This window comes from Pseudophryne corroboree, chromosome 4 (genome assembly GCF_028390025.1).
Source record: "Pseudophryne corroboree isolate aPseCor3 chromosome 4, aPseCor3.hap2, whole genome shotgun sequence".
In the NCBI taxonomy this organism is placed as follows: domain Eukaryota; kingdom Metazoa; phylum Chordata; class Amphibia; order Anura; family Myobatrachidae; genus Pseudophryne; species Pseudophryne corroboree.
This window is the reverse complement of record NC_086447.1, coordinates 521428664-521500752: the sequence shown is the minus strand read 5'-3', so window position 1 is coordinate 521500752 and position 72089 is coordinate 521428664. Positions and strand designations below refer to the sequence as shown.

General features: G+C 43.0%; 2 long non-coding RNA genes across 2 annotated transcripts; both read right to left on the bottom strand.

Moving 5' to 3' along the window:
* Window positions 1-54314: 54314 nt before the first annotated feature.
* Window positions 54315-56510, bottom strand: LOC134911575 (uncharacterized). Its single transcript, XR_010176687.1, has 5 exons — window positions 56477-56510; window positions 55684-55707; window positions 55543-55572; window positions 54587-54673; window positions 54315-54398 (listed from the first exon to the last, which is right to left on the bottom strand). It is a non-coding gene; the product is annotated as an uncharacterized LOC134911575 (long non-coding RNA).
* Window positions 56511-58313: 1803 nt separating this feature from the next.
* Window positions 58314-58898, bottom strand: LOC134911574 (uncharacterized). Its single transcript, XR_010176686.1, has 3 exons — window positions 58752-58898; window positions 58604-58660; window positions 58314-58420 (listed from the first exon to the last, which is right to left on the bottom strand). It is a non-coding gene; the product is annotated as an uncharacterized LOC134911574 (long non-coding RNA).
* Between the last annotated feature and the right edge of the window lie 13191 nt (window positions 58899-72089).

Sequence of the window (72089 nt, the reverse complement as noted above, 5' to 3'; positions counted from 1 at the left end):
CATACCTGTCAGTCACAGACACTACACGCAGTCCCATTAGGAGGTGTTTCCTTCCCCCTGGGACTGCCAGACTGGGCTGCGAATACCAAAGAGATGGCTTTCTGTAGGATACCACTCCCTGACTTTTGCGCAGTCCAAGCTGGCTAATATGGGCTGCAGCCAATGCAGTCCATAGAAGCCAGGGCTTTGCGCATCTGGCACCTGCCAGATCCATTATGCAGGTTCCAGGACTTTGGGCCTGGCTATCTCCCCTCCTCTACGGGCACGGGAGTAGCGGCAGCCCTTTTACTAAAAGTAAGTAGGAGCCGCCACTGCTCTTTAGTAAGTCTTATTGTTTATAGAAAGATTTTGTTAGTGTTCCTCTTTTCATTGCCTGTCAAATATTCTCCACAGAATGCTGGCGTGAGCTTGGGGGTTTAGGTACCATGTGCTTATGTGAGCAAAAGTTAGTTCCAGGCAGAGCTTTACATCCTGTCATGATTTGTGTTAGCCCCATAGATCTACCTCTTGTTGGCAAGGGAGACCTCCAAGAGTAAGATAATTTGGAAGAGGTACCTCCAAGAGTAAGATCATTTTGGAAGAGGTACTTATGGAAGAGGTACCTCCAAGAGTAAGATCATTTTGGAAGAAGTACTTATGGAAGAGGTACCTCCAAGAGTAAGATCATTTTGGGTGTACATGATCTCTCGAACAGGCTTAAAGAGCTGAGGATCTGTAAAACATATCTGTAAAATTCAATTATTTATTTAGACAATGTGTCTCTGCAATTGCATTAATGAGCATGAATAAAAACTGCTATACTTCTTGCATGAATCAGATAAATAAAATACTAAACATAGAAAGCAAACCTCAGTTTAAAAAAATATTATTAATATGTTAATTATTTAGATAATTACAATTTAGCATATATTTAGCTTCAACAAATATACTTTGAACACAACTCTCAATAGATCTCCAAAGTACTAACATACTATTTTTTTATTAAATGATCCCTTTTAACTATATTTAATTTAACATGTGTCTCTTCATACGCTTTGTTCCATTTACAACATACTTTCCAGCAAACCATCTGAGGCTGTTTGGCAGACACTGTCTGCAGTTAAAGTAAGATGGCGTGCCCTAAGAGTGTTCCTGGGCGGTGGCTCAGGGACTATAACAATTGTCGTCAGGCAAATGTCCCATGCGTATAGTATTACTTTTTAACATGCAAAAGCATTGTGCTATAGTATATTTGTTTCTTCAAAATAATCTGTGAAACTCAAATGCAATGCAATCAAGTAATTTAAAAAAAACCTGTGTTCTTTGAAGTAGTTATAGGATGACAAATTTCTAAGCAATTGCTATAACGTCAGAGAAGACCGTATGAAAGAAAATGCTAGTGAGCCTGGCCTAATGTGTATTACAGCATGATGTCATGTGATGGACATGAAAGTAAACTTGACATTTTTTAGGTTACACGTATGATCATTTTGTAATGTCAGAGAAAGCATAAATAAGAATCTGCTGTGTAACTGTATGCATCTTTAATAATCAAATAGAAATTTGTTATATGTGAGCATTGTATTCAATTTCAAAGCAAAATAATGTTTTTAACAAAAGGACAGGAAAATAGAATTTAAAAGGAGTATTTTATAGACTCATTTTGTAAGAAAGCACACATCCATTTTTTAATAAGAATTATACAATCAATGTATTATTTGCATCCATAATCTCCTAACCTCATAGTCCTATATTAATAATGCCAGTTTCAAAATATTTACTTGATGTTGCCAATTAATATTATAAAATGATGTTCATATATTGTTAACATGTCTTATTATTATTGCTTTTTGCACAATTTACTGCTACCATAACTTTAGTAAAGAGCCACTGTTGTATAGACACAGTTTAAGTAGCTATTGTTTGTGCTGAACCACTAGACACTTCTATCTGCCTCCTATGTGGTCTCGGCACATGTAGGGAGCTAGCACCAACTCTGTGTGCTGATAGATGGAATGACACTTGTGGAGGGCGAAGGAGAAGGAAGAAAAGTAGTGGAGGCGAGAATAGCTGAGCCAGGCAAATCTACACAAAGGAGGAACAGATCAGACATCTGCTCTGATTGGCTGAAATCCTGCCTCAGCATTCTGCTCGAGGAGTACAGGCACTGAATGTTTACCATTCTTAGCAGTAGGATATTTAATATGGTAGCTTGGTAGAGTATGCATTAGTTTTCACTTTTCATGAGCATATAGCCTGTTTCACAGGGCATATGTGTTCATCTGCCCTAACTCTTGTACAGATGGTGAAACATGTAACATACTCTGGCCTATATTAATCACAACTCACATTAAGGCTGTCAGGCTCAGGAGCCTTACCTCCGGTGGGTGCTCCCGCGGGTTACCATCCCGGTGGTTGGCGCGGCTGCCAAGGGCCGGGGGTCGAGGGTCTGGAGAGCTGGGCGCTGCGGCGGGGATCGCTGCGGTAAGGTCCTCTAGTGGTGACACAGTATAGTGTATCAGAGACAGAAGCTGGCTAAAGCTGTGTGCTAACAGCTAAGTATGTCTCCTGTGCTGGGGGCAGCCATGTTGGAGTCCAGAGTATTACCAATGAAGTTCCCAATCTGTGTCCAGCCAATCCTGCGTGTTCTCCCCTTACAAAAGGGGGCTGGCTCAGAGGGAGAGTGCCAGTGCTTCATGTTACCTCCTTGTGAAAGGTTCTCCAGCTCTGTGCTCCCAGGTTACTTCTGGTTCCCTGGTCCTGGTTGCTCTCATCCATCGGTTACCTAAACGCTGCTGCAGTCCTGCTGTCTAAGTCCGTTGCTACTCGTGGAAGCGCTCACGGGGTCCCAGGTCGTAGAGGAGCTCCAGGTGCTAACGGCAGTTCCCGCAGACATCTTCATTTCTTCAAAGTCCAAGTTCTTCAGCCTCGTCTTTCAATCACAAACCACAGTCTTCATTTCTTCAAAGTCAAAGTCCAAGTTCTTCAGCCTCGTCTTTCAAGCACAAACCACAGTCTTCCTTTCTTCAAGGTCCAAGTTCTTCAGCCTCATCTTTCAATCACAAACCACAGGCCTCATTTCTTCAAAGTCCAAGTTCTTCAGCCTCGTCTTTCAATTACAAACCACAGTCTTCATTTCTTCAAAGTCCAAGTTCTTCAGCCTCATCTTTTAATCATAAAACACAGTCTTCATTTCTTCTTTACCGGAGTTCATCAGGTTTACTATTCAAGTCATTTAACCATAGACTCTAATTCTTCCAGTTTCTTCAATTGCTCCAATATTTGTGTACAGCCTGATAATTCATTAAAACTACAGTTATCTTCCTACGAAGTCCTCCTTTTCTTTATGTCCTCCAGCCAATGTTAATACTTAGTTTGGCTTCCACCCCATGAGGAGGAATTACATTCAGCCACCTCGTTACTCTCCTCACAGGTAGCTGTCCCTTCAGCCAAAACTCGGTTGTCGGAACCCCAACTTACGCCGAGCGTGACAAAGGCAGAGCAATAGGATATAAAAGACAAAGGCTAAAGCAAAGATGGAATGTACAAGGCCACTAGCTTAGGCAATAAAAGCTACAGCATATTAAAGGATGCAAAGTAGGGCTAGACAGAAGGACAGGCCACAAAGTACTAATAAACTTTACATACGTTACTAGAAGCTCCTGGGAACATTATATCTTGGCTTGTTATGTATGGAAAAGGGCATGAAGAGGTAATATAGAACACGGAGAGAGATATTTCATAGGACCTGTTCCAACAGTCAGTAGCCAAAGGAGCAAGCACTGAAGCACCAGGTTTCTGGGTTTAAATCTCTGCAGATTAGAAGAATTTATACAGTACATGCACTTCACTTTGAAAAAGGCCAAAAACTCTAATCAGTCTATCACGTCATTTCAGAGTGTAGAATTTAATGTAGTGTGGGTCGGGTAGAAAGTATATGCTCACCACAAATCACTGCATGCCATGGGTGATTTTAACTTCCAAACCATCAAATATATTAATCAGTAGCTAGGAAGCTCAAAATGCAAATCACCTGGAATGTGAATCAGGTTTCTGATAAATTGCATTTAGGAATGCCTTATACAGTGCTAAGTAGCATTGGTCCTTTCCTAGTTCCATTTCCTGGTGGGTACCAGTGCAAAAAATATTACCCTTAAATACATAAATCTGTTATGTTTGCCCCGATAATTAAAAAAAAATCTGTTATCTAACAATGACCTATTTTGTTATATAAAATAATCTCTGTGCTCTTTAGTCAAATAATATAATCAATCTGCCCCCTTTCTTATATAAAATAATCTCTGTGTCCCTTTCTAAAATAAAAAAATATATGTGCCCTGTTTATTATTATTTAATACATTTGGTCATTAATAAAACCATCCCTGTCCATCTAAGTGGACAGTCTTGCCAATGTTTATTAATTTTAATTAAGGATGCTCCACGGAGCCATCTCCTGTGCTACTACAGGATTTCACATTCTAACCATTTGACTATATTGAATCAAATAAGAAGATCAATAAAGGTAAGTAGAACCAGGGCCGGTGCTAGGGTGTTCAGCACCCCCCTGCAAACTATAAATTTGTGCCCTCCCATACTTTACAAAGGGACAGCGCGCGCCTTTTGTGCACACAGAAAAAGGAGTGTGGTTTTACACGGAAGGGGCATGGCCACACAATAGTACCCCCATTTCAAATTACGCCACAGTAGGTTAAACTTATTCACATAACACCGCACGTAGCAGTGCTTCTTATACACAAAATCCCCCCTGTAGTAGTGCCACTTACACAAAATCCTTCCTGTAGTAGTGCCGCTTACACATAATCCCCCCTGTATTAGTGCCGCTTACACAAAATCACCCCTGTAGTAGTGCCGCTTACACAAAATCCCCCCTGTATTAGTGCCGCTTACACAAAATCCTCCCTGTAGTAGTGCCGCTTTCACAAAATCCCCCCTGTATTAGTGCCGCTTACACAAAATCCCCCCTGTATTAGTGCCGCTTACACAAAATCCCCCCTGTAGTAGTGCCGCTTACACATAATCCCCCCTGTATTAGTGCCGCTTACACAAAATCCCCCCTGTAGTAGTGCCATTTACACATAATCCCCCCTGTATTAGTGCCGCTTACACAAAATCCCCCCTGTAGTAATGCTGCTTACACAAAATCCCCCCTGCAGTAGTGCCACTTACACATAATTCCCCCTGTAGTAATGCTGCTTACACAAAATCCCCCCTGTAGTAGTGCCGCTTACACATAATCCCCCCTGTATTAGTGCCACTTACATAAAATCCCCCCTGTAGTAATGCCGCTTACACAAAATCCTTCCTGTAGTAGTGTCGCTTACAAAAAATCCCCCCTGTAGTAGTGCCGCTTACACAAAATCCTCCCTGTAGTAGTGTCGCTTACACATAATCCCCTCTGTAGTAGTGTCGCTTACACAAAATCCCCCCCTGTAGTAGTGCCGCTTACACAAAATTCCCCCTGTTGTAATGCAGTTTACACCAAATCCCTCCTGTAGTAGTGCCACTAACACCAAATCCCCCCTGTGGTAGTGCCGCTTCCACAAAATCCCCCCTGTAGTAGCTTCGCTTACACCAAATCCCCCCTGTAGTAGTGCCGCTTAGACAAAATTCCACCTGTGGTTGTACCACTTACACACATTTTGCCCACCCAGTCACACAGATACACACACACATACTCACACACATAGATACACACATATACACACACACACACACACACACACACACACACACACACAGATACACACATATACATACACAGACACACACACACACACACACACACACACACACACACACACACACACACACACATACACTTTCTCAAGCTCACTCACTCTCTTTACATCTTCTTACCAAAAGGAAGTCTGGCTGGGCGTTGCTGTCCATCCTGTTCCTCCTCATTATCAGCCCGTACCCATGTAGCTCCGCCCTCTATTCCATGTAGCTCCACCCCCTTTTGGGGTTTTTTCTTCCTGGCCTGCACAGTGAACATTATGGCTCTCCGCTGTCACACAGTCAGGGAGGGGGAGAGGACGCATAAAGCTGCCGGCACTGCTGCCTGTCACAATTTTATTTCAGAAAGGCGGCACAGATTATAACTTTTCCAATTATAGTGTCAGAGAGGACTGGACTGCCCATCTAGCACTTCTTGCAATTGCCAGAAGGGCTGATGGCCTGATTGGCTGGCCTAGTCACACCAAGAGATGGGCTGGCTGAAGAGCACAGACTTCCGGCACTCTGCTCAGCTGGCCAGCACCTGGAGACAAGGGATGACTGAGCAGCTCCACTTCCCAGCACCCTACTTGGCTGCCCAACATACAGAAACATGGGGGCGAGCTGCAAGGCCACACCGCATTGAGAAGTGCCAATGCCTCCTTTCAGCTGCAGGTGTGCACGACTGCTATATCTGCCAAGGCTCTTGTACACGCCAGTCTGTCACTGGTATCAGACATGATACGTTTATTTATTTAGCTGGTACTTATTAATACTTTATTTAGGAGGGTTTTTTTTTGTACCTTGGTACCCTTCAGGCAGTAATTCCATTAATGGCTCCTTAGAATTCAAGTACCAATGCTACAGTAAGTAGCACAGTCCACCCAGAAGGGAGGGGAAAGGGTTTTTGTTTTCTCTAACAGAATAACATGCAAGATAGCTGAAATTTTAGCTCGACTGCCACAAAAAATGTTTTTGGGTGTATTTTGTTGTCAGGTTAAGATGAAGCTTGTGCAACTGCTGGTTAATGTATTCAGTGACATGTGTTTCTGTAATAAAATAATATGTGGCTGGGTGTTCGTTGTAATTTTTCAACAGTTTTGCATCTAACAAGTCAGCGATTGTAAACAAATCAAAAGCCCATGTTGCAAATTTGTCTGTAATGATATAATGTTGCTAATTTTATATCCCAAGCAAACACTATGTAGTCCTATTATTTTTAAATTAGAACAATCTGAACATATTTCCCAAACCTTCGCTCACTAGAATGCAGTTTTTAACGGACAGGATTCAACTTTCTGTTATTTGTATACTCAGCACTTTCACGGTTTATTAATAACAGACTATGGGAGCTCAGGCTCATACTCCTCGCTGAAGTCCAAATATTTTCACTTTTATGTGGGCTCAACCAAATAGTCCAGCCACTTTTATTTCTCAGCATGTTGACTTTCACATTCCCATATAGTGAAGAGGACTGTGTGTTTAAAAAGACAGCATCTATATCCTCTAGAATTTTCTGGGTCACTGACTATGTTGAGTCATCAGACTGGAATTTCATTACTGCAAAATTTTACTGCTGTAGATCGATTCTAACTTTTGATGTGATGCCAAAATTTGACGTAGTTCATAATAAATACCCTTCAATAAACTTCCCTAGATAAAACTTTTGCTGATATTCATACACTAAGGAATTCAGCGGTTTGCTTGTTTTAGTCCCTTACTGTGGGTAAAATAAGAAAGAACACATACAAGACATACATTTGAAGAATACTAAATAGCATAATGTAGTCATTGTATAGTAAAAGTCAGGGTTAATTGTTGGGATATTTTATTACGCACTGTAATGTTGACTCCAATAATATTGATACCCAAAGGAAGTTCTCCAGTAGCTTACCTTGGCAAATCTATATGAACAGATTTATTAAATAAAAACAATGTTGTGCTTACACAAGTGGTAGAATACAACTAAAAACAAGTTAGAAGACTTACGCTAAAAGAGAAGAGTTAAAAATATGTGAATTCCATTTTTAAAGCTATAGAAAATTAAACACAGTGATATCTGTTTAATGGACAAATCCCAACTTGCCTCAATTCAATCTTTTTTGGCCATGTCCTCATGTCTGTTAAAATAGACTCTATAATACAATCTCTAAAAATTATAAATAATATTAAAATATTAATGATTGCATATTTAATTATTAAGTACAACATGCCATGATATTTCTCTGCACTTGTATAAACTATATTGTGTAAACTCAAAGCTTATTGGAAGTCAATATTGAATAATTATTTTTCCATTGAGTCCCTAGAGTTATTACCGAAATGCTTCTTTTATTTCTGTGTAGGATGAAAGTATTGGTAAAAATCCATTGACTTTTGGAATATGAGCCTTTGGCTCTTACTGTACAGTATATGCACAAAATTAGACAGACTTCAGGACACCACACAAGACATTTATCCCATACTCAGACAAAGCTTTGATTCTCTTTTTGAATATACTGGAAAAATTAATTGAAGCAGTCTAACAACAGAGTACGTAGAAGCTTTGTGGTTGAATTAGGAATTTATCTGCGGTTAAGCCGTAAAAAAATATCAAAAGAGTAAAAAATAATTATTTGTAAGTGTATATTTAAGATATGTCAGAAAATACAAGCATTTGTTAATAAACTTTTAAACTTTTTTGAATAACAATGCAAGATAATTACAAATAGAGGTGACAAACTTGATTAAAATACATTCATGCAAATGTACTGTATACTGTATGGTTATTTGGAACAGTTAGAAAATATGCCCAGGTTGCTAAGTACAGTGCGATGTTAATGCATCTACATTTTAAGCATAGCTCTCAATTGACAATGGTTGTTTATTTAGATTGAATATATTTAAGGTTAATTACTAGTATTAAACAAATACACAAGCCTGCATTAATAACACATCAGCCAATCAACAATAACCTTTTATATCTTTAATGTATTTTGACAATTAATGCAATGACTGAGGTTACTGCAGTATAGTTTAGGTGTAGATTGCTTTTGTAAAGAAGTTTCCAGAATGGGACACAACAGTGGTCAGTGTATGAACCAAGCACAGACTTCCAACTTTGGCAGAGGAAGCGCTGCAGCATTTTGAATCTGTCGCTTGCCACAAGCCAACTGTGGCTTATGGACCAGCAGCAAATCAGAGTAGGCCACAACAAGCCAATCTCAGAGCACTGCATTATGGCAAAGATTAGATGGCATACTGTGTCACATGGGCATTTCATCAGGAGAGTGAGAGAGAGAAAGAGAGAGAGAGAGAGAGAGAGAGAGAGAGAGCAGAGAAGAGCTCAGGACAAAAGAAGATAGACACCAGACATAAGAGTAGAAGAGCTGCTGGAAAGAAAAGAGAAGAATGGAAGAGAGTGTGAATGCCACTGCAACAGGATGCGATGGAAGATGGAAGTCATTGCACTTCAAGGGAGCTCTTCCCATAAAACCTGAACCAGCATTAGGCAATGGGTGTTGATAGAGATGGACACTAAAATAATGGATGGCTTGTGTTGTTCTTTTTCAGCTGAACTGTGATCTACTGTGTCAACTACTGTTAGATTCTATTAAAGGTAGGTTGCTGGTAGGAGCTTAAATGTTATTGCTTGATATTGTTGTAAATGCATTTAGGATTTATATTGTATTCAAATGTTAGCATACCTGATGTTGGCTAAGCCAGCATACAACACACACACACACACACACACACACACACACACACACACACACACACACACACACACACACACACTCACAAAAAAAAACTTATCCTGGAGTTGTGTTCCACACTAGGGGGTCAGTTGTACGTCTGCGTGATGTATTTATGTCATATTTTTTTTTTTACATGAAGGTGCTAAGATACAGAACAGTGACTTGACCATTAAAGTTACAAGTTGAGATGAGGTTGATAGTCTGTTATCATTAGCACTATTTTGCATAGGTTGAGTTCATTTTTGTATCCATGTTGTGTTGTGTCTGTTGTAGGCCTGGTCTCTCTGATGTACGGATGGTTGGACAAACTAAGAACATTCCCATGAGCCTGTTAAATTGCCAGGCTGGCATGTTGACAGCTTAGTTTGTGAGTATGCATAAAACCTGGGGTTTGATGCCATTGTGCCAGCAATTAATATCTGCTCCAGCAACTGAAGTGCTCTCTCCCTTGTTGTTCGCTGCTGTCTGTCCTGTTGATGTCTTAACATTTGGTCTAATTCAGATCTGATCGTAGCAGCAAATTTGTTAACTAATGGGCAAAACCCTGCGCACTGCCGGTGGGGCAGATATAACGTGCAGAGAGAGTTAGATTTGGGTGGGTTATTTTTCTTCTATGCTGTGTAAATACCGGCTGCTTTATTTTTACGCTGCAATTTAGTTTTCAGTTTGAACACCCCCCACCCAAATCTAACTCTCTGCACATGTTATATCTGCCCCCCTGCAGTGCACAAATTTGCTGCTACGATCAAATCTGAATTAGGCCCATTGTGCATTTGCCTGGTCCTTCCATCTTACTCTTTATTATCCAGCCTGCATTCCAGGACCATCTACAAGATTTCAGTGGCCTTAAGGTGAGAGTCAGGGCATATCTGTAATATATACATATATATGCACTATATGGACAAAAGTATTCGGATGCCTGACCATTACACCAACATTGACTTTAATTACGTTGTATTCAAATACATATACTGTAATATGGAGTTGGTCCCCCTTTTAGCTCTAACAGCTTCCACTTTTCTTGGAAAGCTTTCCACAAAATTTTGGAGTGGGAATTTGTGCCCATTTATTCTGTAAAGCATCCCAAAAGGTGCTTGATTGGTTGAGATCAGGTCTCTGTATGGCCAGTCAAGTTCTTCTACACTTAACTCATCAATCCATGTCTGTATAATCCTTGCTTTGTGCACTGTGACACAGTCATGTTGGAATAGAAAAGGGCCTTCCCCAAACTGTTGCCACAAAGTTGGAAGCATAGCATTGTCCAAAATGTTTTGGTATGCTGAAGCATTAAGAATGCCCTTTACTGGAGATAAGGGGCCTAGCCCAAACCCTGAATAACAACCCTCGGTTTCCGCCAAGACCAGACTCTCCCATCTGACTGCCAAACAGAGAAGCATGATTTGTCACTCCACAGAACACGTTTCCACTGCTCCACAGTCTTGTGTCAGTGTGCTTTACACCTCATCATCCGACGCTCTGTATAGGACTTGGTGATGTGGGGCTTGCATGCAGTTGCTCGGCCATGGAATCCCACTCCATTAAAATCTCACCGCACAGATTTTCTGCTTACATTAATGACTTAACTTACAATTTTTCCCTTCAAAACTGTTTAAGCAGCAGAGCGCTAGCGACTCTTATGCACCAAGCGCCTTAGCAGTCGTTGACCCTGCTCTGTGATTTTACGTTGTCTTCAGCTTCATGCTGTTGTTCCTTAACACTTTCAGTTTAATAATATCACTTACAGTTGACCGTGGAATATCCAGCAGGAATGAAATTTCAAAAACTATCTTATTTCAAAGGTGGCACCCTATCACAGTACCACGCTTGAAGTTACTGAGCTCTTCAGAATGACACATTTTGTATCACAAATGTTTGCAAATGAAGACTGCATAGCTACTGTAGGCAACGAGTCTGATTTAAACACCTGAATTCAAAAGTTAACAGGTGTGGCCAAATACTTAAATACTTTTGTCCACATAATGTATATGTACGTATATATAATATTGTGAGTGTGACAAGGATCACGTTCACTGGGTAAAATTCAAACAGCAGGTTTATTATTTCTGCAGCTGTTAGGTCACTCGCATGGTTGTAAAAGCAGTTCACAGCAGGTTATATGTTAAAGCACAACATTCCATGTTCTGACACTCAGCAATGGTATAGACTCCAATGGTTGCTAATGTAAACCCATACCCCCAGTCTATTGCTAGGCCAGCTTGTTCAGCATTAGGAGCATTATCCCTGCGTACAGTGACAGGATTCTTAAAGGCAGCTAACAGGTACTACTAATCAACTTGGCTGCAATTCATTCCTGACCTCAGTTAGCTATCTGCCTTGCCTACCTCTATTTCTGCCGTCAGCACCGAGAACACACCCCTCCACCATCCTCCAGAGTTCCCCTTCCTGACCTTCTTCCTCCTCCTCCCCTAGCTTCACCACAGGGTTGTGAGGAAGATCGGAACCCACAAACCTCTTGAAAGGACATCTGTTTTTAGGTGTTGTTTCCTTGGACAATGCTGCACATCAAATTTAAATGGCTGTAAGGCCATAATCCAACAAGTCACATGAGCATTTACTTCTTTGTTCATGTGGATCCATTGTAAGGGTGCATGGTCTGTGATTAGCTGAAATTCTCACCCCAGGAAATTATACTGTATTTTAGCAATTCTACTGCACAATTAATCACCAAGCACTCCTGTTCCACAGTTGAGTATTGTATTTGCGTTCTCTGGGCAGCAGTTTCTGGCTAAGGTAGAGGATGGGTTTCTCCTCCCAATTTACCTCTTGGGAAAGGATTGCCCCAACCCAGTCCCAGAGGCATCTGTCTGCAATATAAACTACTTCTTGGAATCAAGAGGCTTTAAACATGCACTGCACACAAGGGATGCCTTAAATCCTGCCATGCAGCCTCTGCTGGTCTAGACCATATTATTTTGTCTGAGGACTATTTCTTCAGACACTCAGTTAGTGGTGCTGCCCTAGTGGCAAAATCATGAATAATATGCAATAATAGCTTACTAGACCCAGAAGTGTCCTGAGCTGTGACCTACGTTTTGGTTTAGGCCATGTTCACTGATTCTACTTTATTAGGTTGAGGCTTAACTTGCCTTCTGCCTACAATATAACTCAAATACTTCTCCACCATTCTGATGGCAAACTTCTTCGGGTTAGCTGTGTCCCAGAGACTGTAACTGCCTTCTCCTTTGGAAGGTGTGACTCCCAGTCAGATCTAAAAGTGACAATATCATCTAAATATGAGGCCAGAGCAACTTGTTCATAGCTTGTTCACAGTTTCAGGGGCTCCATGTAAACCAAAGGGCAGTACTTTATACTGAAAGAGACCCTCTGGGGTGGAAAAGGCTGTTGTGACTTTGGCAGATTCAGTTAAAGGGATTTGACCGTACCCTTAATGTAAGTCAAGAATAGAGAGCTACTGACTTTTTTGCTAAATTTTCTACTAATTCGTAAACTCGGCGCATAGGGTCAATTTTTTTTAATTTTCAAAAATCATTACAGAATCTTAATGCTTCCGAAGGCTTAGGCACTAAAACAATGGGATTATTTAATTCACTGTTTGACTCTACTATGACCCCTTGACACAGCATCTCCTCCACTTCCCATTTTCCTGCTGCCCTTTTAACCTCAGGTATGCGATATGGCCTTTGTTCTATCATCATCCGGGTAAAGTAATAATATCATGTCGTATGATTGGGGTTTCCCCCAGAATGGCCGAGAACATATTCTGGACCTGTGCTACTAAGGCTACCACTTCTTGTTTTTTTGTTGGAATTCAAGGTGACTTCCATAGGAACTTGAATATCTGGGTTTTTCATGGCCACTAATGAATGGTATTTTCTTTCCAGGGTTTTAGTAAATTCCCATGGTAAATTTGGACTTCCTTCCTTTTACCCTCTTGCTGAACCTTATAGTTAACAGGTCCCATCACCTGTATGACCTCATAAGGGCCTCGCCACTGGGCATACATTTTACTTTCAGTGGTGGGTACGAGAACCAGCACCTTATCTCCTGGTTTAAAAGACCAGTTAATGTCTTAACTATGTTTTTGACGTTGTTGAGCCTTGTTCATGTGCTCGTTCATAAGTGGCTCAATTTGCCTTAAACGGTCATACATTTGGGCCATAAACTGAATGATGTTAGGCTCTTGGGATGACTGCTGCTTCCACCCTTCTTTCACCAGATCTAAAATTCCCCTGAGTTGTCTACCATAGAGAAGTTAGAAGAGGCTAAACTATGTAGAGGCTTGGGGTACCTCTTGAACTGCAAACATCAGATAGGGTAGGAGCAGGTTCCAATCACACTTCTAGTGAGACACCACCCTTTTTATAATTTGCTTAAGGGTACAGCTAAAACCAGTTCTGTTAAAATCAGGCCATCTGTCTGTGAGACATGAGCAGATTTCTCCACTGACCCTATCAAATCCATACCAATTCGCTCAAAAAGCATGGTAATGATAGGCAGGGGAACCAAGGGTGCCCTAAATTCTGGTTGGAGTGCTGTCTTCTGACACAGGGCATTCTTGACAACATGTCTTTACTGACGCATAAATGCCTGGTCAAAATAATCTTAACTGTATATGCTGGAGAGTTTTGTCCTCTCCTAAATGTCCACCCCATAGTTGATTGTGGATCGCCCTCAGTACCATCTGCTCGTGTTTTCAGGGAACCAACAACTGGTCTACCCTTTTACCCTGAAAATACAAACACAGTACAATGAATCATTTTTCAGTTCAAAGTATGGTACCCTTTCTGGTGGTAAAGCAGTAAAGCAGTAATTACCTTATCGTTCACCCCTACAACACTTTCAAGGGCATTTATCAAATTTCTATCATTCTGTTGGGCATACTGCTGTAAGCTGTTGCAACCAAACTTACATAACCACTTACACAGCAGGCCAAGGACAGGTGGAGATACTGCACTTGCCATTGATATGGTGTAAGTCCAATGGCATAAAGAACACCAGGATGGAAATGTACCACCATAAGACACTGCAAGTGGGCATCTCAGTGTTACCAAAATCAGCTTTAGAAGCAAAAATAGCTGTGGCGAGTTTGATAAGGCCAAAAAGTGGAGAAGTTACACATAGTAACCAATTAGCTTCCAGCTATCATTTATCTGGAACAGCACATTTTATAAAATGACAGAAGTTGCTATGGGCATCTTCTCTACTTTATAATAATTAAAGGTTTGATACATCTCCCACTTTTTTAAAAATTTATTGGAAAACCTGAATATATAACCACTGAGCCAGATAGAGGACAATGGACCTGATACAGGTTGGATCACAATAGGCAATCCAACCACAAAAATGACCAAAAGGATGTGGGCGCATGCGCAGGGCCCATTAGAATATGTGAATGCCTCTGCCTGTCAATCAGTTTCCTAGGTGGATTGGGAATGATTCGGGGGCGGCAATGGGAAAATGGAGGCGTCGTCATCTAAAGGGGTGCGTGACATGGGCGTGACATCACACGCGGCCACCGCAATCAGATAGATGGCAGCGGGCCTGCTATGGTTGCAGCCAAGCTCAGACGGCAGGAGGCAACCCTAATTTCTGCAACCAAGGTAGGGGGGGGGGGGGGGGCGGTCAGTATGCATAAATTCACATGGATTGCAAGAATTTGCAATCCAACCTGAGGGCCTAATTTTGTAAGGATTGCAAATTCTGCTAATTAGAATTTGCAATCCTTCTGAATGCATGCTGGGGGCCGCCCATCGCAGGGTAAGGCCGCCCAGCATGTTAACCGCTGCTCCTCTCCCTAGATCAAGCAGAAATTAAGGTTGCTTCCTGCTGGCGCAGCCACAACGATCACGCCCCCGTCGTGCACCTGTTCGCTTCCACACGCCCCCCGTTTTCCAATTAGGCAGTGTGCATCTTTTTACACAAGACACCTCCAGTGGCATTTGCAAGTTGTCACATAGCCACAGTGTATGAAGATATATCGGCTGCGACCTCTGAATCTGGCCCCATCTGTATATGCAATACCAGTAAACAAATCTCTACTTGTCATTTTATGAATAAGGCATTTGGTTTGTGCAAATTTTTAAAACGATTAAGCAGGATAGGGGAAAAGAATTCACTGCAAACTAATGCAAAATCTTGGAGATACGCTACAACTTGAAATGAGGTATTACACATCACAGATACTTTTTGCTGTGGAAGTGACCTTTATCACATACAGGCTGAAGTAGTTGTTCTTTTCTACACATGTATAGTATGATATGTGACGAACATCATAAATCAAATACAAATGTGTTCAACATAATAAATATACTAAAGAGGCAGTTTTTACTTTGTTTTACTTCTCTAAACATTTGCAGTTGATTTGTTTAGTGTGGGTCTAATTTTTGTGTGGATAAGTGCTATCTAAAATACTGCAGCCCTCATATAAATGACAAAGGGCCTGATTTTGAGGTGAATGCAGTTCATGCTTACTTTTTAGCACTCCTCTCCAGGAGAAACCTGGCGAGGAGATGCTGCAGTCAATTTCGGGGGATGGGGCTCGGCTAACACATCACTAAGCCAGACTCTTGCAGTGGAAAAACACCATGATTCACAAGTCAGCAAAAAGGATGTGTGGCTAAATGACACTATTTTAGCACTGCATCCTCAATACACAGCTGAGATTCCAATGTTTTCTCCATCACTGTGGAAGTGGGTGGGATGCGTGAGATTCAGCCACACTTCCAGGGGTGCAGGGACTACCCAAAAAATGGGAGTATAGCACAGTTGCATATGTTAATGACTCAGCTGCTGTCTTGTGTCCAGAGACACCCACCACCAGTATCTCAGATCCGCTGATTACATGCAAAAGATGTAGCATCTGGAACAACTGGTGCACACTTATGAGCAACCCTGGGGGTAATTCCAAGTTGATCGCAGCAGGAAATTTTTTAGCAGTTGGGCAAAACCATGTGCACTGCAGGGGAGGCAGATATAACATGTGCAGAGAGAGTTAGATTTGGGTGGGTTATTTTGTTTCTGTGCAGGGTAAATACTGGCTGCTTTATTTTTACACTGCAAATTAGATTGCAGATTGAACACACCACACCCAAATCTAACTCTCTCTGCACATGTTATATCTGTCCCCCCTGCAGTGCACATGGTTTTGCCCAGTTGCTAACAGAATTCCTGCTGCGATCAACTTGGAATTACCCCCCTTATGTTGGGAATGGAGATATGAGTAGATAGACACACAAGTTTCCACCATAAAGGACGCATATAACTATGCAATTTTTCCCAATTTTTTTCAGGACCAGGGCCAGCTCAAAGTGCCCAGTGCTGGATATACTTTTGGCTGTGGACCCCAAATAGTTTTCCCAAATGTTTAACCTTTTATGTACACAATTACTAGAGATGTGCTCCGGCCTCTATCATGGATTTTGGTTTTAGATCTGTATCTCCTTCATATTTTGGATCTGTATTTGGGTTTGCAATAACCGCCCTTGTGGGTTTTGGTTCTGTATGTTTTTTAAAACAACCATAAAAAAGCTAAAACCACAGAATTTTGGCCTGTTTGTGTTCATATAGTATCATTAGACTCAATAATGTTCATTTCCAGTCAATTTTGACCACCTCACAGCTCACAATATTGTTTTCATCCACTTTAGGCCAAAAGGTTGCACCAAGGTATCCGGGTGACTAAGCTTAGTGACAGCTGTGAGAGGCACAAACATGTGGCACTTAAACTTACAACATGGCACATCTAGGAAACAGAATGGCATTGCAGTGGCAGACAGGGTGGCAGTTTTATAAACTATGAAAATGTTTGTTGTCTACACAAGACAGTCAGCAGTGCTCCAAACAGCGAATAGCGCAAAGAAATGAGGTGCAAGATGGAATTGTCCTTGGGCTCTCCCACCCTTATATTGTATATATTAAGCAGGACATACACAGTTTAACAAACCAATCACTTCAGCAACAGGGACTGCCACTTGTGGCTGAAATGATTGGTTGTTTGGGCCACTACAAAACAAGCTGCCAATGGTCTCTAGGTACACAAACTGTCTCTACATAGGCAAGATGTCACCATCATCATCATCATCCAATTCCTCACCACCATCAGTGTGTACATCATCTTCTTTGCAAACTATTAATTTGTCCCCTATGGAATCCACCATTACAGATACCTCTGTATTTTTTTTACACATTTGCCGGTAAAGGTCATCCTCTTGGAATTTGTAATTCATTTTGATGAACATCATCTTTTACACATTTTGGGGAAGTAACCTCTTACACTGTTCACTGACAAGGTTCCCTGCTGCGCTGAAAACCGTTTCTGAGTACACACTGGAGGGTGGGGAACTTAAGTAAAGCAAAGCCAGTTTGTGCAAGTGCCTCCAAATTGACTTTTTTTCCTTTCAGAAGTGAAATGGACTGTCTGACATTCCTGTTTGGATGCTATCACTAAAATAATCATCAACCATTCTTTGAATGGTGACTGTATGATATGCAGTCACAGTGGACATGTCACTTATTGTATGCAGTTCCTTTAGTCTGGAATAGATGTCAAAAGGTTTTTCTGACTGATCTGCATCACCACCAGTGGGTCTCTTAGGAAAATTTAGTTTTTTCCCAGCCGAAGATGCTATAGAAACTGAAGGAGATGTCGGCATGTCACATTCCACTTAAGCTGACAATTGCTCACCAACAGCACTTTGCATCTGTTTAGATTTGTGGCTGTTGGAAAGAAAGACACAACATACAACTTAAACCTAAGATGAAGTATAGTATATGAAGAGATTGATGACCTTGGATCCTGGCAAAGAGAATTAAGGACTTGATCTAAAAGTCCGACTGCTTCATTGCAGCTCCTCCTTCAGTTTCTCCAGCTGCTTATCTAAAAAGTGGAATTACCTGACTCAAGCTGGCAGTGTCTGAACTTACTTCACATGTGGCAACTTCAAAGGGTTTGGGAACCTTGCACAACATGTAAAATAATCTCCACTGTGCTTGAGTAATGTATATCCTCTCTCCTTTCCCTATGTCATAGGTCATTGTGTAGCCTTTAATGGCCTTTTGCTGCTCCTCCATCCGCTGAAGCATATAAAGGATAGATTTCCACCTAGTTACTACCTCCTGCTTCAGCTGATGGCAGGGCTAATTCAACAGTACTTGCAGGTGCTGCAATCTTTGATATACACTTGCTGTATGTTGAAAATGTCCCAAAATTTTTCAGGCCACAGAGAGCTTCTCCTGCATGCCCCTGTCATTTTTGAAAAAAAAAAATTGCATCACCAAATTAATTGTGTGAGCAAAACAGGGGACATGTTGAATTCACCCAGCTGTAATGCTCTCACAATGTTGGTGGCATTGTCCAAAATCACAAATCCCGAGGAGAGTTCAAGCAGGGTAAACCATTTTATAATGATTTCCCTGAGTTTCTTTAAGAGGTTGTCAGTGGTTTGCCTCTTAGTGAAACTGGTGATGCATAGAGTTGCCTAAATTTAGCACATCTATGATCAGCTTCCCTGACATTCGGGGGGACACCCAGCACAGGGCTAGTCCGCCCCGCATGTCAGTCCCTACCCTGTCATACAAGTACAAAATCATTGCACAGCTTTTGTACTGTAGGAGTAGCTCCCAGCCAGCACAGTGATGTCATGCAGACACCAAGGCTCGCCCCCCAATGGTCCAGGCACACCTGCATTGCCCAAAACACCCCCCCTAAATGGCAGTGAAATGCCTCCGGCCCGCCCCCTCCCTTCCACCCAGCGACCGCAGCAGAGGCAATCGCAGGGCTAAGACAGCCGACGGCTGTCTGCCATGTGCCAGCGCACTGCAGTGCTGGCACATGCGCACTTCAGACCTGATCGCTGCTGTGTGAACTCGCCCAGCAGCGATCTGGTCTGAATTAGCCACTAAGTTTTTTTTTAATGTCCTTGTACATACTAGGAATTGCTTTTCTAGTGAAGTGGAATCTAGATCGGATTTGGTAGTGGGGACACAGGACCTCAATTATCTTCTAAAACCCACTGCATTTATGATGGATACCGGATGCACATCTAATACCAGCATAGCTGTATGGCATCAGTAATCTGCTGTGCAACTGGGTGACTGCTGTCATAATTGCCCTCCCTTGCAAAGGATTGTTTTGCAGTCAATTGTTTTGTTAAACTACTACAAATAAAAAAATAGTGCTCTTCCTGGTGCACTTCCACAGAAGAATTCTTAATTTCGATGTCAGCATGTTGACTTGTGCTGCTCATGTTCACACTTGCAGCGGGTGCACAAGTGGCGGAAGGAGCCTCCTCTCTGAGTACAGTATTGGAAAGGTCAGGCTCACACATGGCACCTGCAGACACACTTGGACTCTCCTCAGTAATTTGTGATGTTTCTGAGCAGAGTTGGTTCCTGTGCCATAATAAGTTTCATTTTTTTGACACTTCTACAGAGGCAAAACCAACACTCATAAATAAAGGCCAAGGCCTTAGCCTTTTCTTGCCACTTAGTGTGGTGAATGGCATGTTGCCAATTTTCTATTTCTCTGTAGCTAACTTTACTTTTGATGTTTTTTTCTTTACCACTGTATAATTTTATTGGTTCTTTGATTTTCCATACACTGACTTAAGCCCTCTATGCCCTTGGGCATCAGTTTTAGTAGATGACGTTGACAGACTTGTAGCATCATGTCTGTTGGCAGCAGCTGCAGCACTAGTATGGGCTTCCTGCTGCCTCACAATTGTTCATCCTCCATATCTATGATGTATCAACAAACACAAATGACATGGTGTACAGCACACACCGTAATTTGTACAGAAAATGTACCACCTACAGTGTCGCAATACGTGTGATAGTGTAGGACCTGTATGTACCTAGGCATTTGGTTTGCAGGCTTCTGTGCATTGGCCAATCCACTAACAAAACCCCCATCATTTATTTATTCAAGTGTTGAGGATAAGTGAGCTTACTTGGGTGAGTGCTGGGTTCTCTTTTTGCATGTATTTGAGTGATGTGGTCATGGGCTACATGCACCCCACCATATAAGTGGTAAGTGCAGCTGTGTACCCCGCTTCTGGGGTTGCGAGTGCTGTGTTACATGCAGCCCACCCTATGAGTGACAAGTGCATTGGTGTGCCCCACTTCTGGGCTGGTGAGTGCTGTGATTTTCTTTTTGTGCATATATATATATATATATATATATATATACTGTATATAGATAGATAGATAGATAGATAGATAGATAGATAGATAGATAGATCGATAGATGGATAGATTGATTTTTTTGCATTGTTACAAACTTTCATTTTAACTTTAAAACTAGGAACAACTGTACTTTCAACAAAACATAACAATATTAGGAATAACAGTTCCTGGATGTTTACAGGCACCACGAGTGTTTGTTGAGGGTCTGGTATAAAGAATACTCAAATAAGCAAAAATGTGCTGCAGCAATAGAGGCCCAGCTCACCATGAGGAAGCCATACCACAGTAAGGAGGATGTAGACTGGGTTCGCAAAATAATCCAAAGCCTCCAAAGCCTCCGCACTGTTGGCCTAATTCAGCATGGATCGTAGATGTGCGGAAAATAGCACATCTGCGATCCACTAAACTGCCATGCGGGGGGATGCCCAGCACACGGCAAGTCTGTCCCGCATGCCAGGCCCCCATCAAACATGAAAAAGGATTGCATGACGATGATGCGTTCATATGTTTAGGGTAGCCTTCTGCCTATGCAGCCTAGCGTAGGTGATGTCACGCAGCCACCGCACACTAGCCCGCAAATGCCTCCCTCAACACTGCTGCACTGCCCCTTAAACGCCGAGTCAATCCCCCCTCCCACCCCGCGACCACCTCTGCCTGTCAGTCAGGCATAGGTGTTCGCACAAGTGAGATGCTATCGCATCTCACTGTGTGCTCATGCGCAGTGAGGCTGCTATGTGCACACACTTCTCAGGGCTTCAGCATGCAAACGCACTTGTATCTGCTTTCCATGCTGAATAAGGCCCTGTGTTCTTAAAGGAGCACAAGAAACTGCAGGCATCTAAAAGATCCAGTGCGAGAGCACACCAAGTGTACCATACAAAGCTGTGGTACTACGACTTGCTTATGTTTAAGTTTGGACCGAGGAAAGCAGAGAGCCTCATTGAGTTTGTTGGACCTGGCAGAAGAGGAGGATGAAGCGGAGCTGGAACATAGCGGCATGGAGATGGTAAGTTCACCAATTTGTTGTCAATAATTTAATAAAGTGTTCTTGCCATGGCGCTGCCCCTACAATGTTAAAATATGCCATGTAGCCCTCCCAGGTCTGCTTGGCATGTGCACTGGCAGTTAGTGCGGAATGTGTCGCTACTGGTGCCCATCTATATCTTTTCTCTGAATGCTCATCTTGATTCTGCAAATGAGTGGAACTGGACCTTTGATGGTTGCTTTTACGGCACAGGTAATTGTGGAACACACAGCACTCCATTTCAGACCAATTTTGTCCACACAAATGTTTATAACTGAGTGAAAAATGTGAAGTCTGTTGCTGAGCATTCCCAAAGAATTCTCCACAATCCACCGAGCATGTGATAGTCTGTAATTAAAAATCCACCTCACTTTATTTAATGTCCTTTGTGGGAATGCACAAATACAAATTGTAGCCCATGTTTGATTTCTGTGTCCAATGGTGTATTCAGACTGTTGGACGTGAGTTTTTCATAGAATGCAGTCTGCTGGAATGAGCCATCTTCTGAAAGTCTGCCATTCTTTCCGATGTGCACAAAAATGAATTCATAATTAGCATTGACTACAGTCATCAGTACAGTGCTAAAGAAGCCTTATACTTATAATAATAGGATCTGCTGTTGGAAGGTGGTGTTATGCAGACGTGCTTCCCATCTATAGCTCCTCCACTGTTTTGGAAATTCCACCAGAATTCACATTCCTCTGCAATACTTATCCACTCATCCGCAGTTGTAGGAAGCTAGGGGGAAACAAAATCAGTGTTTTCATTATATATCACATCATTCTATATAATATGTGTTTTTATATTCGTCTATATATTCGTCTATATTTTTTCAACATTTCAACCATCTACTTTGGCCATATCGTCTGAGGAACCAGCAGATCTGTGTCCAGACAGCCCTTTGACCTGCCTAGGACCGGAGGGTTCCATGGGGTCCATCCACGAACCACATGAAATCCAGCCGTGATCTGAGGTTTCTCGTCTGCCGCAGGATTGGGGAATTCCAGCCTTGCCAGAACTTGCAGGGTGTGAATCAGCCTGTCAATCACCATCCACAGTTCTCACTGTTTAAACTGTTTACTAGTCTTCTCTCTACTAATTTGCTATGTGATCTCAGCCTTCTTTTATGTCACTTAAAATTATAAACATAAAGGATTATGGAGACTATGGAGGGAAACCATCTGGTTCTCTCCCATCGATGGCAAAAGCATTCGACATTGGCCTCAAACCATCAATGGCCATCCCTTCCTCTCAGACAATACCCCCTACTCCAATACACAGTGTAATATACACTGGCATGTTGCAATATACTGTAGTTCTCATGACAAAAACTCCAGTGACCCCCAATATCACCATTTCCAGTAATGATGTAAGTGAAGACAAATTAAGCAGTCAGCAATAAGCTGTTGGGGTTTATGTATCAAGCAGTGCAGTGCAGTGAAGTGACCGGGTGTAGAGGTAAGGGGGGTACAAACGGAGAGATCCGTGCTTAATATCTAAGCAATCCAATTTTAAGCACAGATCTCTGTGTGTATGCCCCCCAGCGATAGCGATGCGCTGCCCCGCGTGTCACTATCGCCGGTGCTAGATTGGCCTGCATGCAGGCACAATTTAGCACATCGCTCATTTCACCCGCTGAGTGTTATGAGCTCCCCCCCCCCCTCACTCAGCACACATCGCGCTGTGCTGAGTTGGGCGAGAGATGTGTGCTGAGCGGTCTGTGACAGATCGCTCAGCACACATCTCTCCCTGTGTGTACTGCCCTGTAGCCCATAACAATCAATCCGTTTCTAGCTATCATTTGCAATTGCAATCTGTAAATGATAGCTAGTGGGTTTTGGTTGCTATGGGCAACTTCTCCACTGGCCACTTTTCTGCTCTTTGCAGTGCTTGATAAATACACCACTTATTTAAAATGGGCTGATTGTTGACTTTGTTCACTACTTCATCCCTCGCCACTTTATGTGTGTTTACTGTTAGTTCACACCCCTGCACCTTTCAAAACAATTCTGTTTGTGGGCAAAAAACTTTTATTACTATATTTAAAAAGTTATTTTGTTATAATATTTTATTTGGACTTATAATGTCCTTGTTTTGTTAAAAAAATTGTCTAGCAATTAATATGCACTTCTAGTGCATTGTTTTGTACAGGTTCAATTGCACATGCTTAAGAAAAAAAAAACATGTCTAAGTGCAACACTATGTCCTCATTTTTTCTTACCTTCAACTATTGCTGCTGTAGCGCATGTATGATAACTTTGCTGGTCTCAGAGATGATGAGCCCAAAAGCTTGTGGGGAAATGAGGGATCCAAATTTCATATCTGCCAGGGACTTCCCAGTGTCCAGAAAGTGTAGGGTTGCCACCAGTCTCTCCACAGCAGGGATCGCCCTCCTTAACTTGGTGTCTTGCTTTTTCTATGTAGGGGGTCACAAGACACAGCAGCACCTGAAAGGTGACATCATCCATCTGCAGGAAATTCCTGTAGTCATCTGGATTGCTCTTCTGGATCTCCAGGAGCAAAGGTATGTGAGACATGGAGTCTCTCTGCATCAGCCACTCCTTGGTCCAGCAGGCCCTCTCCTCTCGTCTCCTCTTGCAAGCCAGAATGACAGCATAGACGGTCACAGCTTGGAAGCGATGAGCATCCATAACATCAAGAGCAAATAAGCACTTTGTAGAGCAAAGCCAAACAAAGCAGATCAGTAAGCTATGTAGAGCATTCAGCAGGATAACCTAGACTCAGCAAGAACAAATAAATACTGCACAGACAAAATGGAGTTTCTTCTCTTTCCTATTTTTACAGCACAGCCCACTGTACAAGGTACAGCCCATTATTCAAATTTCCACGCGATCCGAAGTTTAGTTTTAGTATTTACATGAGCAACGATAAATCACATGCCACCAAAGGATACAACATACTGTATTTTTCGGTCATTTGCAAGACTGCAGTGTGTGTATACACAATTTGGGGGGTATAGTATGGTATGCCGGGGCTGGGCTCCAGGCGACCAGAAAACCGGCACCGGGAGCCCGACTGCCGGCATACCGACAGCGTGGTGAGCGCAAATGAGCCCCTTGCGGGCTCGCTGCGCTTGCCAGGCTGCTGCACGGTGAGGGAGAATATATGTCGGGCGCCGGGATCCCGACATTCGGCAACCTGAAGACCACCCAATTTGGGCTGTTCTGGGCTCAAGGGAAAGCGTCTGTAATTTAGGAATGATTGGCAGTCGCTCCAGCGTGTACCCAGCTTTAGGCTTATGCAGTCTGCAGCTGCCACAGTTAGAAAGTGGAACAATTTTGGGTTTCTTTGCAGTCTATACACGATCACTGCTGCTGCTCCTTTATGTGAGGTGTTGCATTCATATTCAATGATAGATCTGGAACTTGAAAGACCTGTTTTTTTTCATATTTACCAATAATTACATTATTACTTTACTTATTGCATGTTATTTTGATCCACAGTAAGTTATGAAGCATAGTAAGGCAAAATGATACAAATACTCTTATTAATTGACAAATCATGATGTAATTTTAATCAAACAAGACATAAACACTGATGCAGCCTAGCATTTTGTATACATGGCACTGGAAAAACCCTTTGTTCATAAAAAGTTAAGAATACTTCAGCTTAATTTACATATAATTCATGTATAGTTTATAGGACTAGAGTATGTCAAGTGCTCATGTAGTTGTTTGAATAGCTAATCAATGTACAGGGCAGTATTGTAGGTATCTAGTCATTAAGTCATTGTACAACTTGTATGATGCAGTTCAAAAACTGGTTTGGGCTGTTAACTTGCTAAATGTGCTCATTGCTCTGTCTGCAAGTCAGGCTTAAATGAAAACTATGTTTTATTGCCATGTTTCAGGAGAACCTCTGAGAGGAGCAGTCACTCTCAATTAAACTGAAAGGAGTCTGGCTTTTCCATATGGAAAGAAATAAGTACATTCTCTTCTATCAAAGTGCTCCCAGCTGGATTCTGCTAATAAATAATAGTGTGTTTCTGTTTAATGAAGTAGTCTGACAAGTTTTAGTTTTATGAGCATCCTGATAGTGCAGGAAGCACGGATTATTGATTTACACCATCATTTGGCATTACCAGCCAGTAATAAAATCTGACAACAGTAAAGGTATTTAGTAATGTTGTGCCTTAGATGCAAAGTTCTCATTTTGAGGAGGGTAAAGTAAACACACCGAAACCTTATGTGCTTTGTAAGGCCTACCACAGCTTGTGTGTTTGCCACCAAGAAATTCTAGCAATTTCTGCAATATACATGGCAAACTGAATTACATTTACTCAAACATGTTTTTTTTTTACCCCGGCCCTGTAAAACGCCAGAAGTGGAGGTAGGTGTTGCCCAAGGCCCAACAAATGCAAGGTAGGTGTCAGTGACGTGCGGTGGGGTGAGGCACGTGAGGCAGAGCCTCTCCTGTCATACTTACGTTTGTACCAGAGTTTTGATTGTATAAAGTATATGAAAAATACAAAGAATATGTTTGAAATATCTTCTTTGCATTATTCTAATCATTTTTATAGCCAAAACTCTGGAGTAAAAAGTCTATGGCAGGTGAGGCAGTGCCTATCTTTTCCATCCATCTCTGATCAAAACTCACCAAATATCCTGGAGTTTATACTGCTGCACCTGTGTATAATGCCCAGATGTACCCTTTGGCTCATATTTTGTGTGTAAATCTGGCCCTGGTGCTAACCAGTGCCTCCTGAGCCATTTAGCTCACCGCACGTCCCTGGTAGGTGTTGCTCAAGGTAGGTAATGCCATGAATTTCTTAACTGGGGTCCTCTGCCTCTGGTATACACCGTCATGTGGCATTGTGCATACTGCAGAGGTGTCCGGGCCATGGTGGTGTGAGCACAACACATCTGGGAGACTCTTCTACTTTCCAGGAGGATGGGCAAATACTGTATACATTTAAAGACATTACGCAAACATAACCTATTAAGCCAAATGCTATAAGTTACATGAGGGCTTGTGGGAAGTGTGTGTCGTTTTCTTATTAACCTCTACATTGCTGAGAGCCAAGGTGACTTTAGAGGTGAGGCCATCCCTAAGATCAATATTATCGGTCACCCCCCATCATGTTGGGGCCTCCCAACTGATCAAGCAGCATGAGCCTCAGCCCCACCCCCTTCACCATCACTATTTGCTGACCATTGCCCCCTTCTCTCTCACAAGTTACAAAATAAGAAAATAAGTCATAATAAAAAATAAAATAAAAAAAAGGATCACCTAATCTAATCTGGCCATCTGCCTAGTAGGGCTCTCATGCAAGTGAGCATGTTGTGTTCCCCTCCCCCCAAGCAAGTGTCACCCCTAGGCCACAAGTACTTAGTAGAAAATCCACCACTGCTCAGAGTTTTCTCAGTACTGTGCTACTCTACAATATTTGTGCTTGTCACATTCCAAAATCAGTATAAAAAATTATTTTATGAAGTATCTATATATATCATACCTTGTTATTTTCAAAAGACATTGGCCATCATTCCGAGTTGTTCGCTCGCTAGCTGCTTTTAGCAGCATTGCAAATGCTAGGCCGCCGCCCTCTGGGAGTGTATCTTAGCTTAGCAGTATAGCGAACGAAAGCTTAGCAGAACTGCTACTAAATATTTTGATGCAGTTTCTGAGTAGCTCCAGACCTACTCCTAGATTGCGATCAGCTCAGTCCGTTTAGTTCCTGGTTTGACGTCACAAACACGCCCTGCGTTCAGCCAGCCACTCCCCCGTTTCTCCAGACACTCCCCCGTTTTTCCCTGACACGCCTGCGATTTTTAGCACACTCCCGGAAAACAATCAATTACTACCCAGAAATGCCCCTTTCCTGTCAATCACTCACCGATCAGCAGTGCGACTGAAAAGCGCCGCACAGACAACAGCAAAACTGCTACGTTTTTAGTCAAATAACTGAGCGCATGCGCGATGCGTACCATGCGCATGCATATTTAGCAACAAATCGCAGCATAGCGAAAATTGTCAACGAGCGAACAACTCGGAATGACCACCATTGTAAGATACATTCTAACCAAAATGGCCAAAAAAAATGTTTTTTATTTTTTTATTTTATTTTTTGAAGGCTCAATACAACAAAGAGAACAAAGATTTGCTTAGTGGTTCTTTCTTTGGCATTAATCCACTTTTTCAAAACTGCAAAAAAAAGCAGAATTCTACATATAAGTTTTTATAATGATCATGGTTATTGTTTGATGCAATCTCCAGTTATTATCAGATTATAACTACTTCTATTATTGAAACTAGTATGGGGAGAAAGAGTACATGAAGCCCTCACCCCATCTATGGAAAACCTTATGTTTCTGTGGCACAGGGTGATTTAATGGTGATCCCAGGAGATCATAAGACAAGAAGGAACTTCCCATTATTCTCGGTGAGAGGGTTTGGGAGGTATAGAGACTGAAAGTTCCTACTGCATTCTAAAACAACTTTTTTTTTTCTAAACAAAGCCAACGTCTTTGGCTATCTGTGATTCCCCAATTGTAAAGTGCAACAGGAATGCTGCGCTATCAGAGAAATTGTTAATAATAATAATAATACTTTTTCTAATTTACTGTAGATGATTCATGATCTGCAGTTTTAAGGCATATGTCTTGTTGTCCACAGCAAAAGAGTTAAACCTATGTGTGCTCTCTATTTTTTACATAAATATATTGGTCTTATGGACTACTTGTCCAATGTACAGAAGAAGGGACATTTCTTCCTTTAAGTCAGGTAGTACTAACACCTGTGCCAAAACTGAATGGAGCAGTGCCTTGGCAAATCAATAATGACGCCATTAGCCAGCCCCCATCGCCTCCCACCTGCTTCTACTTTCCGGCATCTCCCGGAGAGGAACTTTTCAAAGTAAATATGCTCCTACTTGCATTAGTGACCCATGCTGTGTCCTAGGATGCAGCACTGAATCACCTGCAACACCATCAGCCAGCTGAATGACCAATGGGGTTGATGCAAGCTGGCTACCGCAATTCCTTCTGAGAGGCCAGGAAACATACATATTCCAGGCCTGGCCTCTCCCCCAAAATGGAGGGGACACACCTCTATTTTGGGAAACTGCTAACGTCACTGCCCCATCCTCGCCCCCAAATGGCAGCAGACTATCAGTCACAGAGAGTCTGCAGCTGACCTGCTGCTAATGCCATAGATTCGTACTGCAGATGGGCAGTATGGGTCCTGCACATGCTCAAAGTACCGAACATTGGTACTGTGGGCGTCATTCTGACCCGTTCGCACGCAGCGGTTTATCGCTGCGTTGCGAATGGGTCTGAAATGCGCATGCGCGGCGCCCGCAATGCACACGCACATTGTTGCCCAAGCGACAGCCGTCGCTGGGCAACGACCAGAAGAAAGAAGGAAGTGATCGCTAGCGCAATCGCAAGAAGATTGACAGCGTGGAGGCGTTCTAGGGCAGATACTCACCGTTTTCCGGGTGTGGAGAGCTGAACACAGGGGTGTACAGGCGCTTGGAGGGCGGTTGTCTGACATCAATTCCAGGACCTTCATCGCTGGATCCATCACACAGGGTAAGTAACTGCAGGGCTGGTCTTGTTCTGCACAAAACTTTTTAGCATAGCAGGGCTGCACAAGCGTTCGCAGCCCTGCTATTCTAAAATACACTCCCCCATAGGCGGCGTCTAGTTGATCGCATGAGCAGCAAAAAGTTGCTACTGTACGTGCGATCAACTCGGAATGACCCCCTGTATGCTATGTGCAGCACGCCCTTACACAACAGAATCAGGCCCATTGCGAGATTCATTTGGGCAGCAGAAATGAGCGAAAAAAATTGTACACAATAATAGATCGGTAGGGGTATAAACATTATAAATGTAGAAAATACATAGAAGCACACAAATTGTTGCACTCATGAAAACAAGGCATTGTTCAGGAGAGTTGCTCTTTTTCAACTAGTTTTAACTGTTTTAATAAATGTAGACATTTCATGTGTTTCTTTTCCATTGGTTTTTTTATGGCCTTTGGATCACTGGTACTTTCAGCCACTTCACAGTTAAATACATTGATTGTTAGTAAATGTGTGACATCTGCAATCAAATTTACTGCATTATTTGTTTCTATGAGTTTTTGGAAAACCAGATTTGCCCCTCATTTAAACCCTGATATATAGCGTCTGGTTATACCACATCTAAAAATGTCTTTATTTCCTTAGGAAATGGAAACATTTTAACTAAACCAACATATTTCTGTGAAAGATATTCCAGTTCTTGTAAAATGCTGATTTTATTTTGACATTGCTTTTAAGAAATTCAGGAAATACTGTTGATTTAGAGTAATTTATCTCTGTCAAAAATAAAAATGTTTGTGTTTACCTTATATGACAATAAACAAGTGCTGGATTAATCCAAAAATGAAATATAATACATTGTAACAAAAATGTATTTTATTATGCAGAAGAAACAAAACATAGTTAAAAGTAAAAATACAAACATGACTAAAAATAAAGTTTATTGACATGATTGGAATCTAAGAAAATGTGTCTCAAATGAGCCAAAAAAAAAAGAAAAGAAAACGTTTTTTTTTTTTTTTTTTTAAAGAGGGATAGTATACCCGACTCTACTTATATCTAGGTTACACATTGCATAGCTATACAGTGGTGTGCAAATAATTTCAACAAAGCAATTTTTTTTTTTATTTATTTTTTTTATTATGGGGGCTAGATAGAAAGCATACATCAACAGGGAAGCTAAGCGGAGGAGGAGTTGGTACAGTTTACCTGTGCCTCTGTATGGGCCTGAGAATTCAAACTTACCTACTTTTTGTGTCTGCTCTCCAGCATTCGTGTCATTTAGTCCATCCACCACAACAACACTGGAAAATCGGGAGGCTCAAATTCCAGGAGGGTAATCACAATGCTGCAAACATATTTTCTGGTGTGGACACCATAGGAATGTACACAATGATGGGGCATTGCCATGTCCTTTGCATTTGCCATGCCCCCTAATACCCAAGCCTTCCTCAGTGGCCCCGCACATCAGTGACAATGTGACGTGTATGACAATGTTATGAAATTTATTGTCGTTTTTATTAAAAATTAAAACATTTTTTTTACTGTACACTGTGGTTTAGCTCCCATGAAAACTTTCTGTCTATCTATCTATCTATCTATCTATCTATCTATCTATCTATCTATCTATCTATCTATCTATCTATCTATCTATAAATAATATTTTTTTTTCTGTGGTGATAGGGGTGGACTCTCACCTGATTTATTCACATCCCTCCAAGAGAAAAGAAAACCAGACTTGCACATTCTGCACAGCTGCAACTGGAGAAGCAGAGGTCCAGGTTTTCCAGCTCACCCAGAGAAAGCAGGAAGTTAGGTGCAGGGGTTTAAAAATCTTATTTACCCAAAGTTCTGTGCGCTGATGCATGCTAGAGGCCAATGAGCAGGGAACAGGTTGTAGTGCCAGGGACTGTGGACGTTGGCCGTGCCAGGAGAGCATGGCATGGCATATGTGGCTGCAAGCCACTGCAGCAATATGACTATTGAGCATGGGAAGTGCTAGGACCTTTTATGGTCATTTGTTTATTGTTACCAGGCCCAAGCCTGTGCATGCTGTTCTATAGTGTTTGATGCCAGTAAAGACACTGTGTTGTAATTGGAAGACCTGCCTCAAGAGTCCTTATTTCAAGTACCTGTCTTACAATATGTATACATATCTATCTATCTATCTATCTTTCTATCTATCTATCTATCTATCTATCTATCTATCTATCTATCTATCTATCTATCTATCTATCAATGTACTAGTTGTAAGAGTCACTGTGAAATGTAGCATGTAGATATTAATTTATAGTACTGTATTTGTACAGTCATAAGTAGCAGTGTGAAAATACAACAAGGAGCCTATTTATAATCTCCAGTTTCAGAGAAAAATGCAGAAAACTGCCATTCCCTCAAGTTTTTTTTGTCATTGTTATTATGGGCAGCATTTATCAATGGCTTTATCTCTTACATAGGATAGGCTTCACAAGGACATTGCTGTGCCTATATTCTCAGAGAGAACAGGGAGGGAGGCATTCATTTTGCTGGCTGTTGGGTTACCGGCTGTCAGCATACTGACGCCGGAATCCCGACACCCGGTGAACTACCTGCAGTCAGAATTCCAATCGGCGGACAGAATGCCCACTTGGGTGGTGGTCCACGCCACCACCCAAGGGGGAATACAACCCTGTGGGGAGCAAAGGTTGCCACCGGTCTCGAAGCATGGTGAGTGCAGCGAGCCTGAGAGGGGACATGCTGCGCTTGCCGATGGTATTCCGTCTGTCGGGATAGCGGTGTCGGTCTCCTGACCGCCGGGTTACCGACAGCCAGCATATCATACTGAATCCAACAGGGATATTTTGTAATTTTACAGGGTCAAATTCCCATAGAGAGGGAAAAGGAAGGAGAAACCAGATATATTTAAGGTGCACTCAACCCAATTGTCAATTGTTTGATGTAGTCATTGTAAACAGAAATGTATAACTTGGATATACATTTCTGTTTACAATTATTATTGTCAAGCTCCAATTATTTTTATATATTTTTTAATTTAGAGCTTTCAGGCTCAAGCCAATGCCATCTTTAGTTAGCAGACCATTTTATGGAGACTACATGGGGAAAAGGTATTTTTTCAGATCCTTTCAGATCCTTTCCAGATCCTTTCCTGTATCTGCGGCTCTTCCTCTAGTTCCCACTCATCCATGTCAGCAGAGCAACATAGTACTTTATCTCTAGAAAAAGGTAAACACTTCTTAATTTAATAAAAATGACAGAAAATATTTTAATGCCCATTTTTGAAATGTACACTTTAGCACAACTTTATTAACATTTTGATATTAACACTTAGCATGATTTACAGTTTATGAGGTCACATTGTTCTCTTTCATTTGTCATGCTCTCTTCACCTTTTTTCCACCATCCTTGCAACTGCATTTTTAGATGCATGGCTGCCTGTGTCATGCCGGAGTTTGACTAGCCACCTGCTGTTACCTCCACGGCACACCCACCGAAAATTTCTTTCTCTGTGTTCTAAATTGATTTGCAAGAGGTAAACCATCAGCATAGGCGTGCGCAACGGGGGTGCCTGGTGCGCACAGGCACCCCCTAATGTCCGGCACCCCCCCGCACACACGCGCATGCCTGTTGCTGCTGCCGCCGATTCCCTTCTTAGTCTGACACTGAACCTGAAGGGAGGAGAGTGCTGTGCACGTCTCTCCTGCCCCTCACTGTGTGTCCTCGTCTCCAGCAGTCATTTACAATGTCTCTTGGCTGTCAGCCATTCAGAGCTCGCGGACCGGCTCTTGATTGGCTGCCGGCACGTGAGCCTTGATTGGCTCACAAGCCAGCGCCATATTTCAAATGGCCGCCTGAGACAGTCAGGGACTCAGTGAAGTGAGGTACAGGAGAGACATGCGCTGCGCTCTCCTCCCCTCAGTGGCAGAGACGGAAATCGGCGGCACTGGCAACAGAGGAGGGAGAGCACAAATGGGAGCATATGTATCTGGCACCACTGGGGGCATTTATGTATCTGGCACCACTGGGGGCATTTATGTATCTGGCACCATTGGGGGCATTTATGTATCTGTCACCACTGGGGCATACGTATCTGGCATCGCTGGGGGCATTTGTGTATCTGGCACCACTGGGGGCATATGTATCTGGCACTGCTGGGGGCATTTATGTATCTGGCACCACTGGGGGCATATGTATCTGGCACCGCTGTGGGCATTTGTTTATCTGGCACCTCTGGGGGCATGTGTGTATCTGGTACCGCTGGGGGAATGTGTGTATCTGGCACCACTGGGGGCAAGTGTGTATCTGGCACCGCTGGGGGCAAGTGCGTTTCTGGCACCGCTGGGGGCAAGTGTGTATCTGGCACCGCTGGGGTTATTGAGTAAGGTGCACCGCTGCGGGCATATGTTTATATTGCTTTGAGTGCCAATAGATGTTGCTAGACATGCCCAATAGGTGGTGCTAGATACGCCCAATAGGTGGTGCTAGACACGCCCAGTAGGTGGTGCTAAACACACCTTTCCGACGGTGTACCCCCTAATAAAATGTTCTGCGCACGCCTATGACCATCAGGACGCATCCGCAGTGACTCATGCACAGGCTTAAAACATTGTCTGCTTGTGTCCACCATTGTCATTGCATCCACCTCTGAATCAGGCCCAGTAAGATATCTGTCAAGAGTACATTGGGGCAGATGTATTAACCTGGAGAAGGCATAAGGAAGTGATAAATCAGTGATATGTGCAAGGCTATAAAGGCACCAGCCAATCAGCTCCAGTATGTAAATTAACAGTTAGGATCTGATTGGCTGGTGCCTTTATCACCTTGCACACTGGTTTATCACTTCCTTATGCCTTCTCCGGGTTAATACATCTGCCCCATTGTTTCTTGTGAGAAAGGCTCCCATGTATGCTTTTGTTTATCTCACAGTTTTCATGACATCATAAATAGGACCCTAATTATTGGTGATTGCTGAAATCTTTTGACATTACTTGTAGATTACAGTATGTCTCCACTAGCTCTGAAAACCAGTGTTATTTATCAAAGTTACTGTAGCTGATTCCAAATTTTTTTAAAGTGAAAAAAAATGTGAAGACTATTCCAAGTAGCAATAAATGCAATAAAGAACACATGTGTTAATAAGTATACAGATCTGCCAACTTGAACGGTTTTTTTAGATACTTAATTTGCCTGCACACATTATAGAGAATATTAGCATTACTTAATCTGGCATTTTGCAGTATGCTTATAACACGGAACACTAATGGCAGATTTTAATAAAAGGAATTGGGGTGATAAAAGTAAAGCCATTACACGAGATAGAAGTCTGGAGTAACGGAATGCTGCACATTCCAATGAACTTAAGGAGATGTTTTTGCTTTGTGAAAACTTAAACCCAGAGGGTGGAATATATCATTTTTTTAGCTTGCCAATTTTACAAAGGGGGCACATATACTATTTTATGATAAAAGAGGACACATGTATAAATGTTTTAAAGGAAGGGGACACAGAAATTAATTTAATTTAATAAAGTGCATGCAGTTATTTTATTTCTACACAGGGTCCCACCAGCAGGGGGAAACAGGAAAGGCCTATCCTTCCCAAGGTGGCAATGGAAAGTAGCATCAGTTTGGATCCAAATAATAGAATGGTGTGGTTTTCACTTAACCCCTGGCAATTTTATGATTTCAAACCTGTTGCACATCTCCAGTGATTTCAGTTTACAAACAACTGTACAGTATTGCGCATATGGAGGTTTGGAGATTTAATTATCTGGCGATATAAGACAATATGCAGGAATATTGAACTCTCCATTAAAACCAGCTGTTAAATTACCACCCAAAGTTTTCGCAGTTTCAGGTGTGCGTTAAAAACACAAATTTTCATCAAGCCTACACCAGCCTTGCTCCTAAATCACCACTTTACTCTCCTACTTTGACCTGCTCTTCTCCCCAGTTCACCATCTAAACATTCATCCATCACCTTAGCATGAAAGTTCGGAAATGTAGGGCCCTCCTTTTTCATGTTCGACCCCTAGCACTACACATGCCACCAGTTTTCTTATCTCCTACTTCCATTCAGTGACTCTCATGCTTTGTGCTCACCCATACTGTACATTGGGTTCAATCTCGCTGAGTGCAGAACTCCATTTAACTCTCTATGACCCACCTCTGGATGCCAATCAAGATACAGTAAGTTGGTTTACCTTTGCACCTTGTCCGTATCCTACCTAGGGGGATATCCAATTATCCCCGTTAAAACATCGGGTCGGAAAAACGTCCGTTTTTTCCGATGTTTCACCGATTTTTTTTTTTTTTTACAGTCTATCCAGATGGATCGCCTGTGTGTTTTCGTGTGAAACAGCCCCGTTTTCGGACAAAAACGGGGCTGTTCCCGGGGATTCTATCTAATTAGCACGGTAAGCCGGGGATTCTATCTAATTAGCCCTGATAAGCCGGCGCATGCCGAGGCTTATCAGGGATTTTGTTTCACCTGTCTCCGGCAGGCGAAACAAAATCCCTGATAAGCCTCGGCATGCGCCGGCTTATCGGGGCTAATTAGATAGCCCCCAGCGGGACAATTAGCCCTGGTAAATTACCGGGGCTAATTGGATATCCCCCTTAGTCTGTTGGTTTATTACTCTGTGTTTCTGTAAATTTAAATCTTAACATTGATTTATTTTAAGTACATTTCAGGTTTTTTTTTTGCATGTTCTTGGTATGGCACACTGGGCAAGGGGTGGCATCTTATAAATCAGGATGATGATGATGATAATAATAATAATAATAATAATAATAATATTTGTATGAGTTTAGTTGGTTGATGAACAAATATGAAACATGTAGATGCAGATGGGTCTATGTTTTATGCTCTGCTCTAGGTCTCAGCATTATCACAATCAAAACATCTACAACATGGATTGAAGCTTTTATGGATATGTTGGGATGGTGCACAACAATATTTGTTTTAGATATATATTCACATAGTAACATAGTATCTAAGGTTAAAGAAAGACAATTTGTCCATCGAGTTTAACCTATTTGTGGTCTCCTATGCAGTATTATTTGTGGACTAATTTTGTCTGATGTTGATGTCAGCCGTTGTGTTTTATTCCTCTTTTTTTTAATAACTATAGTGCGTGACTATGTACCATAACCCTGGATATCCTTATCCACCAGGAATTTATCTAACCCATTCTTAAAGGTGTTAACTGAGTCCACCATTACAACTCCCTCAGGCAGGGAATTCCAAACATGTATTGTCCTTACTGTGAAAAAACCTTTTCGCCACTTTGTGCGGAATCTCCTCTCCTCTAACTTAAGCGAGTGACCACGTGTTCTCTGTGCTGATCTTACCAAAAACAGGTTCTGCGCAAGATCTGTGTATTGTCCCCTTATATATTTGTAAATGTTGATCATGTCCCCTCTTAATCTGCTCTTTTCCGGTTTAAACATGTTTAGCCTTGCAAGCCTTTCTTCATATTCCAGCATCTCCATGCCCTTAATTAGTTTGGTTGCCCGCCTCTGAACCTTTTCTAGCTCCAGGATATCCTTTTTGTAGTATGGTGCCCAGAATTGTACACAGTATTCAAGATGTGGCCTCACTAGTGATTTATATAATGGGAGTATAACACTCTCGTCCCTTGCATCAATTCCCCGTTTTATGCATGGTAATATCTTATTAGCCTTCTCTGCTGCAATCCTACTTTGGGTACTGCTGCTTAGTTTGCTATCTATGTGAACACCTAAGTCCTTTTCCAGTAAAGAATCCCCTAATATTACCCAATTTAGTATGTAGGTTTTATTTTTGTTCTTGCTACCATAGTGCATTACCTTACACTTGTCTGTATTGAAGCTCATTCTCCATTTTGCTTCCCATGCTTCTAGTTTAACTAAGTCATTCTGAAGAGACTCACCATCCCCCTCCATATTTATAACCTTACACAATTTGGTATAATCTGCAAAAATTTACACCATGCTCTCTAGACCTACTGTTAGGTCGTTAATGAAAATGTTGAACAATAGTGGTCAAAGTACAGACCCTTGTGGCACACCACTTAGCACTTCAGTCCAATTTGAAAATGATCCATTAACCACAACGCTTTGCTCCATATTATCTAACCAATTTATGACCCAAGTGCATATTGTGCTCCCTAGCCCTATTTCTTCTGGCTTATAAATAAGTCGCATGTGTGGTACTGTGTCAAAAGCTTTGGCAAAGTCTAAAAAGATTATATCCACCTCCTTACCCTGATCAAGGTTCGAACTTACTTTTTCCTAAAAGCCAAGTAAGTTGGTTTGACATGATCTGTCCTTCACAAATCCATGTTGGTTCCTTTTAATGATATTATTGGTTTCTAGGAACTTCTGAATACTATCCTTTAGAATACCTTCCAATACTTTCCCCACTATAGATATAAAACTAACTGGTCTATAATTACCCAATTCAGCTTTGCTTCCTTTTTGAATATTGGCACTACTTACGCTATACGCCAGTCTTTGGGAACCATACCTGATATAACTGAATCTTTGAAGATCAAAAATAGCGGTCTTGCTAGTTCAGAGTGAAGCTCCTTAAGAACCATTGGGTGAATTCCATCGGGACCAGGTGACTTATTAATCTTTAAATTTTTAAATCGGTTACAGACTACCTCCTCACTTAAATAAGCACTTAGCAGTGGGACATTATCTTTGTTGAGATTGTGTGTTAGTCCCTGCATTTGGTCCTCTCTTGTAAATTCCGTTGAAAAAAACTAATTTCATCTAGTATTGTCATGAGCCATTTGTCCGCTTTTTAATTGTACTTCCCATCCATGTGTGTCCCTCTTTCTTCCATCTTTCCTGTCTTATCCCTTATCTGGCTCATCCGTCTAGCTCTCCCGCACTTGTCCTGTCTCTATTTTATTTCTCTATCTCCTGTTTATATTATCTCTCTCTCTCATCTATCTGTATCTCTGTCCTCATGTCTTATCCCTTATCTGGCTCTCACCTTCTTGTCCTGTCTATTTTTTATCTCACTCTCCTGTTCCACTGTTTTCTCTCTTTCCTGATGTGCTATGTGATATAGTGGGAGATGTAATAAGCCTTGGAGTGTGAAAAAGTGGAGAGAAATAAAGAACCAGCCAATCAGCTCCTAACTCCCGTGTTACAGGGGATGTGGTTGGGATGCTGGCGCTCGAAATACCGCGACCAGAATCCTGACATGTGGCCAAAATCCTGGGGCTGGAATTCTGACATCAATTGAAATATATTGATGCAGAAAACTCGACCGCCAGCATCCCAATCGTAAGTATGATGGGGTCTCAGCAATTTTCGCATCGGGGGATGGCTGGGTTTAGGGTTAGGCTGAAGGAAATGGAGGGTTAGGCTGCGGGGAAGGGGAGTTAGGTTTAGGCAACCCTGGGGAGAGTTAGGGTTAGGCTGTTGGGGAGAGAAGATTAGGGTAAGGCTGCAGGAAGGGGTGGTTAGGTTTAGGCACCACATGGGAGGTTTAGGGTTAGGCTGTAGGGGGAAGGTTACGGTTAGGCAATGGGAAGGGAGGGTTGGGGTTAGGGGGTAGTGTGAGAGGATAAGCATACTTACCTGACCCCTGTCGAGATTCTGAGGATTGGGATGTTGAGGTCGGTCCTTTGACTGCCAGCATCCCAACCGCCGGTAATTCGTATCACTCCCGTTACGGGATGTGTTTTTTTTTAAATGGCAAGAGCTGATTGGTTGGTAGTTTATCTCTCTCCAAGGCTTAGTACATCTGCTCTTATAGCCCATTATATCGGTCATGAGTGATACAATATTGATATATTGATACCTGACTGTCACTTTAGGCCAATGCCCAGTCATTACCCAGGTATGCCCATCACTTTGCTGCTCCATTTCTAATAACATCTGATCTGATTGCAACAGCACCTTTGTGCAACACTCAGGGTATTGCATGAACGGTGGAAGATCTCAGAAGTTTTTGGCGAATGCACAGTAGCTAATAATGACCCAATATGTAAATACTGGCATTGCATGTGGTTTGAGTGTGACTCATGCACATAATGTGTTTAACAAATGGAAGCTACCAGTCCTGACCCTGTGTAACCCAACAGGAAGCAATCTCCCCATTAAAGAACTAGACATGCAATGATAAATGTAATCACCAAGATTTAAATGGTCATAGGCATGCTTACATGTTAAATGAAACCACATGGATGTATATCTTGCAGAGCCTAAAAGCAAAGTGGTTAAACATGAAGCTTAAGAAGCTCTTTGAAGAAAAAAACCCAACCAGGATTAATGCTTAGATAGAGAAATCATTAACTATTTCATGACAACCTTTCCCGTACAATTCTGGATTTTATTTTTAGTTTACAGATGTAAAATTTATAAATATATATTGTTTTTCTCTGGGGTTTTCTGGTTGCACAGTTTGGAATGAATATATTTGTATGCTAAGGCCCAGATTTATCAAGCCTTGGAGAGTGATAAATTGCACAGTGATAAAGTACCAACCAAACAGCTCCTAACTTTCATGTTAGAGGCTGTGTGTGTGTGTGTGTGTGTGTGTGTGTGTGTGTGTGTGTGTGGGGGGGGGGGGGGGGATGTACTAAGCAGTGATAAAACTGGAGATGTGAGCCAGTAGAGAAGTTGTCCATTGCAACCAATCAGCATTTATGTACAGATGTAGCCACCTTTATCTTGAGTGGCCGCGGCGGTTGTCCCGTTCGACCATACGCAGCGTACTGTGGCGTAGCGAGGCGCGCCTAGCCACAGAGAGGCTATCTAATCGCACGGAGACAGACATTTGACGTTTGGCGTTACCTTTACGTGTAATACCTGCGATCAGCCACCAGATGTCGCTTTTTACAATCACCACTGCGCATGCGTGTGGTCTCCCGTAAAATACAATACTGACATACATAATAAGGACTACTTTACTAAGGCGTCTCATTACGCTGCATACAGCAAATACTGTACTCATTACGCTGCATTATTTAATACAGTACTGTATATACAGTACGACACCGACGCAAATACAGTAGTACAGCATACAGTATATGATCCATCTACAATACTTTATGAATACTGTATGTGAGCGTCCAAGTCCCGCAGACAAAACACAGTACTGTAAAACCAGTAGTGTACACTGTCGCAAATGGATGTGTGTTACAAGTTCACTATTGCCTCTCAAGATTAGGAATTTTCTACAGTATGTTATCGTCCTAATCCCGTAGCCATTACAGCATAATCAAAACCAACGGATTTATACATTTGTCTGCGGCGAAGTGGTGAAGTGTTTCGCTTCCTATACTCAGAGTCCAGGGTTCGATTCCTTAAGTACGAATGCATGTTACTGTAGTTTTTTTCAGACACTTTATTATTTTTTTTATTCACATACTGTAAACCAGGGCATACAGTAGCTGCATGAGCGGTTCTATGCGATCGAGTCCGGTGTACCATAATGTGCAGGTTCTATGCAGGTTAAGGTACTATGCTCCGTACACAGTACACATACAATTCTGTAGCTGGGCAGACTGAATAGAAATGGCTACCACCTATGACTCCTTGCCCCACAGAGGCCCTAGGCTACGGAGCAAGTAATAGTCCAGATTGTACAGACTATGGGGCAATGCTGAAGGAGCGTCACAATCCCCTAGCTAAAATACACAGTATGCATATTATGGTACACCGGACTCGATGACATACTGTAGCACACTGGCAAAATGGCCGCCGCCCCTGAACCCTTGTGCAGGTTATGGGGCAATGCTGAAGGAGCGTCACAATCCCCTAGCCAAAATACACAGGGGAGGGATAAGCCACTGTAGGATTGCATACAGTATTACGGTACACCGGACTCAATCGCATAGCACACTGTCAAAACGACCACTACCCATGAACCCCCACCTCCTGAACCCCCACCTCGTGGCATGCAGCAGTTGGGTATGGAATGAGAAATGGCATAAGCTGTGCAGGCTACGGGGCGATGCTGAAGGAGCGTCACAATCCCCTAGCCAAAATACACAGAGATACTGTAAGCGAGGTCTATGCACATTACAGTACTGTACGTTACACCGGGCTCGGTCGCATAGCAAACTGACAAAACACAAGTTTTACAGTACATACAGTAAAGCAGGCCAAAGCTGCAGGAGAGTTTCTACTGTAAAGGTTCTATGCACCGTACGGTAATGTACACATACCTGTACAATTCTATAGCAGGGCAGACTCAATTGAAATGGCTACCGCCTGTGACTCCTACAGTAGCTCCTAGGAGGCACTCAGCTATGGAGCAAATAACAGCACAGATTTTGCAGGCTACGGGGCAATGCTGAAGGAGCGTCACAATCCCCTAGCTACAATACACAGGGGTGATAGAGATAATCGAGTGGCTGGAGGGGGGTCCCCTTGATTTAAGTGGCCCCCACTCCTCCAGGGTACTCCGGCCAGGTGTGACTAGTTGGGTATTTAATTCCATGGCCGCAGGGACCGGTATAAAAGTCTCCCCCGGCTGTGCATTATCTGTCCAGCTAGTGGAGCCCAGTGCTGATTCAAAAAATATGGGGAACCCCTACGCTTTTTTTGTCCCCCTTATTTTTTGCACCAGGACCAGGCGCAGAGCCCGGTGCTGGTTCTAAAAAGATGGGGGATCCCGTGTCCATTTTTTCCGTATTCCTTCCGGAATTCGACTGCAATTGCATATACAGTACTGTACCCCTTAATGTCACTGCTTACAGTATACAGTATTTAGACATGAGCTTGTGTACAGTATCTGTCATGAGGTGCTTTTTTCACTGACACTATAACTTTTTTCTATTGTGATATACTGTACAGAGGCGGCAAACTAGCCAAACGGGAATAATCAGCTTCTGCAGAATAAAATGAGATGCTACAGTACATGCCTATATTCTGTGAGTGACTGCGGCTCTATGAAATTAAATCAGAAAATTTAAATATGAAATGCATTACTAATGTGTGGCATTACTGTACTGTATGTGTATAAGGTGTACTACAATATTTTCTGGTGTAACATAAGGAAAGGGCACTACTGCATGGTCTAATGCAGTGGTTCTCAAACTTGGTCCTCAGGACCCCACACAGTGCATGTTTTGCAGGTAAACCAGCAAGTGCACAGATGTATTCATTACTAACTGACACATTTTAGAAGGTCCATACAGTAGGTGGAGCTAATTTTTTCACTTGTGATTCTGTGAGACCTGCAAAACCTGCACTGTGTGGGGTCCTGAGGACTGAGTTTGAGAACCTGTGGTCTAATGTAAATAAAGATGAATGTGGTGGGGTGTAATGTGAATAAGGGGCATTACTGTTAGGAGTAATGTGGTACTATGATATGATGTCATGAGAATAAGAGACACCACTGCATGATATAATGTGAATAAAGTTGCAGTACTGTGTTGTGTCATTTCATCTTCGGGTATTATTGTGTTACCATGCCCCTTCCCAGCAAGAACATACTGTACACTGTTTTGGGCTGGCACTAAATGTGCACATTGTTCTTATTTAGATTATAGGGGGTAGGAGCGCCAAAATGGGTGATGGTGCTGGGAAAGGGGTGCAGGGTTAGAGGCGGAACTACGTAGCATCTGTGCAAGAGGGCATCAGCCAAAATCTAGCCTAGGGCATCATGTTGGTCAGGTTTGGCTCTGATAATACTGTATACTGTACTCTTACTGTACTTTGCATTCAATACAGATACTGTTTGCACACAGGTTTTACATGAATCATTGGCAATGCTGCAGGAGTGTCTCATTAGGCAATCTAAAATATACCACGACTATGGGTGGGGATACAGTAGGGAAGTTCTGTCACCATAAGCTGTCTGCTGTGTATAGCATATTTCCATCTGAGATGCATTTGTGTGTTTGTAATAAGAAAAAAACATTTTACTGTACATTTAGTGGATACAGTATTTCTCCCCCATAATGACGTATCATACTGTACAGGTACCCTCATGTACTGTACCGTACCATACTGTAAAATTGAATATTTATTGGAAAAACATCAATATTAATGTAAAAATAAAGTATTACAACATCCGATTCCATGTACTGCACTGATCAAAATGTACAGTACTCTTATTCAGGACTTATAAAACTGAAAATAACTGTTCATACAGTACACATCAATAACATTACTACTGTATAATATTCTACATTAGTTTATGCAATAATCAGACAAAGGCAATTTTATCATTTTTTTTAATAATGCACCAATTTAAAATTTTAAACAGAAAATACAGAACTACATATTTGTGGCTTGACCATTTCTTTCAACTACAGCAGGTAATACTTTATACAGGTGATTTATATAATTATTACAATGTTCAGGTGTGAGTACTTCTAGCCAAAATTTCTTTATCCCATCCACCAGTTGCTGTTTTGTTGTTGGCTTTGCAACACTCCTAACGTACCTCTTCAATTGAGCCCACACTAATTCGATTGGGTTCATGTCTGGTGATCTATATAAAAATAAAAAAAAAGCGTATAGAAAAAATTAATTACATTACAGTAAATAGAGAAAATTAAACATACAATATTGTACTGTTTATTAAACAAAAATTTTTTTACAGTACTAGAGTGCTATCCAAAATTTTACTTGTACACTGTTGAAAGAATACTCACTCTGGTGGTGTGCGTTCCCAATTCATACCTTTCTCTTCCATAAATTTGGCTGAGGCGGAGTGTTTAGGATCATTGTCTTGGAATATCCTATGGTGAGTTGGGTAATATTTATTCACAAATGGCACCATACATTTCTCTACTATTGTTTCTTGGAAATATTTCTTATCCATGATTCCTACAGAAATCAAAAAATGTTGTTCATTAATAAGCAACTCCTTTTATTGTGCAGTTACACGTACTCTACAGTACAACATGTATTTTTACAGAACACAGGCACAGAATAAAGTATAGTACTGTACCTTCGAAAAATAATAGGGGACCAGCTCCTAATCGTGATATGCCTCCCCATACATGGACTTTCAATGGATGCTTTGGGCGTGGTTTTAAAGAGATATGGTTACGTTTCCTGAATGACATTCTGGAGAACCGCTCAAGGGCAACAGACGATTCATCTGTGAAAATGACATCATCAAATGTTTCACCACTCTCAATCCATCGCCGTGCCTGTTCCACTCTCTTTTCTTTATTCACATCTCTTATCATTGGAGATATCCTGTGAAGAGCCAAAAATAATGAAATCAGATACAGTTATGAAATTACAGATTTACAGATTACTGTATATACAGTAGACTGTATGTGCAGTATACTGTATTATATACCTACTGTATACATTAAACTGTACATACAGTACATTAAGTTACATACAGAGTAATATATATATACATACTGTACATACACACAAACACACACACACAGTATACAGTATGTAATCATCACAATAAGCCGGCAATGCTTCATTGCTGTCTCTGAGTGCCTATACAGTAGGTATCTCTTTTGGGATAGAATATATACAGTATATACACACACACATACTGTATATAGTATAAAGTACACACTCTGTATAATGATTTATGGCATTATTATATCACGTATCAAGGGATTATTAACAGTGCATTTACTGTATGGTTTATACTGCTTTCAGTATTTTACCTTGTTGCGCCAAAGGTCCATCCCATTTTCCGTCGCATCCTTCTGATGCTGGTGGCCGATATGTCCAGGTCATACTTGGAATGGAGAATTCGTTTTATTTGCAGAGCAGTACGCTCATCATCCTCACGAGTTAGTTCCTCCACAATTTGTTGCACTCTCCTACAGTACAATACAGTATGAAAAATATGAATTCATGAACAGCACAATCACAGTTACAATTGATGAAGTTTTTATTTTATTTCAAAAAAATTGTTTATGGTATAAAGCAAGTCATTTAAACATTACAGTAGTGTACAGTACGTACCATGTGCATTTTGTAGGAAATACAAATCTGGGCGTTGTTCTCTCGAATGCATGATAGCGCACCGTTTCTAAAGTGACTATAATGCCACTTTCCTTGAGCCATGCATGGATCTCTTTGATGGTTTTATTTTCTTTTTTCATGTTGGCGATTATCTTGCTCATCGTTTTGTTGATAGTTACTGGCATGTTGTCCAACTATAATTCCTGTATGGAGAGAAAACATTTGTGAATACTGTAGTCTAAAATTTACACATCTGAAAATGCATAAGAGTTTTATGATAGAAGTTAATACTGTACATGTTTACTATCCAGTACCTGATGTTCAAATTTAAGTATTGTATACTGTACAGTACTGAAAATACAACTTCAGTGTTATGGACTGCAATTAGTTTCCTGTATGAAACAGATACAGTACAGTAAATAACCCTCCTTGGAAGTGCATGGGCCCTGTGAGACTTACAGTAGTGTACAGCATAAGGGTCGACTGACATGATGTACAAGCATTACATACAGTACATGTCAGTACTGTATGTAAATTCTTCAATTATTGCCTAACAACAATGCTGCTTACTGTATATTAAATACTGTAGGCCTAGAAATGTGCATCTCAATATAGTAGTTAAAAACACAGGGGCCTATGTGGATAAGCGAGTTCTATGCACACTAAAAATGGCCACCGACCGTGAACCCCCAGCACGTGGCAGCGCTCGTATATGTAGTGAGATACAGTATGGCATACATTTCACAGTTCAGGGGGCAATGCTGAAGGAGCGTCACAATCCCCTAGCTCAATTACATTGGGATAAGCGAGGTCTATGCACATTACGGTATACCGAGCTGGATCGCTTAGCAACCTGACAAAATGGCCGCCGACCGTGAACTCCCAGCACGTGGCAGCGCTCGGATATGTAGTGAGATACAATATGGCATACATTTCACAGTTCAGGGGGCAATGCTGAAGGAGCGTCACAATCCCCTAGCTCAATTACATTGGGATAAGCGAGGTCTATGCACATTACGGTATACCGAGCTGGATCGCTTAGCAACCTGACAACATGGCCGCCGACCGTGAACTCCCAGCACGTGGCAGCGCTCGGATATGTAGTGAGATACAATATGGCATACATTTCACAGTTCAGGGGGCAATGCTGAAGGAGCGTCACAATCCCCTAGCTCAATTACATTGGGATAAGCGAGGTCTATGCACATTACGGTATACCGAGCTGGATCGCTTAGCAACCTGACAAAATGGCCGCCGACCGTGAACTCCCAGCACGTGGCAGCGCTCGGATATGTAGTGAGATACAATATGGCATACATTTCACAGTTCAGGGGGCAATGCTGAAGGAGCGTCACAATCCCCTAGCTCAATTACATTGGGATAAGCGAGGTCTATGCACATTACGGTATACCGAGCTGGATCGCTTAGCAACCTGACAAAATGGCCGCCGACCGTGAACTCCCAGCACGTGGCAGCGCTCGGATATGTAGTGAGATACAATATGGCATACATTTCACAGTTCAGGGGGCAATGCTGAAGGAGCGTCACAATCCCCTAGCTCAATTACATTGGGATAAGCGAGGTCTATGCACATTACGGTATACCGAGCTGGATCGCTTAGCAACCTGACAACATGGCCGCCGACCGTGAACTCCCAGCACGTGGCAGCGCTCGGATATGTAGTGAGATACAATATGGCATACATTTCACAGTTCAGGGGGCAATGCTGAAGGAGCGTCACAATCCCCTAGCTCAATTACATTGGGATAAGCGAGGTCTATGCACATTACGGTATACCGAGCTGGATCGCTTAGCAACCTGACAAAATGGCCGCCGACCGTGAACTCCCAGCACGTGGCAGCGCTCGGATATGGAGTGAGAGATGGTATACATTTTAAAATACACCGGGATAAGTTGTATAGGCCATGGAGCAATGCACAGGGGCATTCATCATTTACGTACAGTATATAAATAATTGTAAACCGTAAATGAAAGAATTACCGGTCAAATACTGTATGACGAAACTGTGTCAATGAGCTGGAACAGTATGGCCTGTGAAGAAGTTTTCGAAGGCAGAAACGGAGAGCAAATTATCAGGAGATTTCTGAAAGGTCGGAGAAGATCCACACAGCAAGTCTGCTTACGAGGAAACAGCTTTGCAAAGTGGGTAGCGGGGCGGTGACTGAGACGCTCTTTTATTCACATTCACACAAAAGGAATTCTTACCGCTGTGATTGGTGCCAATATAGGCGCATTCATCCTTACACCAATCACAGAGCATACTGTACTTTTGAATGTGAATAAAAGAGCGTCTCAGTCACCGCCCGCTACCCACTTTGCAAATCTGTTTCCTCGTAGGCAGACTTGCTGTGTGGATCTTCTCCGACCTTTCAGAAATCTCCTGATAATTTGCTCTCTGTTTCTGCCTTCGAAAACTTCTTCACAGGCCATACTGTTCCAGCGCATTGACACAGTTTCGTCATACAGTATTTGACCGGTAATTCTTTCATTTACGGTTTACAATTATTTATATACTGTACGTAAATGATGAATGTCCCTGTGCATTGCTCCATGGCCTGTACAACTTATCCCGGTGTATTTTAAAATGTATACCATCTCTCACTCCATATCCGAGCGCTGCCACGTGCTGGGAGTTCACGGTCGGCGGCCATTTTGTCAGGTTGCTAAGCGATCCAGCTCGGTATACCGTAATGTGCATAGACCTCGCTTATCCCAATGTAATTGAGCTAGGGGATTGTGACGCTCCTTCAGCATTGCCCCCTGAACTGTGAAATGTATGCCATATTGTATCTCACTACATATCCGAGCGCTGCCACGTGCTGGGAGTTCACGGTCGGCGGCCATTTTGTCAGGTTGCTAAGCGATCCAGCTCGGTATACCGTAATGTGCATAGACCTCGCTTATCCCAATGTAATTGAGCTAGGGGATTGTGACGCTCCTTCAGCATTGCCCCCTGAACTGTGAAATGTATGCCATATTGTATCTCACTCCATATCCGAGCGCTGCCACGTGCTGGGAGTTCACGGTCGGCGGCCATTTTGTCAGGTTGCTAAGCGATCCAGCTCGGTATACCGTAATGTGCATAGACCTCGCTTATCCCAATGTAATTGAGCTAGGGGATTGTGACGCTCCTTCAGCATTGCCCCCTGAACTGTGAAATGTATGCCATATTGTATCTCACTACATATCCGAGCGCTGCCACGTGCTGGGAGTTCACGGTCGGCGGCCATTTTGTCAGGTTGCTAAGCGATCCAGCTCGGTATACCGTAATGTGCATAGACCTCGCTTATCCCAATGTAATTGAGCTAGGGGATTGTGACGCTCCTTCAGCATTGCCCCCTGAACTGTGAAATGTATGCCATATTGTATCTCACTCCATATCCGAGCGCTGCCACGTGCTGGGAGTTCACGGTCGGCGGCCATTTTGTCAGGTTGCTAAGCGATCCAGCTCGGTTTACCGTAATGTGCATAGACCTCGCTTATCCCAATGTAATTGAGCTAGGGGATTGTGACGCTCCTTCAGCATTGCCCCCTGAACTGTGAAATGTATGCCATACTGTATCTCACTACATATACGAGCGCTGCCACGTGCTGGGGGTTCACGGTCGGTGGCCATTTTTAGTGTGCATAGAACTCGCTTATCCACATAGGCCCCTGTGTTTTTAACTACTATATTGAGATGCACATTTCTAGGCCTACAGTATTTAATATACAGTAAGCAGCATTGTTGTTAGGCAATAATTGAAGAATTTACATACAGTACTGACATGTACTGTATGTAATGCTTGTACATCATGTCAGTCGACCCTTATGCTGTACACTACTGTAAGTCTCACAGGGCCCATGCACTTCCAAGGAGGGTTATTTACTGTACTGTATCTGTTTCATACAGGAAACTAATTGCAGTCCATAACACTAATATTAAGCCCACTCCATTATCCACTCCTCCCCTGTGTATTAAACACCCCCTACCACCCTGGAAGTCATGTACCAGGGCCCCTTCATTCAGCACAATGCCCCCTTCTACAGTTTAGTGTTCTCCTTCCTGCCCCATCTGTGCAGTAAAGGAATAATTAGCAGAAATTATTTCTCCAGGTCCTACTGTACATACTGAGCGAAAGATAGAACCCCCCCTATCCCCCGCGGAGCATCAAAGCTGCCGCTGATAGCTCCCCCCACCCCTTCCGCTGGTGAGTGGGTAGGGGCCCCAGTGCATTGCTGTGTCCAGGGGCCCACACTGCTGTTAAGATGGCTCTAGTAATTGAGCTAGGGGATTGTGACGCTCCTTCAGCATTGCCCCTGGACTGTACCATACTGTATCTCACTCCATATCCAAGCGCTGCCACGTGCTGGGAGTTCACGGTCGGTGGCCATTTTGTCAGGTTGCTAAGCGATCCAGCTCGGTATAACGTAATGTACATAGACCTTGCTTATCCCGGTGTACTACAGGTATGTGCAGTAGTACTGAATGATTGCTATCACTTGTGGTGAAACACCTATCTTATCAAATACAGTAACTACTGTACAGTATAGTTGTTCGCACAGGTGATGGTAATCATACTGTATATTTAAACTGAAGTCCGTAACAGAGCATTCTGTCCCTCCTGCATAGGTTCTTGTTGGGAGGCACAGGGAAAAAAGGCAAATACTGTACAGTATTTGCACTTTACTGTTGTGCACTTTATTTGAAAATGTACAGTTGTTTGCTATTTTTAGCATGCTGTGCTTTACATGTTTTCTTATTGTGGTTTTTATATTTTTAGACAAAAGACAAAGAATGCAGACTACCAGATTTTACGGGAGTGCCAAAACCCACCCATCAGTGGCACAGAAACTTGCTGCATTAGTCCCACAAAAGAAGAAGAAAACTGCCAAGGCGGCTCAGAAAGAAAATGTGGTGAAACCACGAAAAAATGCCAAGGCAAAGAATAATACGTTGGAGATGATATGTGGTGTGGCAAATGATGTAATTGTTCCATCTCCTGCAGATCACAGTGTTCAGCCAATGAATCTGGAAATACCGGTGCTAGAGGACGTGACAAACACGCTGCATCAGGAAGCTTCTTTTTTGGACCATGTAGCCACCCCTGGACAAGAAGACATGACACATTCACCACGAAGAAGGTTGCATTTCACAGATGTGAACACCAAAGTGCAGGACTGCCAGTGTACCTGTCCTGTTTTACTAAAGGAGCTACTCAGTAAGGTGACCAATATGGAGTCAGAAGTTGGTGGACAGGTCAATCAGCTGCAGACCGATGTGGCTGGCCTTAAAGAAGGCATAAAGGAACAGATGGTAGAAGCCATGAAGAAAGTCATTGAACAAACGAGGGAAGAATGGCAAGTTGGAGTTTGCCGCACCATCATTGCAACACACCACCAAGCGGTTCAAGTCAGCGGCCTGGACGACCGAGGCCTGGAGGACCGCAGAGGAGGCCTGGAGGACCGCAGAGGAGGCCTGGAGGACCGCAGCGGACTGGACGAAGTCAGCGGCATGGACGACCACAGAGGAGGCCTGGAGGACCGCAGAGGAGGCCTGGAGGACCGCAGAGGAGGCCTGGACGACCGCAGAGGAGGCCTGGACGACCGCAGAGGAGGCCTGGACGACCGTAGAGGAGGCCTGGGGGATCGCAGCAGCGGACTGGACGAAGTCAGCGACTTGGACGACCGCAGAGGAGGCCTGGAGGACCGCAGAGGAGGCCTGGAGGACCGCAGAGGAGGCCTGGACGACCGCAGAGGAGGCCTGGACGACCGCAGAGGAGGCCTGGACGACCGCAGAGGAGGCCTGGGGGACCGCAGCAGCGGACTGGACGAAGTCAGCGACTTGGACGACCGCAGAGGAGGCCTGGAGGACCGCAGAAGAGACCTGGACGACCGCAGAGGAGGCCTGGACGACCGCAGAGGAGGCCTGGACGACCGCAGAGGAGGCCTGGACGACCGCAGAGGAGGCCTGGACGACCGCAGAGGAGGCCTGGACGACCGTAGAGGAGGCCTGGGGGACCGCAGCAGCGGACTGGACGAAGTCAGCGACTTGGACGACCGCAGAGGAGGCCTGGAGGACCGCAGAGGAGGCCTGGAGGACCGCAGAGGAGGCCTGGAGGACCGCAGAGGAGGCCTGGAGGACCGCAGAGGAGGCCTGGACGACCGCAGAGGAGGCCTGGACGACCGCAGAGGAGGCCTGGGGGACCGTAGAGGAGGCCTGGGGGACCGCAGCAGCGGACTGGACGAAGTCAGCGACTTGGACGACCGCAGAGGAGGCCTGGAGGACCGCAGAGGCCTGGACCACAGCAGCGGACTGGGCGAAGTCAGCGACTTGGGCGACCGCAGAGGAGGCCTGGACGACTGCAGAGGAGGCCTGGACGACCGCAGAGGAGGCCTGGACGACCGCAGAGGAGGCCTGGACGACCGTAGAGGAGGCCTGGGGGACCGCAGCAGCGGACTGGACGAAGTCAGCGACTTGGACGACCGCAGAGGAGGCCTGGAGGACCGCAGAAGAGACCTGGAGGACCGCAGAGGCCTGGACCACAGCAGCGGACTGGACGAAGTCAGCGACTTGGGCGACCGCAGAGGAGGCCTGGACGACCACAGAGGCCTGGAGGACCGCAGAGGAAACCTGGAGGACCGCAGAGGAGGCCTGGAGGACCGCAGAGGAGGCCTGGAGGACCGCAGAAGAGACCTGGAGGACCGCAGAGGAGGCCTGGAGGACCGCAGAGGAGGCCTGGAGGACCGCAGAGGAGGCCTGGAGGACCGCAGAGGAGGCCTGGAGGACCGCAGAGGAGGCCTGGAGGACCGCAGAAGAGACCTGGAGGACCGCAGAGGAGGCCTGGAGGACCGCAGAGGAGGCCTGGAGGACCGCAGAGGAGGCCTGGAGGACCGCAGAGGAGGCCTGGAGGACCGCAGAGGAGGCCTGGAGGACCGCAGAGGAGGCCTGGACCACAGCAGCGGACTGGACGAAGTCAGCGACTTGGACGACCGCAGAGGAGGCCTGGAGGACCGCAGAAGAGACCTGGAGGACCGCAGAAGAGACCTGGAGGACCGCAGAAGAGACCTGGAGGACCGCAGAGGAGGCCTGGAGGACCGCAGAGGAGGCCTGGAGGACCGCAGAGGAGGCCTGGACGACCGCAGAGGGCTGGACGACCGCAGAGGCCTGGATTCAAGTGTGCTGTTGCCAGGAACACCAATGATGACCAGCACACCTGCTCACAGGCCACTTCGCAATACATTCGGAGGCTCTCTGAACAATATTGCCCTGGCTGTCATCTCAACTTCCCTGGACGACCATCTGTACAGAGCTTCAAATGGACATATTCAGAAATATGCATATTCTCTGTTCCAGCACCATGTACGGTACGACAAATACTTGACGTGGGCCAATCGTGTGAACTTTGATGGTTCCAAGGGCAAACTTCCGCTGCCCAAAAATCTGGTACATGACATCATGGCTAGGTGTGAACGCCGCGTGAGGATTGGTGATCCAGAAAAGAGGAAGATAAGGGATACCATAAACTCTGTGCTGAGAACGAAGAGGAAAATGACTTGGAAGCTCGACTATGATGAAACCAGATCATTACCTACCTCCTAGCTTCAGCACATCAGCTTCACACAGCTGAAGCTAAAAAATTGTGTCAATGTACCTGTATGACCTGTACATTTTCTGGGGCTGCATGCACTGTGCTGAATCCACTTGGAGCAGCTTGGTTACTCAAAGGGGAGTGCATGAACTTGGCTCACCACATTCCTGGTAATGTAAGGGCCTGTTACAAGTTGCCCCTTTTATTCCTGTTGATTTTTTGGGCGCTGCTGTATCTATCCAGTAGCAGCCGAGTCCATTGTGCTGTGTCCATCTGGGGCCTTGGGCTGCGTTTCCATCCAGGGGCTGCTGTTGTCAGTCCTCTATTCTGGTGTCCGTATGCGACAGTGTTAAAAAGCAAAAGACAAAAACGAAAAATAATTCAAAAAAGCAAAACCTAAAAATAAAGTACAAAAACCATTACCCCGCACCACCACCACAAAAAAATAAATTATAAAAATGTTAAAGTTGATATTGTTACTGTATTTGTGCTGTTACCTTTTGATTAAAGTACCGTACAGTATGTGTGATGTTGGCTTTATTACAATACAGTACAGTATGTGTGATGTTACATGTTCCAAATGATTTTGTCCGTAAATAAAGTGTTTCTTAAAATAAACATGACGTGGTTTCCAATGTTTGTATTCCCAACTTCCTGTACTGTATAAATTAGTACTACTGTACTGTATGATGGGAATTCAATTAAGAGTGGTATACTGTATGTAAAACAACTTGGTTAGGCATCTTGCATTTCATATTTTAATAAAAACCACAGGAAACTTCTATTTTTAAAAGTTTATTGAAGAAAAAAAAGGTGTTTTTTTTTAAATAAAGTTTGAAAGTTAATTAAAACAAAAAAGTAGTTTGTTCTTCGTTACATTCTTTTCTTGTGTATATAGATATCTGTGGGGAAAAAAAAAAAAAAGTATTAAAGTAAAGACACTCATGCTGGGCTGTGTGGTTCCACAAAAGGCATGCGGTCCAAAGTGAAATAGTGGTGTCAGTGGTCAGCACTTTGACACGCTAACATTTGTGGAACCACACAGCCCAGCAATAAGTCATGCTGGGCTGTGTGGTTCCACAAAAGGCATGCGGTCCAAAGTGAAATAGTGGTGTCAGTGGTCAGCACTTTGACACGCTAACATTTGTGGAACCACACAGCCCAGCAATAAGTCATGCTGGGCTGTGTGGTTCCACAAAAGGCATGCGGTCCAAAGTGAAATAGTGGTGTCAGTGGTCAGCACTTTGACACACTAACATTTGTGGAACCACACAGCAATGCCTGACACACATAAAATGCCTGACACACACAAAATGCCTGACACACACAAAATGCCTGACACACACATGCTGGAGGGAAAACACATGTTTGCCAAACAGTCGACAGCACATGTCGGCCAGATGGCCGACCAAACTTGCTCCAAATCACCCCAAACTGGACAGAAAGCACGCCAGCACACTCAGGAGGTACACCACAGCTAAATTACGAGAGAATTTCATTACAAACAGCCAGATCTTGCAGATTATCTGCCAGATAATTGTATGGTGTACAGTATGCCTATCTTATACAGTAGAAAAAGATACTATACAATGGAGTACAATAACAAACATTTATTAAAAAAAAAAAAAATTTAAAATGATCTTAACAACAAATTAAAAAAGTGGTCCACTAAGAGGTGGACCACCACCCGCAGGAGCAGAACGGCACGCTGCAACTGTTCTGTGGGAAAAAAAGGACAGTATTACAAAACAAATACTGAATACTTTACAGTGTAGTAATGGCAATACAGTACTTTACTCTATATTAGACAATCTTGTTATTTACAATGTACAGTACTGTATTGTCAGTACAGTAAATCAAACACTACTGTATGCTGTCGAGGTAATTTAAACATTGCTTTAGTTTACCTCTTGTATAAGTGGGCTGCTGCCTGCCCGCTTCTGGGCCAGCCCACCTATCTTGCCCCTGTCTGGGGCCCCCATAAATCATTGGCACTATATTGGAGAAAAAAAAACATTTAGTCACATTCAAATACTATACAATTATTACTGTATACTGTAGGTACAGTATTATACTGTATTGCTGGTATTCAAAATATAAAGTACTGTACAAGAGTTTAGCTTCAATAGGTCATAAACAAATTGTCAAAGGAATAAAACACCACAGTACAAATACTGTAGACATTTACTGTATGTATTAGCAGTCATGACATTTCATGACCGCTTCAGAAAAAAGAGGGTTACAGTACTGTAGGTGGTGTTGTAGGGAGTACTATCAATAATAGTGGACTGTACTCAGAGCCAGCCATAAATATTATGATTCCCTAGTCAAGTTTTTGGATGCTGCCCCCTTGCACAGACGCTATTTCCGCCTCTGATCCTGTACCCCTTTCCCAGCACCATCACCCCTCAACCATAGCAGTCCTCATTTTGGTGCTCCTCCAACCTACAGTACTGTATGTTTAAAATAGCAACAGTGTGCACATTCGGTGTGCATCCCAAAACGGTGCATGTTCTTGCTGGGAAGGGGCATGGACACACAGTAATTCCCCAATCTGAAATGACGCCACACAGTACTGCAACTTTATTCACAACATATCATGCAATAGTGTCTCTTATTCTCGTTATGCTTGCTTCGCTCGCCATGCGGTGGGCACGGTGCCTCGCTACGCTCTGCACACTATTATATCAGTAGTCAGGAAAGGCAGCATGCATTTGTGGAGTGAAGAGGGTGAAAAAAGAGAGAAAGTACAGTATGTACTGTAAGGTTATGTCAGAGGGTGTGAAGATGATCAGCTCAGTGTTATACATGTTACAGTAAGTTAGAATACAGTACAGTGCATTATGTATTTATATTTTATTACCAGGTGTCTCCTCCACTGGTTGGCGACGGACTGTAAAAAGATAAAATACAGTTAGTCATATCAGTTTGACTTAAAATAATGTTGGAGAAAAAAAATACTGTAATTACAGTACCAACTATTGCTACTGTACAGTATATTTACCAAAAATGTATTCTGGCTCGTCGTCTGTGGGTAAAAGAGAAGAATATTATAAGATACAGTATACAGTAAAAAGTATAGTAATAGTACACTAGTGTCCAGGCCCAGTGTCAGGTGGGTAAAAAAAGGTATGCTTGTGACAGGCATGGTGATTCCAAGGGACCCCACCGAGACCATCAGAAAATTTGTGAGTGACCTGTATGCCGGTGATTATGACTAGAATAAGGTAGCAACTCTTTTTTCTTTTGAATTATGTATACTGTACAGTACTGTATGTGCATATTGTACAGTACACTTAAAATATTTAGCAGTTACTGTAGTGGTAACTTTTGGGATGACAGTATTAGCATACTGTAAGCATCCAACTGAGGCCCCCAAACAGATGCCGCCACTAGGTACAGTACGTGCCTCTCGTGCCTAATGGGAAATTCATCACTGACAGTATCTAGAGAGATGAATGGAGAGACAGTGACAAGGGGTGAGAGAGAGAGAGAGAGAGAGAGAGAGAGAGAGAGAGAGAGAGAGAAATTGAGTAAGATGGGTGTTTTTTTTAGAACAGGATGTTGTCCATACAGTAGCAACCAATCAAATATTACCTACTGTACTGTATTATCGTCTGTAAGTGTAACTAGATACTGTAAATGTTAATGTGGGATGTGATCGGTTGCTACTGTATGGGCAATATCACCAGTTCAAACAAAAACAATTTTCATCCGATTTCTACGCATTTGCCAGAAAAATCTGATGAAAAGTGCTACTCTGATGGCATCAGATCAATGTCAGTAATAATTCTTACCACTAAATGCAGCAGCATCATCATCATCATCATCATCCTCCTCCTCCTCCATGGCCTGTTCCAGTGTAGGGCCTGTGAAAAAAAACATTAATGTGAAAAAAAAAAAGGTTCATTCCAGGAAATACACATACCCTCCAACATGACCCGCCCCACTAGGTACAAAATGCTCTGGTTCTGGACTTCCCTCTTAATTTATTATTGCCATCACCTGTGAAGAAACAGCTTTCTTATCATATAACTAGTTCAACACAGGTGATGGAAATCATAAATTAAGAGGGAAGTCTAGAAACAGAGCAGTGCGGCGGGTCATGTTGGAGGGTCTGCATACAGAAACATAGAATTTGATGACAAATACTGTAAGAACCACTTTGGCCATCTAATCTGCCTCTTTTTTTTAACCTTTTTTTTACATCAAACCTTATTTGATCCTTATTTCTTTGTAAGGATATCCTTATGTATGTCTCTTCCATGCATGTTTAAATACTGTAGCTCTACTGTTTTAGGCTCTATCACCTCTGATGGGAGGCTATTCCACTTGTCCACTGCACTTTCTGTGAAGTAATTTTTCTTAAAATTCCCCCTGAACCTCGCCCCCCTCCAGTCTCCGTGCACATCCTCGTGTCCTATTGTGTTTGCTTTTGGATTCGGACTTGTTTTGGATCCTGGTGCTTTTTTTCAAAAACCTCTCAAAAACAGCTTAAATCGTAGAATTTGGGGGTATTTTTGATCCTACTGTATAGTGTTATTAACCTCAATGACCATAATTTCCACTCATTTCCAGTCTATTCTGAACACCTCACAATATTATTTGTAGTCCTAAAATTTTCACCGAGGTCACTGGATGACTAAGCTAAGCGACCCAAGTGGCCGGCACAAACACCTGGCCCATTTAGGAGTGGCAGTGCAGTGGCAGACAGGATGTCACTTATAACAATTTTCCCCAAACATCACATGATGCAAAGATAAATAAATAAAAAAAGAGGTGCAAGATGGAATTGTGATTGGGCCCTCCCAACCACCCTTATGTTATATAAACAGGGTCTGCCACACGACTGTGGCTGAAATGACTGGTTGGTTTGGGCCCCCACCAAAAAAAGAAGCAATCAATCTCTCCTTGCTCAAACTGGCTCTACAGAGGCAAGATGTACCGGACTGGACTTACTTAATGGGTGCAGTGAGGTGATGGACATAGAGTCCTCCGCCACCGCCTGTGACAGTGTAGGGCCTGTGAAAGCAAAAATTCCATGAAATATACTTTTGTATTCTGTGTTGAATACAGTAAAGCAAAAATTCAGTCAGGAATTGGAGGAGGAGAGTAGATTTCGCACACAGAGACGAGAATGTCGAGGCCAGAATCAGGGGGTAGTGGAGGAGGGTTAGGATACCGTACCTCACCCTGTTGGGATTGCTGCAATCAGGATGCATCAGGATCACCCTGCTGGTCATGCAAACCCAACCCATTGGTTTAACACAATGTACAGTACAGTACAATACTTTAGTTTACTTACCAAGTTGGGGAGAGGGCTTTTTCGCCCCTTCCTCATCACTGTCAATAATTACTGAGTGGAAAATAAAAAAATATTATAAACAAAATACAGTAGAGTACAGTTACTACAAAATTGCACAGTAGTACAGTGCTACAGGAGGCAGAGATATATTCATAATACAGTAGGAGCAGAATGACTGTCCAGTGGTAGGGGACATACAGTACTGTACTGTGCCTGTATTTAACTCGTGTTGGAGGAGAGGCGATTTCGCACACAGAGGCGAAAAGGGTCTTCACAGTGAGGGAAATACTGTACAGTACATGTTTGGAATTCCCTGCCTGAAAAGTAATAAAAGTGGACTTGGTCAATACTTTTAAGAATGGGCTTGAGAAAATCCTACTGTACTTACTATACTGTGGCGGCTCCTCCGACGACTCAGAGTCCACGTAAGTGACATCTGTGTTGAATATAAAAAAAACAAAAAGAAAAGTCAATGGGATTTCTGCAATCAGGATACCGCTGTCGGTCACTTGACTGCTGGAATCCTGACCACTGGTCACGCAAACCCAAGCCATTGGTACTGTTAATAAATCAATGAATGTAGAATGTAGAGTACTGTACAGTAGATTACAATTCTTACCAGGCTGGCCTGAAGGCTCCCCCATTTCCTCCTCCTCGGTATCAATAACGAGGCGGTCTGTGTGTACAAGATAACAAGTATTGTAAAATAAAAAAATTACAGTAATACTGTAGGAAACTAGTGTGTCTGTAACAAAAATAATGATTACCACTTCCAGAGCTCTGCTGGTCAGACGGTGTTGGTGGTGGTGGTGGTGGTGGTGGTACTGTGAGAAAAAACAACAGTGCTGTAAGTGAAGCTGTCAATTTGTAACATGTACTATACAGTATCCAGGACACATGTACAGTAGTGTAACAACGATGACAGTCACACCAGAATTCTCGTTACACAATACCTGGCAGCGCAGCAGGTGGTGGTGGTGGTGGTGTTGTTGGTACTGTGGGAAAAAAAATAACAGTACTGTAAGTGAAGCTGTCAATTGGAAACATGTACTGTACAGTATCCAGGACACATGTACAGTAGTGTAACGATGACAGTCACACCAGAATTCTCGTTACACAATACCTGGCAGCGCAGCAGGTGGTGGTGGTGGTGGTGTTGTTGGTACTGTGGGAAAAAAAATAACAGTACTGTAAGTGAAGCTGTCAATTTGAAACATGTACTGTACAGTATCCAGGACACATGTACAGTAGTGTAACGATGACAGTCACACCAGAATTCTCGTTACACAATACCTGGCAGCGCAGCAGGTGGTGGTGGTGGTGGTGGTGGTGGTGGTGGTGTTGGTACTGTGGGAAAAAAAATAACAGTACTGTAAGTGAAGCTGTCAATTGGAAACATGTACTGTACAGTATCCAGGACACATGTACAGTAGTGTAACGATGACAGTCACACCAGAATTCTCGTTACACAATACCTGGCAGCGCAGCAGGTGGTGGTGGTGGTGGTGGTGGTGTTGTTGGTACTGTGGGAAAAAAAATAACAGTACTGTAAGTGAAGCTGTCAATTGGAAACATGTACTGTACAGTATCCAGGACACATGTACAGTAGTGTAACGATGACAGTCACACCAGAATTCTCGTTACACAATACCTGGCAGCGCAGCAGGTGGTGGTGGTGGTGGTGTTGTTGGTACTGTGGGAAAAAAAATAACAGTACTGTAAGTGAAGCTGTCAATTTGAAACATGTACTGTACAGTATCCAGGACACATGTACAGTAGTGTAACAACGATGACAGTAGCACCAGAATTCTCGTTACACAATACCTGGCAGCGCAGCAGGTGGTGGTGGTGGTGGTGGTGGTGGTGGTGTTGGTACTGTGGGAAAAAAAATAACAGTACTGTAAGTGAAGCTGTCAATTGGAAACATGTACTGTACAGTATCCAGGACACATGTACAGTAGTGTAACGATGACAGTCACACCAAAATTCTCGTTACACAATACCTGGCAGCGCAGCAGGTGGTGGTGGTGGTGGTGGTGGTGTTGTTGGTACTGTGGGAAAAAAAATAACAGTACTGTAAGTGAAGCTGTCAATTTGAAACATGTACTGTACAGTATCCAGGACACATGTACAGTAGTGTAACAACGATGACAGTAGCACCAGAATTCTCGTTACACAATACCTGGCAGCGCAGCAGGTGGTGGTGGTGGTGGTGGTGGTGGTGGTACTGTGGGAAAAAAAATAACAGTACTGTAAGTGAAGCTGTCAATTTGAAACATGTACTGTACAGTATCCAGGACCAAAAAGGGGTCCGGCCAATAAACAATCTGCATCAGAGAAGCAAGATACAGTATGCTTAAAGTATACAGTACTATATACTAGATCGCCAACAAACGTAAATTAACAAACAACTATCACTGGAATTTACCATCCTCATCCCGTAGCGAAGCACGGGTATTCAGCTATCTACAATGTTATTTATACTTTGTGTTTAATATTTACATTTAGTTTTGTAAACAGACATTCTTAACATTAACGGATTGCAGCGAGTTATCTGTGATGGTCAGGACAGGGGGTTGGGACTATAGAAATCACTATGTACTGTACACTACTGTATTTGACAATACTTACCAGCTTGGCGGCGCCTGTCCCGCCTCCTGTGACGTCGTGCTACCAGCCCTGTAAAAATATATATACAGTATAATGGCAGCATACTGTACAGCCAATGAAATTCAACATTGACAGCATCTTTATGACATCACAATAAATGGAATTGTTCATTCTAGTACCCTGCACCTAATCACTCAGGAGGGCATAGTGTACTGTACTGTCTTCAAAACTTAAGGGGCACATTTCTAAATGTGACATACAGTACACTTACAGTATCGCTACAGTACAGTAGGTCCAGGGTATTAGACAGAACACTACCTTTATACTGTAGACATTGTAACACACATAAGCATTGCCCTTATAAACATTATGACACACATCAGCATGCAGCCCTCCCACCCTTAACCATCTCAGTACTGTTCATTACATTACAAATTGATTTCATGACAGATGATGCAGTACTCACCTGAATTCATCTTATTCACGTCATGTCACAGTAGTGCAGTTTATTCACGTCACAGTACTGTCCTTGATTCACGTTGTGTCACACAGTAGAGCACCGTATTCACGTCACAGTACTGTCCTTGATTCACGTTGTGTCACACAGTAGAGCACCGTATTCACGTCACAGTACTGTCCTTGATTCACGTTGTGTCACACAGTAGAGCACCGTATTCACGTCACAGTACTGTCCTTGATTCACGTTGTGTCACACAGTAGAGCACCTTATTCACGTTACTGTACTGTACGTCACAGTAGTGCAGTAGTATATCCACATTACGTCACAAAGTAGAGATCTGCCAGTCATGAACCTTATGCAAGAGTAATGCACGTCAGAACACATTAGGCCACTGTAACATCCCTTAGAATAATTTCTGCCAAAGTAACATCCCTTAGAACACTGTACTATCTGAAACACAAATTTCGGCACACTGCACGACACACTGCAATTAAACCACACAATGCACTGCACGACTGCATAGTGTATGCACTGCGTGATATGACAAACTGCACATTTCCCTGCAAAATATGATACAATGTACACTACACAAAAAACTGCAATTACCACATGTGTATACAGTACACTGCACGACAGTGCTGGCCCTAGCCAGGTACAGATACAGCCGCAGTCACGCAAAATATAGGCATGCCGCATATCATTTTAATCAGCAGAAGCTGCTGGTGCCCCTAAGCATAGCAAATGCCCTAGGCATTTGCCTACTGTAGTTTGCCTATGCCTAAGGCCGGCTCTGCTGCACGATGTGATTCACTATGTATTACACTCACTGCACAATACCATATACTGAATGTACACTGCATGACACGCTGCAATTACGCAGCACGATACACTGTGATACATTGCATATACTGTACACTGCATGATACTGTACACTGCACAATCGTAGACCACCTGGATTGTAAAGAACTACTGTATATACACAAGTTTAAAAAAATAACAATTGTTTTTGTAAAACGCATGTCGATCTTTTTCCATGTCAACTTAACGACCATGTCAACCTACAGTAACTGGTGTCAACCAATTTCAAAAGCCGCACCATCTAGGTCGACGCAAAAAAACAAATTGACCTTTTGACCCGGGTTAATGTTTGGTCATTGTTTAACCATTTGTTTACCACAAATACTGTACAGTGCTGTATAGACCGGATACCTGCTGCTACAGCAGCCCCTGCTATAATGTACTGTACCTGTAACTACAGTAACTTAAAGTACAGTAATCTACAGTAATGTACTGTACTTACAATCCCTTATGGCCTGCAGGCGTCGTGGGGTCCTCCTCACGAGGTCGCTCCATCTCCTCTGGAGAGACCTCACCGTTCTCCTCCGGTTGTAGGTCTGGAGGATAGCCCTACTTGCCCTCCTATATGCTCTAACTTTCTCCTCGTTGCTGGCGAGAGTTCTGTCCCGCCAGCGAACGAGGAGACGCAGCTCACCCAGAGCATAGGGACGGTCACGTACAGCAGCCATGCTTATGCTCAATGAGCGATCCAGACGTCGTGCGTCTCAGACGTCGTGCGTCTCAGACGTCGTGCGTCTCAGACGTCGTGCGTTCCAGGCATTCAACGTACAGTACTGTAGTTACTGTACTTTGTGACAGTTTCCCTTAGTTTTAAATATGCCCTTTCTTTGACCACAGTATTTTCCACTGTCTTGCCCTACGCCCTTCCCTCCTGGGAGCCTTCACAGGTCTTATGCTATACACAAATACCGAAGATGCACAGTCCGTCAGAATACACTCATTTCATTCACGCTGTTTGGGTGCATTTAGCGTAAAGAATCGCTCCTGCAGATGTACTTTGATTTATGTGAAACCTGTGTGCATCCTTCCATTGACTGTCTTACAATGTAAATAAAATAATACAGTGCATTATTACAGAAAAAAAAAAAAAAAAGAAAGAAAGCACATCATGTCTCGAACCCTGGACCCCCAGTGAGGGAGGTGGGAGCCTTCACCCCTAGCCCACGATGCCTCATGAGAGTTTTCTAATTTCATGTGTGAAAGTACTGCAAACAGCGCCCGGCCCTCGCCCCATTGCTGTTGGTTTATGCCTTAGAGGACTCGGACGCTCGCATTTGTAAAGCACGGTGTTTTCCTCCGCCTCCTGCTAGCCTGTTGCCCTTCCCCCATGGGAGCCTGCACAGATCATGCAGTAGACAGGGAGGGAATGCAGGTCATGTGCAATACACAAACGCCCACTGTAGTACTATTTTGCTCACTTACAGTACCGTACTGTAGGTTGCATTTAGCGTAAAGAATCGCTCCTGCAGATGTACTTTGATTTATGTGAAACCTGTGTGCATCCTTCCATTGGATGTACTGTATTGGAGAGAAAAAAAAAAATGTTAAAGTGAATGTCACGGGAACACATTAAAAATAAGGTTGGCACTTCCTTCCCATTGGTGTTGGTTTACAGTATGCCGTAGTGTACTCGGACGCTCATGTACTGTAATTGCATTTCAAAGGCACAGTATTTTCCATCGTCTCCCCCCTACCCCCATCGCCCTTCCCCCCTGGGGGCCTGCACAGGGAGGAAATTCAGGTCCTGTGCAATGCACAAACGCTGAAGATCTACAGTACTGTTTTGCTTAGTTGGTAGCGTCAGAATACACTCATTTCATTCACGCTGTTTGGGTGCATTTAGCGTAAAGAATCGCTCCTGCAGATGTACTTTGATTTATGTGAAACCTGTGTGCATCCTTCCATTGACTGTCTTACAATGTAAATAAAATAATACAGTGCATTATTACAGAAAAAAAAAAAAAAAAGAAAGAAAGCACATCATGTCTCGAACCCTAGACCCCCAGTGAGGGAGGTGGGAGCCTTCACCCCTAGCCCACGATGCCTCATGAGAGATTTCTAATTTCATGTGTGAAAGTACTGCAAACAGCGCCCGGCCCTCGCCCCATTGCTGTTGGTTTATGCCTTAGAGGACTCGGACGCTCGCATTTGTAAAGCACGGTGTTTTCCTCCGCCTTCTGCTAGTCCTCCATTCCCATTATGCATTAGCGAACTCAGACGCTCATATATTTTAAAAGCACGGTGTTTATACATTGTACTGTACATTCTTCCTTTTACACAATTACTGTAGTTGCGTCTCCATACACATACAGTACTGTACTCCATACTTTTTCCACCGCCTCCCGTTACGCCTACAGTATTGCCAGAGCTGTAGATCAATCCGCCGCTATACTGTACGATCGAAAGTACTGGATTAGTGGAGCATTAGCCACACAGTGGTGGAGATGTGTAATGCATGATGAGTATCTAGATCGTCTCAACGCGCCTGCCTGTGATTAAACTCAGCTATCGCCTTAGCGTGGCTAAACGCCCGTCTCGGCGGAGAAACAGTCAAGATAAAGGTGGCTACATCTGTAACAATTATAATTTGCAATTTGCATACTATAAAGTATACAGAGCAACTGATTGGTTGCCATGGTCAACTTCTCCACTGGCTCTCTTCTTCACTTTTATCATTGCTTAGTACATTTTCCTCTTAGGTTGGAAAATGACAGAAGCTGATTGGTTGGTACTTTATCACCATGCAATTTGTCACTGTCCAAGGCTTGATAAATCTGGGCTAATTCTGTTATATCAGAAAATATGCAAAACTGGAGAGGTTCACACAGTGATTTGATAAGTGGTTGTAATGTGTAAGATTAGCTGATGTGACTGATTTGTATTGCTAATTAGCAGTGATATGGAAACATAATTGTGAGAGATAAATGGAATATGTAAAGTGTTATGGATATGACCAAATATGAATGAGAACAAAGTAACACAGGGAAGGCCACAATGCCTATTTATTAATGGATGTAGAAATGGGGGGGGGGGGGGGGGATAAATAACAAATAAAAAGAAACAAATAAGCTTATAGGGCAATGGTAAAAAGTTTTGCAATGGAAAACATATAGGAATGACCTACTGGAGTCTATCGATATATTGAGTCTATTTACTAAGCCATGGACAGAGATAATTTGAATGGAGATAAAGTAGCAGCCAGCCAGTTCCTGTCATTGTTCAAACACAACCTGTAACATGGCAGTTAGGAGTTGATTGGCTGGGACTTTATCACCGTCCAAGGCTTAGTAAATAAACCCCTATTAGTTAGTAAATTTAACAGTATTAATAGGAGGAGAAGACAGTAGTCAATGTGTTATGAATGTTTTTAGACCAGGTGTAAATAGCAATTACCCTCATTCCGAGTTGCTCGCTCGCTAGCTACTTTTAGCAGCCATGCAGACGCATAGTCGCTGCCCACGGGGAAGTGTATTTTCGCTTTGCAAGAGTGCGAACGCCTGTGCAGCTGAGCGGTACAAAAACATTTTGTGCAAAACAACACCAGCCCTGTAGATACTTATTCTGTGCGATGATTGCTGCGGCGAAGGTCCCGGAATTGATGTCAGATACCCGCCCTGCAAACGCCTGGACACGCCTGCGTTTTTCCAAACACACCCAGAAAATGGTCAGTTGACACCCATAAACTCCCACTTCCTGTCAATCTCCTTGCGATCGGCTGTGCGAATGGAATCGTCACTAGAAGCAGTGCTAAACAACAATGCTCTTTGTACCCGTACCCCATGCGTGCATATTGCGGCCCATACGCATGGATAGTTTTGCCATTTTTTTAAATGATCGATACGCAGCGGACAACGGCAGCTAACGATGAGGGCCTATGTTTCTGAGACCCTCCTCACTTTAGCAAGTACAATGGATAAAGAAAAATCATAACTAAAAATTCATAACAAAATGTGGACTATGGGGTAAATTTACTAAGATTCGTATTTTCCCGTTTCAGGTCAAAGTTCAATCACGAATGACATCGAAAGTGTAAAACTGCAACTTTTTGAATTGATTACGACTAATTTACTAAGCTGTCGTATTCGGGTTTTTCTTTTGTTCCGATGTCGATGTCATTCGTGTTTTTTTTTCTATTTTACGGCAGTGATTAGCAAAACACTGCCGACTTTTTTTACAATCAATCTCGGCCGGATCTGTGTGATCCGTGCTGGGGTTTATTTTTTTTTTTTTTTTTTAATTAAACACTGTAAAATAATAAAAAAAAATGCGTGGGGGCCCCCCTCCTAAGCATAACCAGCCTCGGGCTCTTTGAGCCGATCCTGGTTGCAAAAATATGGGGGAAAAAATGACAGGGGTTCCCCCATATTTAAGCAACCAGCATCGGGCTCTGCGCCTGGTCCTGGTCCCAAAAATGCGGGGGACAAAAAGAGTAGGGGTCCCCCGTATTTTTAAAACCAGCACCGGGCTCCACTAGCTGGACAGATAATGCCACAGCCGGGGGTCACTTTTATATAGTGCCCTGCGGCCGTGGCATCAAAAATCCAACTAGTCACTCCTGGCCGGGGTACCCTGGGGGAGTGGGGACCCTTTCAATCAAGGGGTCCCCCCCCCAGCCACCCAAGGGCCAGGGGTGAAGCCCGAGGCTGTCCCCCCCCATCCAATGGGCTGCGGATGGGGAGGCTGATAGCCTTTGTTGTAAAAGAAAAGATATTGTTTTTAGTAGCAGTACTACAAGGCCCAGCAAGCCTCCCCCGCATGCTGGTACTTGGAGAACCACAAGTACCAGCATGCGACGGAAAAACGGGCCCGCTGGTACCTGTAGTACTACTACTAAAAAAATACCCAAAAAAAGACAAGACACACACACCGTGAAAGTATAATTTTATTACATACATACACACATACATACATACTTACCTTAAGTTCCCACGCAGGTCGGTCCTCTTCTCCAGTAGAATCCAAGGGGTACCTGTTGAAGAAATTATACTCACGAGATCCAGGGGTCCAGGCTCCTCGGGAAATCCAGGGGTAATCCACGTACTTGAAAAAAAAAAAAAAAAACGGTGTCCCGACCACGAACTGAAAGGGGACCCATGTTTGCACATGGGTCACCTTTCCACGAATGCCAGAAACCCACTCTGACTTCTGTCTAAGTGGGTTTCTTCAGCCAATCAGGGAGTGCCACGTTGTAGCACTCTCCTGATCAGCTGTGTGCTCCTGTCCTCACTGACAGGCAGCACACGGCAGTGTTACAATGTAGCGCCTATGCGCTACATTGTAACCAATGATGGGAACTTTCTGCTCAGCGGTGACGTCACTTTAGGTCAACCGCAGGGCAGAAAGTTCCCATCATTGGTTACAATGTAGCGCATAGGCGCTACATTGTAACACTGCCGTGTGCTGCCTGTCAGTGAGGACAGGAGCACACAGCTGATCAGGAGAGTGCTACAACGTGGCGCTCCCTGATTGGCTGAAGAAACCCACTTAGACAGAAGTCAGAGTGGGTTTCTGGCATTCGTGGAAAGGTGACCCATGTGCAAACATGGGTCCCCTTTCAGTTCGTGGTCGGGACACCGGTTTTTTTTTTTTTTCAAGTACGTGGATTACCCCTGGATTTCCCGAGGAGCCTGGACCCCTGGATCTCGTGAGTATAATTTCTTCAACAGGTACCCCTTGGATTCTACTGGAGAAGAGGACCGACCTGCGTGGGAACTTAAGGTAAGTATGTATGTATGTGTGTATGTATGTAATAAAATTATACTTTCACGGTGTGTGTGTCTTGTCTTTTTTTGGGTATTTTTTTAGTAGTAGTACTACAGGTACCAGCGGGCCCGTTTTTCCGTCGCATGCTGGTACTTGTGGTTCTCCAAGTACCAGCATGCGGGGGAGGCTTGCTGGGCCTTGTAGTACTGCTACTAAAAACAATATCTTTTCTTTTACAACAAAGGCTATCAGCCTCCCCATCCGCAGCCCATTGGATGGGGGGGGGGACAGCCTCGGGCTTCACCCCTGGCCCTTGGGTGGCTGGGGGGGGGGACCCCTTGATTGAAGGGGTCCCCACTCCCCCAGGGTACCCCGGCCAGGAGTGACTAGTTGGATTTTTGATGCCACGACCGCAGGGCACTATATAAAAGTGACCCCCGGCTGTGGCATTATCTGTCCAGCTAGTGGAGCCCGGTGCTGGTTTTAAAAATACGGGGGACCCCTACTCTTTTTGTCCCCCGTATTTTTGGGACCAGGACCAGGCGCAGAGCCCGATGCTGGTTGCTTAAATATGGGGGAACCCCTGTCATTTTTTTTCCCATATTTCTGCAACCAGGATCGTCTCAAAGAGCCCGAGGCTGGTTATGCTTAGGAGGGGGGACCCCACGCAATTTTTTTGGAAAAAATAAGCACTTTCCCACCCCTTCCCACTGATATACATGCACGGATCTCATGGATCCGTGCATGCCTATCCAATCACGAATAAAAAAAAAAGGTCTGGTTTTTTTTAGCACTTTTTTACGAGTTGTAATTTTTCACGGCAGTGTTTGTTTTTTTTTTTGCTTTGCACTTCTTAGTAAATGACCGAGATTCATACTTAAACAGCCGCGTTTTGACCGATGGTGTATTCATTCGTAATTTTTTACTTGGACTTGCAAAAAATTACGAATGCCCTCATCTCTGCCGTGATTAGTGTTTAGTAAATTACCGAGATGACACTTTGATGAAAAAACGGCATCTCGGTCAAAATCGGGAGCTTAGTAAATTTCCCCCTATGTGTCCAAAGGTGGTGGTAGGTGGTTATAGAAGCTTTATACACACTGTGGTGTTGAGTACTCTATTTGAAAAGGAAAGCAAAAAGCAGCATAAAAACATTGCCGCTCTTCACTTCCCTTTTCTCTCTGTGAATTTTTTTAGGCTCTGGGACAGACCTTAACTGCAGTAAGATAAAGGAGCCAATTGCCGCCTTCCTTAGAGCAGAAAGGTGGCATGTGCCCATAGTAGATGCATCTCCTTACTGTAGAGGGTGGGTGGCACAATGCAGTATGGGAGAAAGCATAAAGAAAACGGTCAAAACTGCTTATCTCTTCTGAGCGTGCACATAACGCCATCCAGAAATGTTGTTATGGTGTAGAGAGAACTTTTGCTTCTCTCATTTTATTCCGTAGAGTTTATGTGCAGCCTCCATTAAAACCTATGGGAGCTGAAGCACTGTCATTGTTGAAAATAATAGGATTTCTCAGCACATTTATTTATTTATTTTAAATAGCGAGAAATTAAATTACAGACTTTCTGCAGCAAAATTTTAATTTATTAATTACACCCCTAAGTCTTAATGCCCAAACACCCACATTCACAGTACAGCATTTCTAACAGAAATCACATACAGTATTATAGCCTACAAATTAAATTTCTACCTATAATTGTTATCTTAGTGGTTGTCATTATTTATTATTAATCATCCCATCAAAAATAATATCATCAACATCACTATTCCTACTGTAATTATGCCTTTTAATTTGTAAGCTTATTGAAGTATATATATATATATATATATATATATATATACATACATATACAGTATATAAATATAAATATATATATATATATATATATATATATGCCCGGCATTCCCAGCCTTGGTCCTCAAGGCTCACTAACAGTGCAGGTTTTAGTGATATCCAAGCATCAGCACAGATGGTTAAATAAAAATACATGAGGTACTAATTAAGTCACCTGTGCTCAAGCATATATATCAATAAAACCTGGACTGTTAGTGTGCCTTGAGAATTGAGGTTGGGAATGCCTGATATATACCATACACTCACACCAAATGAGATTGTCAAATCTCATGTCAATCAGGACATTGGATTCCACATACTGTAGTTGACTAAAGTAATATATTTTGCCACCTTACAGTTGTAACACACATTAGGTGATGGTTGTAAATGATGCAAACTATGATTCTTCTTTTTAGCTACTTCCCTTTTTATCAAAACCTACACCTTTTTGCTCAGAATTGCAGTGTGCTAAGGGAATAAAGGTTCTTTGCTCACAGTGGGGCAGATGTATTAAACCTGGAGAATGGATAAAGAAGTGATAAAGCAGTGATAAGTACAAGGTGATAACGCACCAGCCAGTCAACTCCTGTCATTTTTCAAATCTGTAATGATTAGCTGGTGGGTTATCACCTTGCGCTTATCACTGTTTTATTACTTCTTTATCCCTTCTCCAGGTTAATACATCTGCCCCCCTGTTTCATAGAAATTGCAATCTACTGAACATCATTATTTCTTATTACAGCATTAGCAAATAAGGTTTATAAATAACCCTCAATCAATGAGACTAAACAAACTGAACCCTACATTCAAGTGCTTAGAGTATGTTTTAGAAATATTCCACCTTGTGTCTAATTTCTCCATGATATCTAGAGATCCCTAAAAGAATATTGTAGGACCGATGTGTAAAGAATTGAACACTGACAGACCAACAAATCAATCCATGCATTGAAAAGGAAACCCATACAGTGAACGACATGCACTTTAGAAATGTTGGTTGTTTTGTACGTAAAACTGTTTTCAAGCCTAAAAGGATGTTTGGACTTAGGGTTTGAAAACACTGGGATTTAGTCTTAACAGGTTTGGCAAACAGTGCAGTGCAGTTCACACAGCTGATGAATTGATGTAGACCCAGCTGACTAACATGTACCATGTGTTTGGTTTGGCAGTGGACATGGAAAAATCATTTGGAGAAAAATTGTATTATTGAACAGATTTATTTTTCTGTTTTCTAATCATGATCACAAAGGTAGAATTGAGAGAGACCTTTCACTTATTAGAACCACATTGGTGCATCAGAAGACAGAAAATGCCAGCATACTCAGATTTACAGTTTTTTATTTTCTTCCTCTGAGAGCTAGTTTGCTCTTTTACTTTTCCCTTTGTATTTGACATTTAAAACTTTTAAAATAACACTTTCAAATGCTTTCAAACTTTATTGTCATCAATAGAAGTGAAAAAAACAACATATGGGGAAAAAATATGTTTCCGTGTATGCTGTCTTTTTTTAATTGATCAGAAAATGTTGGTTTACTAGGGAATTATTAGTTTCCATTTCATGTTCAATGGATCTTGTCATTATCTCTGTTCTAGGCTGTCCCATTTCCACCACTGGAACCCATAAATGAAGCGCAAAACAGACCAGATGATGGGCATGAGAGCATGACCTGCTAGGTACAGAATGGCGCACAGGAGTGCCTAGTTTTGTGGAGTGTTAAACAGACTTCAGCTTGTAGAGCAAGATAACCAAGACAGAATTTAGTGTCTGCATTTCACACAGCTCAGATCTTCTGCATGGGTGTAGTAGGGTATGCCGGCGGCCGGGCTCCCGGCGAGCAGCATACCGGTGACGGAATCCCGACCGCCGGCATACCGACAGGTGGATGAGCACAAATAAGCCCCTTGTGGGCTTGCTGCGCTCGCCATGCTGCGGGCACGGTGGCGTGCTAAGCGCGCCACGCTATCTTTTCTCCCTCCAGGGGGGTCGTGGACCCCCAAGAGGGAGAAAAAATGTTGATATGCTGACGGTCGGGATTCCGGCGCCGGTACGCTGGTCGTCGGGAGCCCGACTGCCGGCAAACAGAAGACCACCCCTTCTGCATATGTGAAATGTACCATTCTGAGACAGAGAAACTGACAGAGAAATTGATAGAGAAAGTGACAGAGAAATTGAGAGATGTAAGTTCCATCACAACTTTGGGCCATGTAAGCAATAAACTATTATAAACTGAAGTGTATATTTGAAGTAAAAACAGAATAGATGAATAAATGAATTAAATTGAAGGTACAGCTCTAGTGCCCACCATTTATAGGGATGTTTACATTTTGCCCAGTGTGAAGCTTCCATTCCACTTGTCCACATACATTGATACACTTAGTATACTTTTCACACTTTTAGCCAGATTCAGAGATGGGTGGGTGCCCCTATAGGCGGTTGTCCTCCTGCGACTTTATACAAATGATGCATATGTATGTTCAATGACTAAAGTACCCATTTTCAGCATCAGTACATGCTGATAGGCCACCATGCTACCATCAGTTGCCCCACCAAACCTACACCAGCCCTATACTGTAGATTTGCAGATTTTCCATCCGAGTATGGCCTCTAAAGTAAGTGAGCGTCTGAGTATGGAAAC